Here is a 72089-nt window from a genome sequence, read left to right as displayed (position 1 = left end):
AGTCTTGTCAGCCAATTAGAGGGTTACATATGTGGGTTTTAACTCATTGATTTGTAGCTTCCTCATGAGGGACAGAGGCATTAGGTTTATACTTGCTCCCAGATCATAAAATCCTCTGTCAATTATTGTATCCCTTATAGCACAAGGGATGTGAAAACTCCCTAGATCTTTCTTCTTTGTAAGCAAGTCCTTCTGGATGAGAGCACTGCTCTCTTTAGTCATCACTACTGTTTGCCCACCCTTCAAGGTACTCTTCTTGGTTAGCAACTCCTTCTTGCATTTAATGTATGAGGGCATCTGTTGGAGGGCTTCAATGAAGGGAATGTTGATATGAAGAGACTTAAATATATCAAGGAACCTAGAATACATGTTCTCTTTCTCACTACTCCTGAGTCTCTGAGGGAATGATGCTTTTGGCACATAAGGTTTCAGGATTTCCTTCTCCTTTGGCTCCTTCCTTTGTGCAGGGTCAGTTCCTTGTACTATCCCTTCCAAATTCTCCTTTGGAACTCCTTGGTTGTGCTCTGTTGGCTTGCTGATTTCTTCCTCCAAGGTCTCCTCACTTCTTAGAGTGATTGCCTTGTATTCTTCCCATCTCACATTCTTTGTTTCTCCTCTTGGATTCTTTTCAGTGTCACTTGAAAAACTGTCAGTGGATTTAAGGATTTGTTGAGAAAGATATCCTACTTGAGATTCAAGCTTCTTCATGGCATCTCCCTGGTTCTACATATTAGACCTTACCTCCTCTTTAAATGCTATGTTGTCTTAAAACTCCTTGCAAAGATTTTCAAGCAAGGCTTCAATCCGGGAGATTCTATCCTCAGTTGTTGATGGTACGTTGGAATTTAGAGGTTGGGAATAGCTATTTTATGATTGATATGGAGGATGAAAGGAGTTGTTGTGTGGGGGTTGGTATAGTCTTTGGTTGGGGTGTTGGTAGGTGGAATTGTTGGAATGGTTGGAATTGTGAGGCCTATGATCTTGGTTCTAGGTTTGCTAGTTTCCCCACCTAAAATTTAGGTGGTTCTTCCAACCAGGATTATAGGTTTTGGAGTGTGGATCATAAGGTTGTCTTGATGAGTTTCCAACATAATTGGCTTGCTCTCAATCATCTCCTTCCTCTGCGTTCAACTCTTCTTGAGCTAGTGGTTGAGTATTGACTGCTGCAACTTGATTCCTCTCCATCTGCTTGGTGAGATCGGCCAATTGTTTGGTAATCAGCTTGTTTTGAGCTAGCAATGCATCCATGTGATTCAACTCCATCACTCCTCTATTTGGGTTTCTATCAGAGGCATAAAAGTATTCATTGTTGGCCACGGTTTCTATGATGTCTATGGCCTCTTCAATTGTCTTCTTCTTATTGAGAGAGCCTCCTGAAGAGTGATCTAAGGCCTTCTTTGATTCTTGTGACAATCCATCATAGAAAATGTGCAGCTGTACCCATTCATTGAACATGTCCAGAGGGCACCTTCTTGTTAATTCCTTGTATCTCTTCCATGCTTCATAGAGAGTTTTACCATTTTGTTGTCTAAATGATTGTACCTCAGCCCTCAACCTGTTAACTCTTTCGGGAGGGTAATATCTTGCCAAGAACTTATTCACCACATCTTCCCAAGTTGTCAAACTCTCCTTTCCGGATTCTAGCCACTTTAATGATTTGTCCCTGAGAGAAAAGGGAAACAAAAGCAGTTTATAGGTGTCAGGGTGAACACCATTGGCCTTCACTGTGTCACAAATTCTCAAGAATGTGGTTAGATTTTGGTTTGGATCTTCTTGAGCATTTCTTCCAAATGAACAGTTGTTTTGAACAACAGTGATTAGTTGTGACTTGAGCTCAAAATTGTTGGCATGTATGGTAGGTTTCAAGATGTTGCTTCCATAATTTCTAGGATTGGAATTGATATAAGAGCCTAGCACTCTTCTCTCCTGCCCAACATGATTGGCTACACCCTCTCTAACATGATTATGTGCCTCTTTCTCATGATGGTTCTCCATATCATCCCCCATATTTATATCCAGGTCCTCCTCTTCTTCTTCTGCACCAATGACCCTCTTTCCTCTTGCTTTCCTCCTTAATCTAAGGAAGGTCCTTTCAGGTTCAGATTCAAAAGAGGTTGAAGCTCCTCTTCTTCTACCTGTCATACAATCAGCAAAACATGCTAGAAAGATAAAAGTGAAGAATTCACTCTTGTTAAGATTGTGGTTAGGGTGAGTGGTGTAATTTATCAAACAGTTAGTAGATTAGTTATGAAGAAATGTAAATAAGCAATAAAAACAAGTAAAAGTACTGAGACTGAAAGTAAAATGACTGAAACAAAACAAATTAACAAGGTAAAGAAATTTGCTCAATCTAGTTATCCTCTAATTTAGTCATTGTCAATGCAAAATCAATCCCTGGCAACGACGCCATAAACTTGATGCATAGAAATCTGTATCGCTACAAATTTCCCTCGGCAGGTATACCAAATTTTCGTCAAGTAAAAACTCATAATAGAGTGAGGTCGAATCCCACAAGGATTGATTGGTTGAGCAACTTTAATTAGAGGAGTGTTCTAGTTGAACTAGGCAAAATTGGATTAAGAATTGCAGAAAATTAAATGGCGGAAAAAGTAAATAACAAAAAATGTAAATAACTAAAAGTAAATGGCGGAATGTAAAGTGCAGAAGGTAAATTACAGAAACTTAAATGGGAATGGGGTGATGAACATCAAAGTAAACAACAGAATATAGAGAATGGGAAAGATCAGAAGTAGGGAAGCTCATTGGACTTAGGAGATGTTGCATTCTCTGGATCAAGTTCATTCTCATCTCTTCCTCAATCCATGTATTCATTGATCTCTTGGCAATCTTAGGTGATTGAATCACAATTCCTTGGTAATTTAATCTCTCTAAGCTTGAACAATTGCCCAATTCCTTGATCTAATTGCTCATGGGAAGACATGAAGGACGATCACTAATTATACCACATATTTTTCTAGATCAAAGTATTGGTACGATTATATGTCACTATATCCATCCAACCCCCAACCCAGTCCAACATGAAAAAGTATTTCTAGCATGATTTCCTCATTCGTCTTCCAAGGTTCAGAGGAAATCCAAGTATGAGTAATTTCTCTTCCGAGACAATTACCTAATTGGATAAAGATCGAAAGCTTTCAAGCAAATCAAGAGAATGGAAAGAAAAAGAAGAATAAAAACTATAATTGATCCATTAAATTACAACAGAGCTCCCTAACTCAATGAAGAGGGGTTTAGTTGTTCATAGCTCTGGGAATGGAAATTGAAAATGAAAAGTGCATTTCAAAAGTAAACTGAATTATAGAGAAAGTAAAATACAAAGTGTTTTCAATTCTGGATCCCCAGGTCACCATCCCTTTTTCTAGTTCAAAACTATCCCTATATATACTACTTCTCTGATCTTCAGTTCAGTCTGCAAGTCTCTGGATGTGGGCTTTTGAGCTTAGTTGAAGCAGTTACAATCTCAGTGGGCTTTTGCTCAACTTGCTGGAGGAGTTTGAGTCAGGTATCATTCGCGTTAGTCAGGCCGTTAGTGTGGTTAACGTCAAGTGTAAAATTCTTGTTCGAAGACGTTAGTGATATTAACTTTGTTACTAACGTTCCAACCCCTTTGAATTACGTTAACCCCACCGTTAGTGGCACTAACGCGGCCACTAACGTAGCCTTTCCTAGCCTTTGATGACGTTAATGGTGTTAACTTTACCATTAACGTCAAAACCATCCTTTCCTCCATGTTAATGACCCACGTTAGTGGCGTTAACGTAGCCATTAACGTGGGTATACCTTGGCTCTAAGACATTAATGGTGTTAACTTTATCACTAACGTTGCAAACTTCCTCCTCTTCTACGTTAATGCCTATGTTAGTAGCACTAACGTGGGCTTCTTGGCTATTTCTAATGTTAGTGGTGAAGTTAACACCACTAACGTTGCATCTCTTCCTTTTTTCCACGTTAATGCCCACATTAGTGGCTACGTAACGTGGGCTTAAATGGCCTTCGAATATGTTAGTGGTGCTAACTTCACCACTAATGTTGCAAGCTTTCCTTTTCTCCACATTAATGGCCACGTTAGTGGCATTAACGTGACTCTTCTCTACTTTTTCTTACTTGAAATCAAACAAACAAAGTGCATCAAAGTCTTGCCCTTGATTATGAGATGATGCATCATTCATTTTATCATTCAACCCTTGCATTATTCTCATGAAATTGTTCAAAATTCACAATATTTGTTTGAATCAAGGTATGAATGCATATTCAACCAATTACTTGCTTATTGTCTAAGAAAATGCATGAAACTTGTAACACCCTAATATGCAAATCCTTATGCTCGAGTCATAAGTCAATGATATTACGGTGATACGACTCTCAGGTGGATTTTTAATATATAAGTATAGGTAATTTTCGAAAGGAGTATTAATCGAGAAGCCTGAAAAGAGTAGAAATAAAATCGCGAAGACGTATCACTCACGTTTCGACAACGAAAAGTTAAACTGTGAAGCCGAAAGCGATAAACGGACAAGGCATAAAGGAGATTAAGAGATAGATAACAGATAGATATATATAACATAAGTAATAGCCACTAGTCGCGACCCGCGAAGTTTAGGCCGGCTAGGGTACAGTATGAAAGTAGTTGACAACAGTGCATACTAATCTCTCCCAAAGGAAACATAAGAGCCTCTATAGGCAAGTTCCAAAAGAGTTCAACACATAATATAATCCTTTCAAAACAAAGGTGGAGAGATTCTAAGCAAAACACAAAATAGAGAAAATAAATATCTTCGCCGTCTCTCAGACGAACCGCAGCTCACTTCTGAGCACCTGAACCTGTATCTGAAAAACAAGAGATATATACGGAATGAGAACCCCGGGCCCATGGATTCCCAGTACGGTAAAAGTGCCAAATAAATACAATGCACTGCAATAAAAACTCACTAAGCATCCTAAACTCCTTTTCACCAAGTATCCAGCCTAGATTCTCACTAATCCATAAATAGGCATCTGACGTAAGGGGATACTAAATCTAGTTCATATTACACATGTTTCCCAATTCGCTGATTCTTTCACGAATCAGACTCAGAATCATAAGCAAAACCATCATCAGTTGTTCTGCCTCAGCAACTCTATATCAATACATCATACCCTCGCCTGGAGCTAGTGAAATCACATCACTGCGTCTACCCAGGGAGCTCAAATGATCTCATTCGAAAATCATCATCATTATGCAATCGCATTATCAATTCATCTCATCAAGAACAGCCCCCATCATCCACCAACACCATCATGAGGGATCTCTCGGTTGTACAAACACAAGCAATACAGACAAGTAATACACAAATAAGGTACAAGTAGAACAAGTAGCATGTAATCAGGTAACATAGCATATATGATATAGAAATCCAAAACAAATAGGCAAACCCAAACAATTCAAACATATGCAAATGATGAATGCCTGCCCTATGGCTGATGATATCATCTGTCGGTTATCAAGCCAACCCGACGTGTCCGGTAGCTAACCCGGGCACAATCTCTCTGTTGCGTATTAATATCATTAGAGGGAATATGTGCCCTGTCACCATTAGAGGGTATCTGCGCCCTGTCGCCATTAGAGGGTATCTGCGCCCTGTCGCCATTAGAGGGTATCGGTGCCATGTCACCCTTACAACCAGAGAGAAAACACAAGCATGCTTACATTCAACATTTTTTACCATTACCCGGAGCAAGTGGGACGAGCCACAACCCTTGCTACTGCCCAGGTATCTTAAACATATATTCATTCAATCTCAATTCATATTATCAATCCTCATTGTTATCAAATCTCAAACATTAACCTGGAGCAAGTGGGACGAACCACCACCCTTACTACTACCCAGGTATCACAAATATATTCATTCATTAATCATATATGCAATTATTCTCAGCCATAATCAATAATGGCTTTGCCGTGACCCGGCAATAACTCAGCCATCCGGCTCATGGTCCAATCAAGAACCAGCCATTTATCAATAAATATAGCCCTTCGGCTCATGGCATACACGGTACTCCCACCGTCATCCTCCATATCTCATATACTCATCGTTGATCATCATTGATCATAACTTTTCCCCTTGCTTCACTCGCAAGTTACCACATCCCCTAACTCTTTTCTCATTGATAGGCATATCATAATGATTTAATACATAAGGGGTGAGATCGGAGGCTTAAAAGTATGAGATTTGGCTCTTAGAACTCAAAAATCAACTTTGGCATGAAAGCAGGGCCACGCGTACGCGCACTCCACGCGCACGCGCGGATGGCCTTAAAAACTCATCGACGCGCAAGCGTCATGCACGCTAACGCGTGGATTACAAACTTGCCAATCGACGCGCACGCGTCAACCACGCGTACGCGCGGGTGTTCTCGTGCCCCAGGCACAACACTGGCACAGTCCTGGCATAACTCTCTGGAAAATGGCTGGGCATTGGGTGCAGCACAATCGGCGCGCCCGCGCACATCACGCGCACGCGTGGATGGCACTTTTCGGAAGAACGGCGCGTACGCGCCAAGTGTGCCCACGCGCAAGGGGTCATTCTGCTAAAAATTTTCTAAGTTAAAAACTGCAGAATTCACAGATTTAAACCCCAATCTTCCAACGGACATAACTTCCTCATTTTAAATCGTTTTTCACCCGTTCTTCGAACGGCATGGACATCCCGGATCCAATTTCATTTCTAAACAGATTTGGTACAAAACAGAGATCCGTAGTCCAAGTTATGTCCCATCAAAGTATGCCCAAACACCATATTTTCATACAAAACTACAATATGCCATTTTCAAAACAAGCCATTTTCAACTCTTTTCAAAATCAACAAAAACATGCCAATTTCAACCCTTTTTGAAACCAATCAAAATATACCCAAAATCAACATCAAGCCTCCTCAACTCATACATTAACACTTTACCACGAATCGCAAAACCATCATATAACCATCTTTACCCATTTCAAGCAAATGGCTAAATTACAAACATAATAACATGTCATACATCCTTCCCCATCTCAATTTCCAACAATACTATTTCCAATCAACCATCATTATACATAATCAATATCATAATCACTATCACGTGGTTTCACCCACAAATCAACCTTAATCATCCCTCAAGCATATATCACAACATATATACCTCTCATGCATCACCATACCATCAAGACATCAATAATCATAATCACATATATGACCACATAATATTTCTCAACCCAAAACCAAACATACTTCATCTACATAATTTCACCCTTCAACTCCTCAAACCTCATTATTCAACAATCAACCCAATCATTCGCATATTCATTATATGAAATTCATCCAATCACTTGTGTCATCATGCAATGCACACATCAACTTACCTCCCTTACCTCTTTCCGGCCTCCGGCCCAAAATTTACGGCCTCCGGCCCAATTTCACAATTTAAATGCATAAACCACAAATTAATACTCATTATCCAATACTTCAAATTTTCAATACACCAAGCATACAAGGCCACACAATTCTCAACCCAATCATCAATTCACATTACATACCAACTATGCATATTAGCATCAACCATTTACACAATCCAAACTTAATCCTAGGGGCATCTAGCCTAGGAATTCTCATCACACGACACGGTACTTAAATGAAACTTAAACCGTACCTCTTGTAGCCAAATCAATTGAGTCTCTTCTTTGGAAGTCTCCACCAACCTTAGCCCCAAGCCTCACCAAAGCTCCTCAAGCAACACCAATCTCCCAATTGTGCACCAAGATTATCAAATACACTAACATAACCAATATCACATACATACATCAACCTAGGGCTCATAAAAATCACAAATCACAAGGGTTTGAGCACTTCTTACCTCAACCCATATAAAGTAGGGATAGAACCCACTTGGAATCCATGTTGGAGTATCCCTAAACACCCAAAATCATAAGATTTCAACACTAACTATCCAAAAACGTGTAACAGAGGGGAATTTCGAAAACTGGGCAGAGATGAATGGAATACTCACCACAAAACTTAGATAGAAATGTAGAGGATGAGAAGAGCGACGCATGGCCGCAAACGGCTCGTCAATCGGAGCTCCGTAGCTCAAGTTATGGTGATATGAAGATCAAAGAGAGTTAGGTTTTCTCTCTTCTCTTCTCTCTTCTTAATTCAGCGCCCCAACCCTTCTCTTTAGGGTAAAATGAGCTGAAATGCTCATAACTAATGTTTATATATGTTGGGTCTTGGGCCCACTTAGGCCCAGTTCACTTATTTTTGTCCGTTGGTCCAATTTTGGGCTAAAACCTTTAAGATTAGCGCTCCAAATCGCACTTTAAATATTTCTACCTCCCCTAATCATAATTCCTCATTTCTTAATCTTATTTACTTATAATCAATTTTCTCAGCTGCAGTACCAGACAGGTCTCAGCCGGTACTGCCGATCAAAATTCCACTGCGCGCTTTTACGCAGAAAACTATGTCTTCCGACTCGGAAAAATTCACTGAATCCAAATATCATATTGAAATCATCAAATTCCAATTGCCAAATCTTCCAACCATATTCGCTCCTACTTAACTCATTATTTAATTAATTTCGGTTAGACCGGGTATTACATTCTACCCCCCTAACAGAAATTTTCGCCCTCGAAAATTCCATCCATCCCTACGAGTACGCGAGCATAGTATGCCTTTATATCAAACACATAACAGTTCCAAGGTCCCTTTACTCTACGCGCTTCCGTTGCCGCGCTCTGATTTCTCTATCTCCAAGGGTCTCGGTCATTTGTTCAACGCCGACCAACAGCCTCGTTCCTTACTTTTACCGTCTTATCAACTCACACCTTATTAAATCTCGAATCATGTCATCAATAATATTGCCATATTCGTTAATCATAGCCATCATCCCACGTCACTATAATCAATCAAAGCTTTCTTCGTTTTTAGAATTCAACGAGTTTGTGCTAACAAGCTGACAAACTCTTAAGAATCCGCTTTCCTTTACTAATCTATAAAAGCTTTCGAGACACATCTCTTTTGTTGAAGTTACTCAGATCAAAAATCATTTTCAAAAACATAACCAAATACTCCTTCAAATTCTTGGGAAAATTTTCAACAGCACCTCTCCAAAAATTGGAGTTTACCACCCGTCACGGGTTCCCTCAAACCAATCCCAATACCGCATCGGCATTTCGATTTAATGGTTTTCACATTCGTCTTTCAAAATCAATCTTTATAAATCTCAAACTAAAACCAAGGTCACTATGACCAAACATCACAGTACTCATCTCTCAACACCACAACTTGCACTCTCTCATCATCTAAATCCAATTGTGCATTAATGATAATTTCCTCATCCGCTTTAGAACCATCAAAGCTCGCAGCCGCAATCATTTCAAACTACTTGGGGATCATTACTTGCAGTAACCCGCTTAACCCTTCTAGTATTCAAACATAAGATACTATAGTAAACTTTTACAGCTCTCATTCGTAGCTATCCTGTGTTACTGCTTCCACAAGTTTCCGTTGCTTTATTCTGATCTCTCGTCTAGTACGAGCTCTATCACTTACTTCCTCAAGTGCTCAACCACAACTTAGCTTGACTTGCATTCACTAAATTTCTATCTATGATAGCCAAAACCACATACCAACTTAATCGTACTTTTAGCACGTTGTTACCAATCTTTCGCTTACCAATTCCCAAACTGTCGGATCTAACGGTATCCCCCGTTGTTGTAGTGAACACACGACCTTGTTGTTGGCTCTTGGTAGTATTCCGGTTGACCTTCTTAGGATGTTTCTAGGACACATGTCCAACTCCTCTACAACCATGGCAAAGTCCCAATCTACCTCGACACGGAGTTCTCGAATGATGGCTTTAACATCGCCCACCAGTCATTCCATTCTGAGGTTGCTTTCCGTTAAAGGCCTACCTAATCATTTATGCTCACCAAACCTTCTATTAAGATAACTTAGGGTTATCTAGAACAGATCATAATTTTTCATTCGACCATGTATTATGAGTGAATACCAGCCTTCAGTATTATCTAAAATGGTAAAGAATTAAGTTATCAGTTTTCTTATTACCTCAGGTATGAAAATTGGACCTGGCAGTCTCCCGATCCTTCCGGTGTGGGCAATCTCTGACCAAATGTCCTAGCTTTTCGCAATTGTAACATAAACCCGAACCATAACGACACGGTCTATTTGGGTGATGACCTCCACATCTCTGACAGCTCAAAACATCTGAAGCAGCCACTATTTGTTTTTCTCTACCTTTTCCTTGGGAGTTTTTATTCGTCGCAAGGTCATTTCGCCTTTGGGGAAAACGTTGTGGGTATCCTCTTCTCTTAAACTCTTGACCCCTTGTTGGGCACTCTTGATTGTGCTCTCTGCGGTGGGACTCCCGATGGTCATTCTTTGCCTCAACAGCCTTCCTCACACATTCTTCAGCAATACGGCTCTTGTTTACAAGTTCGGAGAAGACCCTAATCTCCATCGGTCCAACGGAGCTCAGGATTTCACTTCGAAGTCCTCCCTCATACTTAATACACTTCCATTCCTCGAAGTCTCCCGGGGTTCCTTGACACATACGAGAAAACCTGAATAACTCCTCAAATTTATCCGTATACTCAGATATGGACATTGTACCCTGCTTCAGTTGCAGTAATTCAAGTTCCTTGGCCGTTCTAGCAGAATTCGGGAAGTACTTCTTATAAAATTTCACTTGAAAGGCACCCCAGGTGATAGGATCATTCCCCTGCTGCAGGAGACGTCGAGCCCCTTGCCACCAATGCGATGCTTCCCCCGTGAGCAGATAGGTAGCAAATTCAACACACTGTTCTTCAGGCACCAACTGCGCTTGCAGTGCTCGCTCCATGGCCTGAAACCAGGTGTCAGCTTCAGTCGAATTAGTGGTTCCCTTGAACTTAGGTGGATTAACCTTTAAGAAAGTTGCCAGTGTCATGGGCCCTGAGCTCCACTTCCACCTTTGCCATTATTGTTTATCTGTTGCCCAAGAGCCTCCGCAGTGGCTTGCATAGCAGCAGTCATATTCTCCAACGCCGCCATAAGGTTTACCGGGTTATTCGGGTTGAATCCCGGTTCCTGAGTACTAGTACGATCTCTCTCACGTCCCCGACCGGGTCCACGAGGTGCCATCTGGTTCCTATACACACCAAACAATCGATATCAAGTTGATCAGTCTCAATATCGGAAGTATAGTGCTTCAAAGTACCAAAGGTACACTCATGAACCTCATGCTAGATGTATCGGTTAGATACCCTAACTAGCACAGGCACAGACTCAGAGTATGCATTGAAGCATAAGCAGTTCCATCCCTCAGGCTCACGAGGACGAACTGCTCTGATACCATAATGTAACACCCTAATATGCAAATCCTTATGCTCGAGTCATAAGTCAATGATATTACGGTGATACGACTCTCAGGTGGATTTTTAATATATAAGTATAGGTAATTTTCGAAAGGAGTATTAATCGAGAAGCCTGAAAAGAGTAGAAATAAAATCGCGAAGACGTATCACTCACGTTTCGACAACGAAAAGTTAAACTATGAAGCCGAAAGCGATAAACGGACAAGGCATAAAGGAGATTAAGAGATAGATAACAGATAGATATATATAACATAAGTAATAGCCACTAGTCGCGACCCGCGAAGTTTAGGCCGGCTAGGGTACAGTATGAAAGTAGTTGACAACAGTGCATACTAATCTCTCCCAAAGGAAACATAAGAGCCTCTATAGGCAAGTTCCAAAAGAGTTCAACACATAATATAATCCTTTCAAAACAAAGGTGGAGAGATTCTAAGCAAAACACAAAATAGAGAAAATAAATATCTTCGCCGTTTCTCAGACGAACCGCAGCTCACTTTTGAGCACCTGAACCTGTATCTGAAAAACAAGAGATATATACGGAATGAGAACCCCGGGCCCATGGGTTCCCAGTACGGTAAAAGTGCCAAATAAATACAATGCACTGCAATAAAAACTCACTAAGCATCCTAAACTCCTTTTCACCAAGTATCCAGCCTAGATTCTCACTAATCCATAAATAGGCATCTGACGTAAGGGGATACTAAATCTAGTTCATATTACACATGTTTCCCAATTCGCTGATTCTTTCACGAATCAGACTCAGAATCATAAGCAAAACCATCATCAGTTGTTCTGCCTCAGCAACTCTATATCAATACATCATACCCTCGCCTGGAGCTAGTGAAATCACATCACTGCGTCTACCCAGGGAGCTCAAATGATCTCATTCGAAAATCATCATCATTATGCAATCGCATTATCAATTCATCTCATCAAGAACAGCCCCCATCATCCACCAACACCATCATGAGGGATCTCTCGGTTGTACAAACACAAGCAATACAGACAAGTAATACACAAATAAGGTACAAGTAGAACAAGTAGCATGTAATCAGGTAACATAGCATATATGATATAGAAATCCAAAACAAATAGGCAAACCCAAACAATTCAAACATATGCAAATGATGAATGCCTGCCCTATGGCTGATGATATCATCTGTCGGTTATCAAGCCAACCCGACGTGTCCGGTAGCTAACCCGGGCACAGTCTCTCTGTTGCGTATTAATATCATTAGAGGGAATATGTGCCCTGTCACCATTAGAGGGTATCTGCGCCCTGTCGCCATTAGAGGGTATCTGCGCCCTGTCGCCATTAGAGGGTATCGGTGCCCTGTCACCCTTACAACCAGAGAGAAAACACAAGCATGCTTACATTCAACATTTTTCACCATTACCCGGAGCAAGTGGGACGAGCCACAACCATTGCTACTGCCCAGGTATCTTAAACATATATTCATTCAATCTCAATTCATATTATCAATCCTCATTGTTATCAAATCTCAAACATTAACCTGGAGCAAGTGGGACGAACCACCACCCTTACTACTACCCAGGTATCACAAATACATTCATTCATTAATCATATATGCAATTATTCTCAGCCATAATCAATAATGGCTTTGCCGTGACCCGGCAATAACTCAGCCATCCGGCTCATGGTCCAATCAAGAACCAGCCATTTATCAATAAATATAGCCCTTCGGCTCATGGCATACACGGTACTCCCACCGTCATCCTCCATATCTCATATACTCATCGTTGATCATCATTGATCATAACTTTTCTCCTTGCTTCACTCGCAAGTTACCACATCCCCTAACTCTTTTCTCATTGATAGGCATATCATAATGATTTAATACATAAGGGGTGAGATCGGAGGCTTAAAAGTATGAGATTTGGCTCTTAGAACTCAAAAATCAACTTTGGCATGAAAGCAGGGCCACGCGTACGCACACTCCACGCGCACGCGCGGATGGCCTTAAAAACTCATCGACGCGCAAGCGTCATGCACGCTAACGCGTGGATTACAAACTTGCCAATCGACGCGCACGCGTCAACCACGCGTACGCGCGGGTGTTCTCGTGCCCCAGGCACAACACTGGCACAGTCCTGGCATAACTCTCTGGAAAATGGCTGGGCATTGGGTGCAGCACAATCGGCGCGCCCGCGCACATCACGCGCACGCGTGGATGGCACTTTTCGGAAGAACGGCGCGTACGCGCCAAGTGCGCCCACGCGCAAGGGGTCATTCTGCTAAAAATTTTCTAAGTTAAAAACTACAGAATTCACAGATTTAAACCCCAATCTTCCAACGGACATAACTTCCTCATTTTAAATCGTTTTTCACCCGTTCTTCGAACGGCATGGACATCCCGGATCCAATTTCATTTCTAAACAGATTTGGTACAAAACAGAGATCCGTAGTCCAAGTTATGTCCCATCAAAGTATGCCCAAACACCATATTTTCATACAAAACTACAATATGCCATTTTCAAAACAAGCCATTTTCAACTCTTTTCAAAATCAACCAAAACATGCTAATTTCAACCCTTTTTGAAACCAATCAAAATATACCCAAAATCAACATCAAGCCTCCTCAACTCATACATTAACACTTTACCATGAATCGCAAAACCATCATATAACCATCTTTACCCATTTCAAGCAAATGGCTAAATTACAAACATAATAACATGTCATACATCCTTCCCCATCTCAATTTCCAACAATACTATTTCTAATCAACCATCATTATACATAATCAATATCATAATCACTATCACGTGGTTTCACCCACAAATCAACCTTAATCATCCCTCAAGCATATATCACAACATATATACCTCTCATGCATCACCATACCATCAAGACATCAATAATCATAATCACATATATGACCACATAATATTTCTCAACCCAAAACCAAACATACTTCATCTACATAATTTCACCCTTCAACTCCTCAAACCTCATTATTCAACAATCAACCCAATCATTCGCATATTCATTATATGAAATTCATCCAATCACTTGTGTCATCATGCAATGCACACATCAACTTACCTCCCTTACCTCTTTCCGGCCTCCGGCCCAAAATTTACGGCCTCCGGCCCAATTTCACAATTTAAATGCATAAACCACAAATTAATACTCATTATCCAATACTTCAAATTTTCAATACACCAAGCATACAAGGCCACACAATTCTCAACCCAATCATCAATTCACATTACATACCAACTATGCATATTAGCATCAACCATTTACACAATCCAAACTTAATCCTAGGGGCATCTAGCCTAGGAATTCTCATCACACGACACGGTACTTAAATGAAACTTAAACCGTACCTCTTGTAGCCAAATCAATTGAGTCTCTTCTTTGGAAGTCTCCACCAACCTTAGCCCCAAGCCTCACCAAAGCTCCTCAAGCAACACCAATCCCCTAATTCTGCACCAAGATCATCAAATACACTAACATAACCAATATCACATACATACATCAACCTAGGGCTCATAAAAATCACAAATCACAAGGGTTTGAGCACTTCTTACCTCAACCCATATAAAGTAGGGATAGAACCCACTTGGAATCCATGTTGGAGTATCCCTAAACACCCAAAATCATAAGATTTCAACACTAACTATCCAAAAACGTGTAACAGAGGGGAATTTCGAAAACTGGGCAGAGATGAATGGAATACTCACCACAAAACTTAGATAGAAATGTAGAGGATGAGAAGAGCGACGCATGGCCGCAAACGGCTCGTCAATCGGAGCTCCGTAGCTCAAGTTATGGTGATATGAAGATCAAAGAGAGTTAGGTTTTCTCTCTTCTCTTCTCTCTTCTTAATTCAGCGCCCCAACCCTTCTCTTTAGGGTAAAATGAGCTGAAATGCTCATAACTAATGTTTATATATGTTGGGTCTTGGGCCCACTTAGGCCCAGTTCACTTATTTTTGTCCGTTGGTCCAATTTTGGGCTAAAACCTTTAAGATTAGCGCTCCAAATCGCACTTTAAATATTTCTACCTCCCCTAATCATAATTCCTCATTTCTTAATCTTATTTACTCATAATCAATTTTCTCAGCTGCAGTACCAGACAGGTCTCAGCCGGTACTGCCGATCAAAATTCCACTGCGCGCTTTTACGCAGAAAACTATGTCTTCCGACTCGGAAAAATTCACTGAATCCAAATATCATATTGAAATCATCAAATTCCAATTGCCAAATCTTCCAACCATATTCGCTCCTACTTAAATCATTATTTAATTAATTTCGGTTAGACCAGGTATTACAAAACTAACCTAAAACATACTAAAAATGGCTAGTAAAACTAGTCAAGATGCCCTGGCATCAACTGCATAATAAGGTTTAACATATATCTTTTTCCACTAAGGATAACGACATAGAAGATGGAATTAATCACTAAAAGCAGGCTCTAAAAATATGATACAAAACATGCACCATACTTAACCCTAAAACTAAGTTGATTACAAATAGCAGAGGTAATTTAGACTTACCATACCATGTAGCTCCTTATAACCTTCCTCAAACTGAATGCACTCTCAAATCTCGACTTCAAATAAGGTATAACGTCTCATGATACACATGCAGTGACCTAATCCTTACTTTATCTTCATATTCTACCCAATGAAAAGTTCTCCTAGTGTTGTCCTTGGGAGTGTATCGGCAGATGTGAAAAGTGTGAATCATCTATGCCATGTCGCCATCTTCTTCAAAATGCCTCTCCTTTATTTGTATTATATCTTCATCAACAAAGATGGTTGGAGTAAAGAGAGGGGCAACACCATTATACATGAACAACCTTGTCCATGCTGGCTCCTCCTCAGTAATAGTATGCCAAATAGAAGTGTTGAATACTTTCTTGTCATGGGTAGATGAGGCAAGACAAACCTTTTGGTTCAAGAGCATGAGCATATAGCAATAAGCCAAAGCCTGTTGAGGAATGAATATTTGCTAAGAAGTGTTAGATAATAAGGAGAAGCATATGATATATGGGGATCTTCTTTCAATATCCTCAACTGAGCATGTTAACCAATAAAGTGATCCATCAAGTGTAACATACGCAGCATCTAAACTTACAACATATGATGGACATGTTGTGATCACATTCCAGTTTCTTCTGAAGCTTGTATATATCAAAAGTGTGCATGAATGACTTTCTGAACTCTGTTTGAAAATATAAAGGATGGCATAATCCATAGTGTATGGAAAGTACACAAAAGCATATAAATACACCAAGTCAGACTGGAAAATATAAACAGGATCCTGGAGAATTTTGGATTTTCGACTAACAGGGTTTCAAGATAGCAAGTAAGACTTCTTGCCCATGGAACTGTATCTTATGTCGAGGATCCCATTTTCAATGCTAATAATGTGGAACTAACCTTCATATGTCAGCAAAAAAAGAAAGTGAAATAGAATAGTGTAACCACTTGAAGCATCCATCTTTGTAACCCAATCTATTGAGTTCATCAGAGAATATGGATAGAAAAAATGCATCATCAGTGAGCAGCCATGATGTTTCCACCTTTGAGAAACTCTTGACATAAAGCCATAGCTGCTTAGTTTGGCTCTCCAGTAGCTACAAGTGCTGCGAGCCTTTAAAATGGTTGAGGCATCAATAGGGTGGAAAATGTCAAGCAAAATGTCGTTCGGGAGCTCGAGCAGAGGAATAGAGGCAGGAGAAATATCACTCATTGTGTCTGAGATGTGAGGATTGCAGAAGTTAGATATATTGGAGGGTAAAGATATGGGGGGTTAGTGATAGGTGTTTTTTTAGTGTATGACTTATGTTCATATGCTCTGAGAACTCCTCTTCGTTTATAAAGATGTAGAGAGGAGTATATCATTAATGAGACAATAACTATTTTTTATTTGTATTTATGCCTCCATACTAAATAGAAATTGAAGGAGAAGTATATTGCTTAGTCTTTTATAAGTAATATTCGAGGTTCACAAATTCAGAAGATCTTATAGTTGAAAGGGGAATAGCTTCAACGGACACTTTTGGCAGGGAAATCAGAGTTTCTCAAGCCAAAGATGGTGGGCCAACAACTCCCTTAGTCACCTTCTAATGATCAATAAGTAAATAGTATTTTGGCATCTCCAAAATGAAGTGATCAATTGACTTTGCATATATAGGTGACAAATGTTTTTTCTGCTGAAGCTCACCTCGAGGCTCGCAATGGCGAAATCCCTGGAGAGTAAGTTAAGGTCAATTAGATATAATAACAAGAAGCTCATATATCAGCATATGGAAGGCATCTTTCGGTGCAATAAAAGCAAGTATTAAATCAAGCTACAAAGTAGGGGAAACATAATCCTGATGAGGATTTACTATTAATGCTGACATGACTAATAAATCACGTTTATCCCAATGTGTGTATTCTCCATTCTAGCCCCCTCCTTGATTTGTTTAACTCACGAAAACTCCTAGTTTGCAATGAGTTAAGTCTAACTTTTAAAATAATTTGCCTTTGTCATTTGGTTCCTTTAATATAACGAAGCAAGCTCGCCATTAGTAATGCAATGGCAGACTTCCAAATTAAATTGCTAAAGAGACTTGCTAAAAATGATAACAGATAATGATATTGAATTTTCCAAATCTGATTGCAGGATATTCACATCATGATCTCTATAATTACACTGCTACAAAGGAAGCTAACAAAATGGGATCCAATCTGCCTCGATTGAGTTGCCTCAGTGATTGATTGAGCCAGCATGCTGTAAAATGCAAGTAGGCTAGCTTTGCAACGTGTTAATAGAATTAAAATTTAAAACACAGTGATTAAATGTATTGTAAAATCTCGAGATTATGGGTTACACTGTGCCGATGGACTTAGTTAAGGATCTCTAACCATATGCAAACTTGGTAGCTTTTCACCACAATAGATGTCACTCCATAATTCTAAAGATGCTCCATGAGGTACCACACAACAACATAAACTATCCAAAGAAAGGAAGATATTATTTTATGTTAGCTCCTAAATAGATTTTTATTTGACAGCTTGTGTAGAAAATTTTGCATCTGTTCATATATGCTTGTATGCATATCATTAAATTACAATGGTTCCTAACATAGAAATATATGTCAAACAGTCCACCATATCTTTACTAATATGATTAATGTGGTTTAAATTATGATACATACCACTCGTTATTATAATGACGATGCTGCGTTGTGTAACTTGTTATTCCTAGAAGGAAAATGGAGTTTTATACTTGTATAATTCAAGAATCATAGTGGAATTTCTACAAATTTGATTTAAATTTATGCACTTGAAATTGAGATAATTGTATTATTCTATTGCAAGTAATTTATGCATTTATTTATACCAAACTTAATTTTGCCTGTGAACCAGCTTAGTCTTAATTTCAAGTTAGAGTTCTACATATGCAAGCCATTGCTTAGTCGTCATGATGATATTCCAAATATTTTATTTGTTGACAATAAAAATGCCTTCAACATGCTAGACTATTACTGGGCAACCAAGAAATAATTTTAGCTCCATTCAATTTTTTGCTTTTCCTGATACCCATTTTCACTAAATTGTTAAGATATCTTAAAGTTATTTAACTTGGCAAACACTCTTCAGTGTAAAACCTGATATTAACTTACTTCTTATGGAAACCTAACTTGAGATGGCACTTGTGATCCATAATGGAAGGGGTTCCCTCATCTATTTTTAGTAACTGAAACAACTTGGGAAAAACCATGTGGAGCAATTCCTAGCTTAATCTAAATGTTGCACGTTCTGTGGGGTTATCATTTGAAACTCTACTCATCTAGAACAACGACTTTTTTCCCTTAATTACCACAACACTTGGTGAAAATATAAGCTATGTTCCCACTAAAGAATTTACTGAGTATAAATGATATTATTGGAATACTCAAACAATGCATAAAGACGGAACAATTTGGCTTTCTTTTTTAAATAATATCTCTTTCCTTTTATGTAAGCAAATACAATCTGAGTAAGAAGTGAAATAAGTGATTAAGAATATTTCTAGTTATCCTTATAATAGAGTTTTAATATCTAAATTGAGTTTCCATATATACCATCAATTGGAAAATATTTGTTGCACGACCTGCCAGGTTTATAATGGTTTAATAAGTATACTTTTCAATGGAGGATTGGGGAATGGTGTGAATGTATGATAAGGGGAAAGAGTTTTATGGCGAATGACTTAATAAATAAGATAACTTGTAAGGCTTAAAAGTTCGGACAACATTACCAGATGCAGTAAGGTGCAGATAATGCACTACATCAGGAGAGGTTCTCTTGGCTGGAGTTTGATAGGAGCTATCATCATTGCTCTCAACAACGGAATTCTAAGTTTCACACAAACTCCATAATTAGAAACTATCTACTCAGCAACCTCTTCATTATATATAGTTATCTCTGTTTTTCGTAACTAACAATATTATGTAACACGCATAAACTCTTTATGCTGGACAGAGAAACTACAGCATGTCTGTTGCTATCTTCTTCTGTTTTTGCTATAGGGATATTAGCTAGCATCTACGAACACTGCAGGAATCAAGATGAATTTAAGAAATAATGTTAGGTTCAACAATACATTCAACAGCAGAGCAGAGTTTTAGCTCTTCGTATAACATCTTGCACTTACAGAAGCATCACAAGAAGAGTTGGCCACGCCATAACTGGACATGAGGGACTCATCGTCTGAAAGTTTTGTGATGTTGTACACTCCCTCCACGGTATTGATATTCTTGTATGTGATGTTAAGCTTGAATAAGAACATTTTGTTAATCATATTCTCTAGATATTTAGGGTATGACTCTCCTTTCTCCCATTTCTTTACATGGAGATTAGATTTTTTTACTCAGCCGCGTAAACATATTTGACATGACAAAATTTTTTTTAGCTCAAATCAATTTGACTTACAGATAATTCCTAACTTTTTCAGCAGCCTTTCCTACCAGTTGCTCTGCTTCTTTGTTCCACAGAAGGAGGTTGAGACAACCACTTCCAATAGTCACAATTGCTTGGAGCCTATACTTGCATCAATATCTTAGCAACATATTACCCCTAAGATAACTACATGCAATTATACTATATTTTCACAATTAATATGTAAAGCACGCATTAAGAAAAGATGGAAAGTTTGTTGATCTAATAACTAACCTTAGCATAACCTTGAATCCTACACACCTACAATTATCACACTAATACCTATATTTGCTCTGCATAACCTTTTTGGGACATATCTTACACGACGTATAGGGATAATTATCTTTACCAACATCTAGAGAAACAATGGTCCCAACAATCCAGCACGAGGTTTCCTAACAAAAATGGTCTAAGTCAGTAACGAAATACTTACGGCCTAAGTTATCAGGTTGCAATCTCACCTCAGTCATATTAAGAACCTCTTCTATAGTGTGCGCAGGTACAATGCCGGTGTTGATCTCATTTGGGACTAAGTATTGATGAGGTTGAGTTTTCAGCTGACTTATTCGTTGTGAACACGGAACAAAATCCATTGACAATCTGTGCATATGGCAAAAAAGTTAACATACATTAATATCGAATTCAAAATCTATTATCTAAATGCAGAATTGACCAAGTATTGGTGCACTAAGGACACACCTTTTCTTGAAGTCAATAACCTCAGGAAGGTTTGGATTGAAGTAACGTCTGGATATATAGTAGGTGCTTTGAATATTGACAAAACTCAAGTATATGTTGGACTTAAAGAGCTGAACCACCATTATGAAAGGCTCCCATCATCTCGTTGGAGGTGTGGAAGAACTTCATCAACCAATTTCCCAAACAATGTATTTTGCGCTTTCTAGAATGAAAAACATAACACCATACCTTAACTAATTTGTCCACTATTAATTACTAATTATATAAAGTAGTGCATCACACTTAAAGCAATAAATATTACTCTAGATCTTTCAATTGAAGTGTAATACACTTGCTTTCATCACCAATGCGTGTAATCAGCCCATTGATCTTGTCCTTTCCAACAACCTCTCCTATGTAATTTTCATTGCACAATACATGGATTTAAATCTAAAGGTATAAAAACCTTCATGATCATAGGAGCACACAAAAAACTGTTTTAATTAAACTTACCAAATAATAGATTTCCATCGGTTGAACCATTTTCCTCAAGTTCATGAAATGGATGAAAATCAAATGGGTTAAAAGTAAAAGTCTAAATGGGTAGGACTGCCACTGCAGTCTTTGTATAAAAGTTAAGCTTGTACTTGTGAGGAGTTGTCTTAACCTTCCCATTGTTAAGCTTGACAACAAAATTTTGCATACTATAAACAACATGGTCTTTTATCCTGTTCCCGAACAATTTTAGCCTAGGCTTGCAAACGGTTGCATGAATTCTATCATCTTGTAAGTTGGATAAAAACAACACGAACATAACTTATTAGTACCCACTTAAGAAGAAGCTAAAAGGTATAAGTATCAACCATGCAAATACCTTCTCATCCTGTAAAATCAACTCCAAGCTAAGCACCTCATTATTGTTCCACTTACTGGGAAACTCATACAATCGAGCAACCCCCACAATCAAGGACCAAGCAAGCTTGGTTGGATTGATATCCCTGACGAAATGCTTCATTGTAAATCCCGTAAAATTAGTAAATAATTAATTAATAAATTAATTTTTAATAAAAGAAACTAAAAATGTGAATTTTATAGTTTAATAAGATAGAGCTAATTAAAATAAAAATTTTGACAATAGTTTTAAAAAATTTGGCCCAAGTTTGGGCTAAATGGACCGAACTGGTCAAATCGGACCCAAAATGGGCCCAAGCCCCAACCCATCAGCCCAATACACTTAAGAAGAGTCCATCCTCTTCCTCTATTCAGCAAAGGAATGCTTAAGCAAGGGGAGAAAAAGATAGATTTCCAAACCTTTGGCCTTGATTCAATCCTCTGTAACTTTTCACTCTGAGCTCCGATCGCCACACCATTTGTGGCCACGCGTCCACCGTGTCGCGCTCTACAAAGCCTACTAACTATTTGATAAGGAATCTCGGATCTCACTCTCAGCCTCTCTTTTCCCCCCAATTTCGAAAATTCAATGAGTTGAGTATTGAGATTTTGGTTCTTTGATGTTATAGAATCCGATTAACTTGAAGAATTAGCGGGTTTTTGTTAGCTTGAGACACGATTAAGGTAAGGATCCTCAAACCTTAGTGAATTCCTTAATTGACTGTGATTGAGAATTGAGTTTATGTGTATGGATGTGATAATATGTGTTAGGTAGTTTATAAGTGGATTTGGAACATAATTGAAAAGATTGGAAGCTTGAGTGGGAGCTTTGGGTGCTAAATTTTGGTGGTGGAGACTTGGACCTTGCCTAATTGAGTTGCCTTTGGGTTATACGAGGAAATCGGCCAAGGTATGATTTTGATTTCTCGTATTTAATATATAATGTCTTGTGAAAACTTAGGCTAGACGACTTAGGATAAGTTGAATTATAAGTGTTGGAATTTGATTGGTAGTTTAGTTGACAATGTATGTTTGATTTGATGAGGATTGATAAATTTGTTGGTAAATTGATGAATCCACATTTCATGGTATTTATTTACTCTAATTGGGTGGATTTCATCAACTTTCCTTACATTTATTTAATGAAATAGCATGGTTTTATAAATTCTCCCTAATTTGTATTTAAAATTAAAAATATGCTTTTTAGGCCCTTAATTGCTAAATTTTATTTACTTTAATTCCATTTGATGTCTTGATGTGCTTGTTGAGTGATTTCAGGCTTGTAAGGCAAAGATTGGATTGAAGAAATGAAGAAAAATCATATAGAAGTGGAGAATTCATGAAGAAATGGAGTTTGGAGCTTTTCAGCAAGTGTGCGTATGCACAGATCCCAGCACGTGTCCTCAACTAATACAAAATGTTGGTAGTGATTTTTGGGCCTCCAGAATCCAAACCAACTCGTTTTCTGAGCTATTTCAACCCTAATTTAAGAGGAAACAATGGGGGAGAAATTATGTTTTAGGTTTTCCACGTTGTAGGTCATTTTCTAGAGAGAGAAGCTCCCATTCTCTCTAAAAATTAGGATTATTAGTTTAATTTCTCTTTAATTCTCTTTTTAATTCTTGTTTTCGTCTAGTTTCTTTTACCTTTCTTTGTTCTATTGCCTTAATTTTCTTAGTCTATCTTGTTAATTTCTCATTTTGGTTACTTTTCATGTTGATGAATCCTTGTTAATTTCTATTTTATTTAATACAATTTATGTTTTCATGTTATTATTGCTCTCTTTAATTGTTGGTTATTAATTTCTTGCATTTGGTAAGAGTTTGATAAAATGCTTGGGTTAGTTTTAGTGTAGTTTTTTACACACCTAGCTTGGAATTGAGGACTTTGGTGATCTTGAGTTATTGATGTCCATTCTTGATTGATATATTAGGGTAGTTAGTTAATTTGGTTTCCATTGATGCTAGTCTTTCACTAAGTTAATTAGTGAGTTGACTAGGACTTATGGATTGAAATTAATTATGCCTATTTGAGTTATTCTCGATGTTAGGGTTGACTAAGTAGGATTAACTCTTCATAATCATCATATGTTTGTGGTCAATGGCTAGGATAGGTAATATTGACTCTCAATCCTTGCCAAGAGGTTCCTTAGCATTTGAATTTCCATTCCTTTTGATTAATTGCTTGAGTTTAGTTGCTTTTGATATTTAGTTATTGTTTGCTTATTTAATTTCTTTTCATTTACATTTCTTGCCTCTTGTCATCAACCTCTATTCCCTCATAACCAATAATTGAGCACTTGATTTGAAACTCCTAGGGAAGACGACCCAGGAATTAAAACTTCCGGTTATTTTGTGTTGATTGTGATAATTATTTGTTTAAACTTTGATTGAGAAGATCGATTGTCGATTCGGACTATGCTATCAACGGAATTATTTTGTCTAAATTCCAAATTGGCATAATCTTCTCTATCAAGTTTTTGGTGCTGTTGCCGAAGAGTTGCAATGGTATTATGTTATTGCCTATTGTGCATATGTGAATATTGTGAATAGCTTGTTTTTGGTTGATTAGTTGCTTGCTTTTGTTAGTTAGGAGTTTATTTTAGTTTCTCTTATTAGCTACTTGCTATCTGTAGTAACTGCATTATACTTGTGCTTATCTTTGTTTGCTTGTTTGTCTGTGTGGTTTCACCAGTGTTGGAGGATTGGAGGAAAGGAGGAGTATTTGAGGGTTTTAGTATGGTTTTGGTTAGGTTTAGAACCTTAGAAGACCACCTGGTTCATGGTTTCTGTTTTAACTTTTTAAGTTTTATAATCTAAGTGTCGGAGTTTTAGGATTGCCTCTGCCTTTTTCAGAACCTTATATCTTATGTATGCAGCACCATTACCACGCTGAGAACCTCTGGTTCTCATTTCATATGGATATTTGTGTTTTTCAGATGCAGGTCGAGAGGCACCTCGCTAGGCATCTGGAATTCTACAGCGAAGTGGATCTTTGGAACTTTATTTTGTGTACTATTTATATATGATCATATGTATAGAACTCTCCTAATGACTTGTTCTACTTTTGTATCTCTTAGAAATGTATGGAGAGCAAGGGTTTCATGTATGTATTTTGGGTTGTGGGATTATATATATATATATATTTTTCGGTCAGCCTTAGCTTTGCAGGCTAAGTTAGGAGCTTGTTATTTTGTACTCTTGACCCTCTATTCTTATTTTCTGTATATATATATATATATATATATATATATATATATATATATATATATATATATATATATATATATGTTTATGAACCTTAAGCTTTCTTCATAAGCAAGTTTACTTTATTTCTGAGCGTTGCGCTTTTAATTTTGCGATTTTGTTTTACCTATTTTTCAAGACTTCTCGTATACTACGTTCTTTCAATATATATATATATATATATATATATATATATATATATATATATATATATATATATAGAGGTCGTAATACCACACCACCTCTGTTTTAGACTTAAGCGTAAAACTTTGTGTGATAGGGTGTTACATTCATCGCTGCCATTTTTTGCAACAGAAAAGAATATCAAGCTCAAGCTATAGTAGATCCAAATAACAATACATATATCTTCTGTATAAGCTATAGGGACCTCATATTTATACATAACTATCCCTCTCATGATGATTGTGGTGAGCGGCAAAATCTGTGATTTTTGAACACCCGAAAGAGTGCGCCTAAGTGGGAGGTACCAAGTCGAGTGTTTTATTAACTGCAAGTCACTCATCATGCGTTGCAAAAGATTTTACTCCTATATTATCACCAATGCTTCATCGCTATCACTACCATTACCATTGCTTTTTTTTATATATTTTACACTATATACAATACATGTTTTTTAATTTTTATTTTTCTTTCGAATGCTATCTAAAAATAATAAAATAATAAAATTTCTAATTATATTTTTATAATTTTTCATGTTTGTTTATTATATACATGTGATGATATAATAGAAGTAAATTGCAATTTATCCCAGTAGAAAAGGATAGAAATGATATACTGGATTTATTCTCAAGAAACAATGAAATATTGAAATTTGACCAAGTAGATTCTAAATTTAACCTAGATGAATTCTTATTGTCAAATAATAATCCGCATGCTAAAAGCCAATTAAAAAAAACATAAACAAACATATCTTCTTCTTATTGTTATTGTTAGGGTATTGAAATCTAAACTGATTTAAATTAAATTGTTCATTCGATTTAATACAAATTAAAAATTGATTAAAATTACACTAATTTATCTATCTATTTAATATACTAAAATTGAGTTTTTCCCAAATTAATGAAGGTGAGGTGTCGATCTCTCGTGACTCTGTTTTTTCTCCAAAATGAACTTTTTTATTCTCTATTCTAAATTATTTTATAAAAAATATCTTTATTATAATTATACTAATTTAGAAACATATCTTTTTTATAATTATATCAAATCAATATTTAATGCATTATTAAACCACTTATCAATTATCAATTGAAAATACTTTTAATAATAATAATAATAATAATAATAATAATAATAATAATAATAATAATGATATGATAATTGCACCGGTCGTGGTAATCATGATAAGAATATTTGAATCTAATCATAAAATGATCAAATTTTATGATATTAATAACACACATTGATTTTAAATATTTTTAGTCATTTTAATTATATTAATTTTAAAAATATTGATATAATTCTAATTCTTATTCATTATCCAATAATAATAATAATAATAATAATAATAATAATAATAACTTGAAAAACTCATATATAAATTATTTCAATTATCCGTGTATTATTATTAAAATTATATCTACTTAATATACTAAAACTGAGTTTTTCCCAACAAATGGAAGTGAGGTGTCGATTTCTCATGAATCTATTTTCCCGCCAAAATGAATGCACTATTTTCGCTTCTAAGTTTATTTTATAAAAAATCTTTATTATAATTATACTATAATTAGCATTTAAGTAATAATACATAATTATACTAATTTAGAAAAATATCTTTATTATAGTTACATAAAATTAATATTTTTATTATTAAACTACTTATCAATTATCAATTGAAAATATTTTTAATCATTTTAATTATAATAATAATAATAATAATAATAATAATAATAATAATAATAATATGATAATTATATGATAATGACACCGGTTATTAATAACCAATTTATATTTCTCTAATAAAATTTATTTTAGAAAAATATCTTTATTATAATTATATTATAATATTATAATTAATATTTAATTAATAATGTACAATTATACTAATTTAAGAAAATATCTTTATTATCTATCTATTCTATTATATAAAAATCATATTTTTGCACTTAATAACAGAACTAATGCGGCATGCTTTTAAGGTGTTTTCTGATTTATTTCATTTAATTCGTTAAAGCGAATCAATTATAATTAATTAATTATATCAATTAATTAATTTGATTAGAGATTCAAATTTCACCATGTTTTATAATTTATATGAATTTATTAATTATAATTAATTATATCAATTAATTAATTTAATTAACTATTAATTATTTGATTTGATTGTAGTAAATATCGAATTATTTAATAAATATGATAACAAAATATATGAATTAATTTAATTAGTTTATTTTTTTCAATACCATCTATTTATATCAGATCAAATATTTTTTACTCATTCGCTTTCTTTTCTCTCCTTCTCCCTCTCCTTCTCCCTCTCCCTTGTTCTCTCCGTCTCGTGTTTAGGTACAATTTTTGTAATTTATTAAATTTTTGTTTCTTTTATTTTTATTTATATATTTTATTTTTTTATATTTTTTAAAATTTTTGTTTATTTTAATTGCTTATTATTAGGCGCACACTTTTTTTTTCTTTTAACTTTTGATTAACAAAAAAATGTGTTATTTTTATGTTGTTTTTAAATAATCTTACTATAATTTTGTTTTGTAATGGACTATTTTGTCATGTGTACTTCAATTCATATATATATATATATATATATATATATATGTATATTGTCTTTTTTTGTGATTCACAATTAATATATACATTGTTCGTGTATGTGGTTTATATGTTAATGTTTTTATTGATTCTCTTTATTTATTTATTTATTTATTTGTGTCTCTTTGTTGCTTTTTATTTTAGTTATATATATTTATTGATTTTTTTGTATTGATGCTCTTTTTATTTGAAATATTGTGACAATTTAGAGTGTATGTTGTGACCTATGTGATATTCGTTAATTTGGTGTATCTTTTTAGATGATTTATGTTATAATGTGTTTAAGGAGTTGACTTAAAATTATAATATGATATATAAATTTATAATATGATTTAAAGTATGCTAAAATATTAGGACATTATCATATAGAAATTTTTTTATTTGTCCGTTAGATTCAACTATATAGGATTTTGAAAATTATGCAATTATGTAATTAATTATTTTTTTTATATAATTATTGTATTGATCATTTATATGAGTGAGACTATTTTTAATATTAATATTTATAAATATATTATTATTTATATAATTGATTGAATCATCTTATTTGTTTAAATTTAATTCTATTGAATTAATTATTAGAGGTGCCATCGATATTTTTATTTTTAAAATTTTTTTAATATTATTTAACAATTCTAATAATATGATAACAATTAAAAAAAGTAAGACGGTACAAAATTGCAATGACGATAAAATTGAAATATCCGTAATAAAATTATGTTGATAATATACACTTAGGTATTACTAACAACTATGTTAGTAATTCTTTAAAATAAATAATAAAATAAGTTATAGGATATTATTTTATTTAAATTATTAATAATTAAAAGAATAAAAGTTCAGTAATTATTTTTAAAACAGATATTAAATTTAATTTTATGGTACTAATTTATTTGAATTGTTAATAAAATTTATAATTTTTAGATTTATATCTACTTAATTTATATATTTTTTTATTTTACTTTAACAAAAAATTGAGGCGTACATTTTTTATTATTTATTTAGAAAGTATAGCGAAATGAATTATATTAATTATTGATAATTGATATCAATAAATTGATTGTATTAATTTATAAGATGAATAATGTATAATGAATGTTATGAAATTAATTATAATAAATTAATAATTAATAAATAAAAAACTAAAAAGGAAACTTTTTTATTACTTTTTAATGGATATACATTTTTATAATTTTACTTTTTTTTATCTCTTCCTTTCACATTTATTTTTTTTAATTTATTAAGCTAAATCAATTATATTAATTATTTATATTAACTAATTAAGTACTTTTTAATAGATTATTATAACTATGCCTTTAGACCATAGGTTAAAAATATTATAAAAAATCTTTTATAAAAGTTGTTAAAAAATAAATATTTTTAAAATGTGTCCTTAAGACACAAATTAACTAAATTATTTTTTAATTTAATGTGTTTGATTCATTCAATTGTATTAATTATAACTAATCAATTATGTAATTTTATTTGATTAGGATAAATATTTCATCATTTAATATTTTCTTTGATTCATTAAATTACATTAATCATAACTTCAAATATTTAATTTAATTACAGTAAATATCAAATGATTTTAAATTTTGTTTGATTCATTAAACCAAATTAATTATAACTAATTTATTATTTAATATGATCGAGAAAAATATTAAATTATTAAATAAATAATATATGAAGCAATGAAATAAATGAACTCAATTCATTCAAATTATTATTTTATTCTTTTATATATCCTTTTTTCTTTCTTTATTTTGTACTTCAGGTAAAATATTTCTAATTTTTATTTTTTTATCTTAATTTTGCTAATATTTTTCTATGATTTTGTTTTATATTAATTCTTTTTTATTTATTTTGATTAATAATTCTTAAGGGTATTATTATTTTATTTAAAGATAATTTAAAATTTTTTATAATATTTTTATAAAAGTTGATGATTAATGGGTTCTTTTTTAAAATATTTTTTTGAAATTTTTTTAATAAGATCATATTTTGATTTTTCTCTTTCATCCTTTGTATTAATTAATTATATTAATCTTCTATTGCAATACATTTTTTATCTACTTCACACATTATCTTTTCTATCTTCTTTTATTATTTTAATTGCTCTTTTTACTTTATTTTTAATTGTTTATTTTACTTTTACTTCTCATATATAGATTTATTTTAATTCATCACAGGTTCTTTTTTAATTTAAGTGATTTTTTAGGTTATATTTTACCATTGATACTTTTATTTTGTTTAGTGTGTTTTTTTAGTTTGTGTTTAATATAATAATCTATAAATATCTATTTTATTATGTAAAAATTAAATTTCTGCACTTAATGATAAAACTGTCGTAACATGTTTCTGATGGTATTTTTCGATTTATTTCTTTTAACTCATTATATTCATTTTATTATAATAAATTAATTATATCAACTAATTAATTTGGTTAATTATTTAAATATCATACAATTTATTATATTTTCTAACAATCAATTAATTGTAATTCAAATTGAATGATTATTTTGTTACGAAATTATTATTTTCTAATCTATTTATAGGCAATACATATATTAATTATAATCGTAAATTAAGATATTTTACATTAAATGACTTATATAATGGTTATCTCATTTATTATCATAAATACTGAATTAATAAGTTATTATTATTTTTTATTTAGAATTAAATGAGAATAAAATCAGAGATACCATTTTATTTGGTTTTTCGGGTTTAACAGGTGTCATACTCAAATATAAATAGTGATTTTCAGATTTTAGTCTTCAACACATCAAAGTCATCTAACTCTTTTTCCATAAAAGGAATTTCGATTTAACTCTATCAGGGATACAGAAGGTTTTCAAAAAATAAAGGAATGGTCTGAATTTGTACGAATTCTAAATGTTCAAACTTACGACGTTGTTTCAGTTCGTTGTTGTTACGAGAATGACTCTAATCTATACGTGTCTAAGGACTAGAATAGATTAAATATTATTTAAGTAATTTATTTCTAATATTGGTATTTGATTAAATTAGTTTTAGAGAAATTTAAATTGTTGACTCAATTTACAAATTACGACTATTCTTTTTGAATGTATTATTTTTACATTTTTTAACATAAAATTTCTTTTTTTTTCTGATTTTTAAGTTTATTTTCTTTCTTGGATATATATATCACCTTTTTTATCATTTTATATTTCAGATTAGTAATGTAATTATTAAAAAAAATATATTTAAAAAAAAGGAACAAAATATTAAAACATCACTATTTTAAAAAAAAGAAAGATACGTGAAAAAAGGAAAATAAAAAATTATAACATCACTATTAGAAAAAAAAAACAGTTAATATGCGTATGAATGGAGCCGAAATTGAGGAATATATATATATATATATATATATATATATATATATATATATATATATATATATATATAAATTAAAAAATTATTGCACGATTGTAGAATAAAAAATAATCATATATATAAAACAAAATAATTATAACAAAAAATAATTAATATATGTGATTTAGATGTTTTTAATAACTGGTAACATAGAGTTTAACAAAATATAATTAACATATTTTTTTATTTATGTATATGTATATATTAAGAAAAACTATTGTAATATATATATATATATATATATATATATATATATATATTATATATATATATATATAGAATTATTTAAACAAAATTAATATATAAGGTTATCGAAAGTTCTATCCAAATTTAATAACAACATGATGACCTACATAGAAATGGTTCTCTGTATGAAGGTAAGTTGATTATTTTCCATCATTCTTTCAAGTGATATTGGGTCTATTTTATAAATATTTTTTGTTCATATTTTACTGTTTTTAATAACCGATAACATAGAATTTAATAAAATATAATTCATATATTTTTTATTTATGTATATGTATAGAATTATTTATGTGTATATATATATATATTTAACAAAATTAATATATAAGGTTATGGAAAGTCTCATCCAAATTTGACAAGAATAAGAAAACTTACATAGAAATGGTTCTCATGAATGATAAGGTAAGTTGATTATTTTTTATTATTCTTTCAAGTGATGCTAGGTCTAATTTATAAATATTTTTAGTTCATATTTTAAGTTTATTTGATAAGTAAATCCTTGCACGCGAATCAAAGACAATGCGATTTTATAGATTTATAAGTGCTAATAGCCTTTATATTTAATTTATTTTATAGTGTGATAATAATCAATATATTTATTAGTGGATTTAACTATTACTATATTATTTATGATCATATTCAGTATATATGTCTGATTTATTGAAAAAAAGTAGATTATTGAAACCAATTAATAACTATTTTAGAGTAAATCCAATTAATACTAAATTAAAAAAACAAAGAATACATAACATGTTATTTTTTAATTAATCAAATTATTATAATTTAAATTAATTTAAAAAATAATTTAAAATTATAATTTCAATTTTATCACGTGCATGGTACGGATAATTATACTTGTTTAAATTCTATTTTTGACAAATCACGTCAATTAAATTGAATTCCGAATCTATTTTTTAAAACCAACCCAATTTAATCCAAACAGCACAATAAATTGTAATACTATTATTTTATTATTGTATTTAAAATTTTACTTATAATATATTCAATTTGTTATATATTTTTATCTTATACGTGTGTTATTATTATTTAGTAAACATTTTATGAATTTAAAAAGAGATTTATTTATTAATTTTAACCAACATATAATTTTATTTCTACTGTTATGTTATTATCAATTTTTTAAGATATTATACTACTGAGACTTATTATGTCATCGTTAGTTATTTAAGATTTGATATTAAAATTTGTTATATATATTTATTTTTTATTTATAAAATTGTATCTCTAATTAAATCCAAACTGTTTGAAATTAAATTGGATTGGATCAAATTATCCAAAGAAAATAATCTAATTCAAATTGCACAGCAAACAAAAATAGTAATTAAATCGGATAGTTTTACTCAAAACCAATTCAAACCGCACTACAAACACTTCTATTTTCTATATATATTTTGTTTAAAATATTATTCGTGAGGAAGAATTGCAACCACATATTTTGTTATAATTTTTTATATATATGATAAATAGGAGAGATCTAGCATTATATAATTTTTCGTGAGTTATCAATATTCGTTTGTTGGTTGCCACCACCAAACTTACCTTTTCATCATTGATATATTTCCTTGTAACGTTTTGTATTTCGTGCATGGTCAATACGGGTTTTGTAATGAGTGCTTATGAAAGTCTTCATTCATCAACCCGCTACTCAAGTATGAACTAGCGATGGAGTCTGTGAGCCCGTCAATCTCTAGGCATTCCTCGTTGAACTGATCTAAGTATTTTCTCATAGACTCATCCAATCGTTGTGTTATGCCCAACAAGTTTATAGGGTGTTTGGCCTTGGATATTCGAGTAGTGAATTGAGTGAGGAACTTTTGGGAGATATTCACAAAGGTTGTGATAGACCCCCGAGGTAAAGAATTGAATCACTTAATAGCTAGTCCTACTAGAGTTGCAAGAAACGCGCGACACCGAATTGCATCCGCCACTCCTTCCAGGTTCATCCTGGCTTCAGAAGCTGACAAATGTTTCTGGGGATCCTTGGTTCGGTCATATTTCATTTCCGTTGGTTTGTTAAAGTTTTTTCGGGAGTCAGACTTTAAGCATTCTTTGTCCAAGGGGGTAGCCCCTATGACTATAGGTCTGTCTCAACGTCTTCTTTTTCCTTCTGGCAACTTGCCACCTCTTCTTTAGTTGCGCCCTTATAATTCATGACTTAAGAACCTTCCATCGCCACTGTTATGGTGGTTTTAGTGGCCGTGGTCATCAGTTTGCTCACGGCGATGGCCTGTTGGCCATGTGTTTGACCGACTACGGTCGCTGCTGCAGGGCTAGACTCTAGAGTTGCCTTCATAACTTGGGGACAGATGGTAACGATCTCTTACTGCTATCTTCTTTTCCAAGTTTTGGAGTCAGTGTCTTAGTTCTAGAATTATAAGTATGCTGTTGGATCCAATTCCTCCAAAAGGTATGGATTCCAAGTTGGGATGTGAATTTTTGCCGTGCCTTGGTTAGTGACTGGGTGTCACCTCTGCAAGCACTATACTTTGCATCCTTCCAACATTCACCTGCAAATTCCCATGGGGAGCATACTCTCCTTTAGCTTCTGGCAAGTTATGTAATTAAGATTGATTAGAGGCCATCGGCTTTTGTCGACCTTCCCCACAGACGGTAACAATATTCGCGAGTTACCAATGTCAACAATTGTAAGGAGGGGAAAAGTGTTTTGATGGAATCCTTGAGTCTCCGATCCAACTATTGTATGAAAGTGAGGAGTGACTGGTAGCACAATTTCCCACACCTTCGTACTGTTGTACCAGCAAGTGCACTAGGTCGTCCAAGTAATACCTGAGCGAGTCAGCGTCGATCCCATGAGGATTGTCGTTTGAAGCACACTATGGTTCTCTTACAGGTCTTCGTTTTCATTCATCAAGAGAAACTATTTAATGCAGAAAAAAGAAAATGAGGTAGAAAATAATGATAGGAATATAGTTAAGGATTGGAGTTGCTTTGTCTTTCTGAATTAGCTCTGCTACTATTGTCTTCTTTGCTTGTGAATGAACTTCTTCTATGGCAGGCTGTATGTGATCAAAGCCATTGCCCGTAGTCATTGATCTCCTCTGCTACAGATCAGACGCCATTACCCGTGGTCATTCAATCTGACGAAGGGTGAAGCTCTAGCAGTCCATTCTCTTGGCGATCCTACTCAAAACGCCACAGATGAGGTCGAATTTTCCGGATCTGAGAACGCTGATTCTATGGATTCTAGAATATACCATGGAGACCCTAATCTTCCCGAAAATCGGCTGAACTGATATCTTGAGAAGTCCCCAACGAAATCATGGATTAACCGTATGAGAGATGTATAAACATAGTTGTTGGCTCATACTTTCCTTCCAAGTATTCACATGAACCCAAGTAGACGCGGGTGTTTGTCAGGCACGTTCGTTTTAATGTGATGATCAGAGCTAATTTGTTAGATCATCCAATTCACCATGATGAAGATTGGATATACATCTTAGAGATAGATCAAACACAGATCGAAGAAGAAACAGTAATACTTTTATTAATTCATAGGACTCGGCAGGGCTCTTCCCCTTAACCTAGGAGGTTTAGAAACTCATACTGAAAGTAAAATACAGGGTAAAACAAAAAAATGTTGAATAGTGTGCATTTCTCCCTAAGAGGTCTGTAAAATACACTTTAAATACTAAACAGATGACTAGTAAGGGTAAAATAGTCTATTTAGTACTAAAATCCACTTCTGGAGCCCACTTGGTGAGTGTTTGGGCTGAGCGTTGATGATATCCACGTGCTATGAGACTCCTTGGGCATGAAACGCCATCTAGGGGGTCCTCTCTGGGCATTTGTACATTTGTCTCTGCTCTTTGGGTGCTGGACGCCTGCAAGGGGGTAGGAAGCTGACGTTCGACGCCAGTTTTGGGCCTTCTAATCCAAAGCAAAGTATAGACTATTATATATTGCTGGAAAGCTCTAGAAGCCAGCTTTCCATAGCCATTGAGAGCACTCCATTTTGACTTGTGTAGCTCTAGAAAAGCTCTTCCAAATGCAGGTAGGTCAGATCCGGACAGCATCTATAATGCTTTTTCTGTCTCTGAATCAGACTTCTACTCCAGCTCCCCAATTTCAGTCAGAAAATACCTGAAATTGTCCAAAAACACAAAAACTCATAGTAGATCCAAAACTATGATTTTAACACTAAAACCTATAAAAACTTAATAAAAACTAAATAAAACACACTAAAAATTATATGAAAATGATGTCAAAAAGCGTATAAAATATCCGCTCATCACAACACCAAACTTAAACCGTTGCTTGTCCCCAAGCAACTAAAAACACAGTAGGATAAAAAGAAAATTAATATACAATAAATTTAAGTTTCAAATGAAGCTTAGTTAAAATCAGATGAGCGGGACTTAGCAGCTTTTTGCTTCTGAATAGTTTTGGCATCTCACTATCATTGAAACTCAGAGATGTTGGCATTTTTAGGACTTAGAATTCAGATGATATATTGACTTTCCTATTTAAGCTTATTTTGATTCTTGAACATAGCTTTCTGAGTCTTGGCCGTGACCCTAAGCACTCTGTTTTCCAGAATTACCACCAGATACATTCATGTCACAGACACTTTAACTGGGTGAACCTTTTTAGATTGTGACTCAGCTTTGCTAGAGTCCCCAGATAGAGGTGTCCAGAGTTCTTAAGCACACTCTTTTTGCTTTGGACCACGACTTTAACCGCTCAGTCTCAAGCTTTTCACTTGACACCTTCACGCCACAAGCACATGGTTAGGGATAGCTTGGTTTAGCCGCTTAGGTCAGGATTTTATTCCTTTGGGCCCTCCTAAGCACTGATGCTCAAAGCCTTAGGTCCTTTTACCCTTGTCTTTTGGTTTAAAGAGTTAATGGCTTTTTCAATCTGCCCTCCTTTTCCTGCATTTTTGGGCAGTAATAGATTTTTCTGCTTTTCATTTTTTTCTTTTTCACCATTTTTTCTTTCTTGTATGCAAATATATTTTTTTCTTTTGCAATATGCTTTTTCTTTTTTTTTTGCTACTTTTTCTTGCTTCAAGAATCAATTTTTGGATTTTTCAGATTATTAATAATATTTTTCCTTTTTAATTATTCTTTCAAGAGCCAACATTCTAAAATTACAACTTCAAATATGCACTGTTTATTTCATACATTCAGAAAACAAAAGCAAATGACACCACATCAAACTAATTAAACTAATCTTATTGTAAACTTGAATTCATGCATCTCTCAGTTCTTTTAAAAAAAATTCATTTAAGCAAGGTGAGAGATATATGGAACATTTTACAACTTAAAGACATCAATCCAAATAATCACACAACTAGAACAAGAGAACATATAATAAAACAAATAGAAAACAGATAAGGAGATAAATAGAATGAATCCACCTTGATGATGATGGTTACTATTCCTCCTTGAGGATCCAATGTGATGCTTGATCTCTTCAATGTCACTCCTTTGTCTTTGTTGAGGTGGCTGCACAGGCACATGTGCATACTCTCTAGTTTGCTCCATCATCTTCTTCTATACTTAAGAGTGGTAGAAGTCATAAAGCGAAGATTTTGTAACACCAAACTTAAGAGCTTTGCTCGTCCTCAAGCAAATAATATTAATGAGGAAGAAGAAGGTGGGGTAGGTAGAGCTTCTGTGGGACCTACTGGTCCTGAGAGGCTAGAAAATTCAGACTTCCTGCTTCTCTGTATTGGCATTTGAATGCCCAGGGGCTGCTCCCTGGCTGGCGTTCAACGCCAGCAATGCTCCCCTCTTGGGGCATTGAACGCCCAGTGAGGGCTTCCTCACTGGCGTTCAACTTTGACACTCTTTCCAGAGTGTGCTATTTTCACTGCTTCTGAAAGAAAATGAAAGAAAATAACTATGGTTGAGTAAGGTTGGGTTACTTCCCAACAAGTGCTCTTTTATCATCACTAACTTGACGTTTATCTCCTTACGGAGGTGAGTATGGGCTCAAATTTTTGCCCCTTACAGTGAATTTTCTTTCTGTCCTCTCATGAATGAGCTCTACATGCTCTAGAGATAGGACACAGCTCACTGTATGTGGTAAGGCTGGCTTCGTAGTGAAGACAACTCTCATGCCAGGTGAGAGGCTTTCAGTAGGAACTTTCTTGTTCCTCCAGCCTTTAGGTACTTTCTTTTTAGTACCTTTATACTTAGAGCTTGTTGATGGCTGCCCAACACTAAACTTAGAATTGATGTCTAGGGGCTCTGCAGTACTCTATATAGAAAGAGAGGGTTGGCACACTCAGTGTTGCACAGTTATCTCTCTTTTAGAGGGAGAATTGGGATGAGGCATATTGAATAAGATGTGATCCTCCCCTAACTTTAAGGTCAGTTCTCCCTTAGCCACATCAATGATAGCATTAGCTGTGGCTAGGAAAGGTCCTCCAAGGATGACACAGTCATCTTCATCCTCTCCTATGTCCAAGACAATGAAGTTTGCAGGGATGTAGTGGTTTTCAACTTTAACCAAGACATCCTCTACTAAGCCATATGGCTTCTTCATGGTCTTATCTGCCATCTCTAATGAGATGTGTGCAATTTGTACCTGAAAGATTCCCAACTTCTCTATTACAGAGAATGGCACGAGGTTTATGCTTGACCTTAGGTCACACAGAGCCTTTTCAAAGGTCATAGTGCCTATGGTGCAAGAAATCAGAAAGTGTCTAGGGTCTGGAAGCATCTGAGGTAGCTCTTGTTGAACCAAAGCATGGAGTTCTTTGGTGAGCAGTGGAGGTTCTTCCTCCAGAGGCTTTGTACCAAATAACTTGGTATTCAGCTTCATTAGAGCTCCTAGGTTCTGAGCAACTTGCTCTTCCATAGTCTCTTCATCCTCATCTGAGGATGAGTAGTCATCAAAACTCATGCACTGCAGAAGTGCACTCAAAGGAACCTCAATTGTCTTTATGGTTTCCTTTAGTTCTGGGCTAGAGGGTTCTTGAGTGGGCTTTAGGCACTCGAAGGTGTGCTAGGGCTGGCGTTCAATGCTAGCTCTGTCAGTTTATTGGGCGTTGAACGCCCTTACTGTCCACCCGGACTGGCCTTAACCTCTAGTATTCTGGGCGTTGAACGCCCAGCAGGGATGTCCTTGCTGGCGTTCAACGCCAGCTTCCCTGGGGGAGTGGGCGTTGAACGCCCAGTGAGGGGTTCCTCACCGGCGTTCAGCACCAGAATGGCTGCATGGTTGGGTGTTGAATGCCCAGTGAGGGTTTTCTCACTGGCGTTCAACACCAGAAAGCCTTCCTGTTTGGACGTTGAATGCCCAACCAGTGCTCTCTGGCTGGCGTTCAACGCCAGCTTTTCTGCCAGGATGGGCGTTAAATGCCCAGTGAGGGCTTTCTCACTTGCGTTTAACACTAGGCTTGCTGCCATTATGGGCATTGAACGCCTAATGAAGGTTTCTTCACTGGCGTTCAACGGCTTCCCATTCTCCTCTAATTCGGTCTCTACCTCCATGGTTATGGCCTTGCACTCTTCTCTGGGGTTCACCTCAGTGTTACTGGGAAGGGTGTCTGGAGGAGTCTCAAGGATCCTCTTACTCAGTTTACCACCCTGTACCTCCAAGTTTCTAATGGAGGACCCTGTTTCATTAATGAAACTATGGGTGGTCTTAGTGAGGCTGGAAAGCATAATGGCTAAGTCAAAAAGGCTCTGATTAGAGGTTTCCATGTTCACTTGAGAAGATGGAATGGTGGTCTGTTGTTGAACCTATTCTGGTTCCTACCACCTTAGTTGTTATTGAAACCTTACTGAGGTTTCTGTTGATCCTTCCATGAGAGGATAGGATGATTCCTCCATGAAGGGTTGTAAGTGTTTTCATAGGGCTCTCCCATGTAATTTACCTCCTCTATGGTAGGTTGTTCAGGATCATAAGCTTCTTCTTCAAAAGAAGCTTCCTGATTACTACCAGCTGCAGTTTGTATCCCAGTAAGATGTTGAGAGATCATGTTGACCTGTTGGGTCAAGATCTTATTCTGAGCCAGGATGGCTTTCAAAGTCTCAACTTCATGAACTCTTTTCTTCTGAGAGATTTCATGGTTTACAGGGTTTCTTTCAGAAGTTACATGAACTGGTTGTTAGCAACTATTTCAATGAGTTCTCTTGCTTCTGCATGTGTTTTTTTCAAGTGGAGGGATCCACCTGCAGAGTTATCCAATGAAATCTTGGATATTTTAGACAAGTCATCATAGAACACACCTATGATGGACCATTCTGAGAGCATATCAGGAGGACATCTCTTGATCAGTTGCTTGTATCTTTCCCAAGCTTCATAGAGGGATTCACCTTCTCTTCGTCTGAAGGTTTGAACTTCCACTCTAATCTTGCTCATCCTTTGAGGGAGAAAGAACTTAGCCAAAAAAGTATTAACCAGCTTTTTCCAAGTGTCAAGACTCTCTCTAGGTTGGGCTTCCAACCATAGCTTAGCTCTGTCTCTTACTGCAAAGGGAAAGAGCATTAGGTTGTAGACTTCAGGATTAATTTCATTAGTCTTTACAGTATCACAAATCTGTAAGAATTCTGCCAAAAACTAATGTGGGTCTTCCATTGAAAGTCTATGAAATTTACAATTCTATTACAGAAGAGAGACTAATTGAGGCTTAAACTCAAAATTGTTAGCTCCAATGGCAGGTACAACAATGCTTCTACTATAAAAGTCAGAGATAGGCATGGTGAAGTCACCAAAGACCTTTCTGGCTTCCTCTTGAGGTTTGGCCATGTCCTTTGTTTCTTGTTCAAAACTTTCTGAAAGGTCTCTTCCGGAGAGTTTTGCTTTAACTTGTTATAAACGCCCCCTCAGAGTCTTCTTAGGTTCAGGATCAGGAGTCAAGAGGGATTCTTTATCCCTATTCCTGGCCATAAACAAGAAGAAAAAAAAAGAAAAGAAAAGAAGACTTTCTATGCCAATAAACAATAACTCCTCCTTAAAGTCAAATGGAAGAGAGAAGAAGAAAGAACAGAAGTAAAAGAAGAATATTTTGAAAGTAGTGGATAAGAGCAAATAAAAGAAGATAGAATATTTGAGAAAAGTGAAGATAGAAGGAGGGAGAGAAGAAGTCAAATGAATAGATGTGAAAAGAGAAGTATAAATAGAAAAAAGTAAATAAGAATTAAAATATTTTTGTTTTTATTTATTTATTTAATTAATTTTCAAAAATTAGTTAATTAATTTAAAAAGAATTTAAAATGTAAATGTTAAATAATTGAAAATAGAAGAGAGTGAAGAGAAAGTAATTTTTGAAAATTAAGAGAGAAGGGAGTTAGGTAGGTAGTTTTGAAAAAGAAGAGAGAGAGAAGAAGATATTATTTTCGAAAATTAAGGAATAGAAGAGTTTGTAGGAAGTTTTGAAAATTAAGAGAGAGAAGATAAGATATTAATTAAGAAAAGATTTGAATTTTAAAAATAAGATAAGAAAAGCAAAGATAAGAAATTAAAAAGTTTTGAAAAAGATATGATTTGAATTTTGAAAAAGATAAGATAAGATTTTTAAAAAGATAAGATTTTTTTTAAAAAGATATGATTTTTATTTTTTTTCTTTTTGAAAAGATTTGATTTTTGAAAACTTGACAACTAAGATATGATAAGATAAAATTTTGAAACTGAAATCTGAATTTTTATTCAAAAATTTCGAAAATTATGTTAGATAAAAAAAGATCTTTTTTATTTTTAAATTTATTGATGAAAGAGAAAAATACAAAAAAGACACAAGACTTAAAATTTTTAGATCTAATGCACCTTATTTTCGAAAATTTTTTAGGGAAACACAAGGGGACACCAACTTAAAAATATTAAGATCAAACACAAGGGGACACCAACTTAAAAATATTTAGATCTAATGCACCTTATTTTCGAAAATTTTGGAGGGAAACACAAGGGGACACCAACTTAAAAATATTAAGATCAAACATAAAGAAGACTCAAGAACACTTTCAATACTAACAAGAACACAAAGAACAAAAATTCAAAGACTCAAAGAACACAAGAACATAAAAAGAACACCAAACCTAAAATTTTTAGAAAATCAAAACAAAATTTTCAAAAAACAAAAGAAAATTAACAAGAAGACACCAAACTTAAAGACTTGACACAAGATTAAACCAAAGAAAAATTATTTTTGAAAATTTTTAGAAAGGAAGATACCAAAAAATTAAAAATTGCTGTAATTAATAAATACTGAAACTCAAAGAAGCAAAATGTTACCAAGAACAAAATCAAAAGACTCAAACTAAGAATAAAGATTAAACAAAAAAAATAAAAATTATTTTTGAAAAGCTTTTAAATTTTTCGAAAATTTAAAGAAGAAGAAAATTAAAATAAAAGACTCAAATCAAAGTCATACTCTTGCAAAAATCAAAGACTCAACAAGAATATAAATTGAACAAAGAAAAGAAAAATATTTTTGAAAATGTTTTTAAATTTTTTTTCGAAAATTTTGAAGAAGAAAACAAAAATTAAAAGACTCAAACAAAAATAACAAAAAATATAAATTACCTGATCTAGGGAGTAAGACAATCCTTCAGTTTGTCCAAACTCAACAATCTCCGGCAACGGCACCAAAAACTTGGTAGCACGATTCCCCACACCTTCGTACTGTTCTACCAGCAAGTGCACTGGGTCGTCTAAGTAATACCTGAGCGAGTCAGGGTCGATCCCACGAGGATTGTGGTTTGAAGCAAGCTATAGTTATCTTGTAGGTCTTAGTCAGGCGAATTCAGAAGGTAGTTGGTTTTCATTCATCAAGACAAACTATTTAATACAGAATAAAGAAAAAGAGGTAGAAAATACTGATAGGAATAGGATTAAGGATTGGAGTTGCTTTGTCTTTCTGAATTAGCTCTGGTACTATTGTCTTCTTTGCTTGTGAATGATCTTCTTCTATGGCAGGCTGTATATGATCAAAGCCATTGCCCGTGGTCATTGATCTCCTCTACTACAAATCAAACGCCATTGCTCGTGGTCATGCAATCTGAAGGAGGGTGAAGTTCTAGCAGTCCATTCTCTTGGCGATCCTACTCAAAACGCCACAGATAAGGTCGAATCTTCCGGATCAGAGAATGCTGCTTCTATGGATTTTAGCCTATACCACGGAGACCCTAATCTCCCCAAAAATTGACTAAACTAGTATCTCGAGAAGTACCTAATAAAGTCGTGGAATAACCGTCTGAAAGATGTATAAACATAGCTGTTGGCTCGTGCTTTCCTTCCAAATATTCACACGAACACAAGTAGACGCAGGTGTTTGTCAGGCACGTTTGTCTTAATATGATGAACAGAGCTAATCTGTTGGATCATCCTATTCATGACGATGAAGATCGGATATACATCTTAGAGATAGATCAAACACGGATCGAAGAAGAAACAGTAATATTTTTATTAATTCATAGGACTCAGCAGGGCTCCTCCCCTCAACCTAGGAGGTTTAGAAACTCATACTGAAAGTAAAATACAGGGTAAAACAAAAGAATGTTGAATAGTGTGCGTTCCTCCCTAAGAGGTCTGTAAAATACACTTTAAATACTAAACAGATGACTAGTAAGGGTAAAATAGTCTATTTAGTGCTAAAATTCACTTCTGGGGCCCACATGGTGAGTGTTTGGGCTGAACTTTGATGAGATCCACATGCTATGAGGCTCCTTGGGCGTGGAATGCCAGCTAGGGGGTCCTCTATGGGCGTTTGTACATTGGTCTCTGCTCTTTGGGCGCTGGACGCCTGGAAGGGGGCAGGAAGCTGGTGTTGGACGCCAGTTTTGGGTCTTCTAATCCAAAGCAAAGTATAAACTATTATATATTTCTGGAAAACTTTGGAAGTCAGCTTTCCATAGCCGTTGAGAGAATTCCATTTGGACTTTTGTAGCTCCAGAAAAATTCTTCCGAATGCAGGTAGATCATATCCGGACGGCATCTGTAGTGCTTTTTCTGTCTCTGAATCAGACTTCTGCTCCAGCTCTCCAATTTCAGCCAGAAAATACCTAAAATTGTCTAAAAATACAAAAACTCATAGTAGAATCCAAAAATGTGATTTCAACACTAAAACCTATAAAAACTTAATAAAAACTAAATAAAACACAATAAAAATTATATAAAAATGATGTCAAAAAGCGTATAAAATATCCGCTCATCAATGACCTATAAAAATACTCTAACGCTCAAGTTAGATAGTATCTTTTAAGTAGGGTTCAGGCTTTAATGTTTTTCGTACTTGACGGGATCCGTTGGGTTCCCTATTTATTAGGGGTGCTCAAAACCTATTCGGACCGAACTAAACTGACCAACCGAACTAAGAAAACCGAAAATCGAAAAACCAAAAAAAAATATATTTTGCTTTTTATTGCGGTTCGGTTCGATTTTTAGTTCTGACAATAAAAACTCTAACCAAACCAAACTGAACCGGTATTATACAAAACCCTTAAAACCAACCCCCCCCCCCCCCCCCCCACCCCCAATTAACGTGACCTAAGCTAACCCCCCACCGCCAAACGTAAACCTAGCCGCTCTCTACTCTCACTCTCTCAGTTTCGCTCTCTGCACTCACTCTCAGTCTCACTCAAAGAAACCCAGGGCCGGCGGCGAACTCCTTCCTCCCACCACCTCGTAGCGCCGTCGAAGCCTTCCTCCCAGCGCCACCGGACCTTTCTTCCCAGCCCCTCCTTACGGACAGCACCACCCAGCCCCAGCCAGCACCTCCCTTGCGGTCATAGACACTACACCACCCAGCAGGCCAGCACCATCCAACGGCATCTCAGCTCCACCAACAGGACCGATCTGGCCACCTGCAGCACCGTTTGTGGCCACCCATAACAGTATTGCTACGTTTCTGGCCTGGCCACCCACAACACAGCAGCCACCGGTTGGCCTTCTTCCAATGGTCTTCCTCCTTCCCATCCACTTGACTTCAGGTTTGATTTTCTCTCCTTCTATGTATCTGAAGCAATTAGACATATTGGGTTTATAATTATGAAATAGTTAGGGTTTGATTTTGTTAATTATAATTTCTGTGATTCTGAGTTGCTGGATTTGTTTAGAGTTTTGTTAATTTGCTTGTTAATAACTCTTATTCTGTGCTTCTGAGTTGCTAGGTTCAAATTTGTTAATTTCTTGTTTAGGATTTTGTTAATTTCTTGTTAATTAGACATATTTGTTCATTGTTGCTGATTGTTGTTCATTATTTGTTCATTGTTGCTGATTGTTATTCATTGTTCATTGTTACTGAATGCTAGTAATTTTATTTTGTTGTGTTTTTGCTTCTATTTTTTTAATTATTTGTTCATTGTTGTTCATTGTTCATTGTTGTTGATTCCTAGTATTTGTTGTTCATTTTTTGGTATTGGTCTTTGGCAAGATATAAGAAGAGAACTTGGAATCAATATAATTGATGAACAGAAGGTGCAATTATCTAAGGTAATTGGTCTTTCTACACGTGTCTCGGTTGCGGCTTTTAGTATTTGTTATTGATTTTTGGAAGTCTGTTTCATTGATGCAGGGATTGTGGCAAGGGATAGATTTATTGGCTTGGATCGAGAATTTGGGTCCAATACTGTGAAAAACTTACCAAGCAGCAGATTCTGTGATCTTTTATTTCATTATAGTTTCAATCTTTATCATGTTGTTAATCTTTTTTTTCCCTTGATTTTTTATGTTCAACCTATTGATATTTTTGCTTCTGCTTCTGCTGGTTATTGGTTAAACAAGTACCAGTACCAATATACTTGGTTCTCACCTTTTAGTTGTTTGTTAGTTATTATTTTTATGCTGTCATTAATGGATTAACATCTTTTCTTTTCGTATTTTTAAGATGTTATATATATTGATTCTGTATTATTATACTACTCTTTTTATAAACTGTTTAGAGGAATGGTTCTGGCTCTTATCTTTCCCTTTCTAAAATGTATTTTGCTCCACCCTCAGCCCTCAGCTCTTATTCATTTTCATGATTAATTGAACTTGATTTTTACTGAAGAAGTTCCATTGATTTGTCATGAATGTCATAACCTTCATAACATTTTGTTGTTAATGGTGAAAGTGAAAAGTTGTACAATTTACAGTAAAAATTTCTGCATTTTGTCCAATTCCAGTCAGTACATGAAATTAGGAATGTTTGAATGGAAATGTACATACTAATGTTTGTTAGTTGCTTACACTTCACTATTTTTTTTTATATTTTAGTCTTGGCTCTAGTAGTTCCTGCAATTTTTAGACTTTTTTTCTGTAATTAATTGGAAAAATCGGTTTAGTTTGGTTTGGATGACTTTAATAAAAAAACTAAACCAAACCGGACCGTAGTTTAATTAGACGATCGGATCGGATGACTTTTTTCTAAAAAATCAAGCCAAATTGCACTACGAACACCCCTACTATTTATAATGAAGCTTGAATAACTTAGCTGATTTCAGATTGTTAGAGTTAGTTAAAGATGGAAACAACATTTCAAATCTTAAATTTTTTTTTTGGTCAAGAAATCTTAAATTTTGAAATGTCATTAAGTTGAACCGGGCTTATGATATGTATTAAGGAGGGCAGTTTCATCATTTTGAGACAAGGTGCAGACTCCTGAACACGTATCCGCTTATCTCAATCCATTTTGGAATTTGGTGAGTGAAGATAGCCTAAGACTTCCTCGTTAGTCATTGGGCCTTGACCTGCATGTTTGGTCCAATGGTGTTTTGATTCCCATGATGGTTTGCCGAGTCTAGAATAATAATTAAAATGAAGAGTGAAATCTCACTCTGACCCTAACAATTTTATGAAATCCTTTTTCGTTAGGATGTACATAGATCGGGTTTGTTTTGACCTAGATTCAATCCTAAATAATGATTGGATCTATTTTTTAGATTCTTACTCGATCCTAAATCTGATGAAATCATATTATTTTTGGGTCACACTAAAATTGGGTCTAAATCAGTAAAGTTTAGACATTAATAAATTTTATGTCAAAAAATTATGATGTATTTATTTATAAAAAAAAACATACTTGTTATCAAGAAGTTGATATTCATATTTGAACTTGAATTTGTCTATAAATTCAAATTTCGTACTTCTTTGATCTATTTTTTAATTCAACTAAGTGTGATTAAAAATAAAACAATAAGCTTTTAATTAATATAACATAATATTGAAATTAATCTAAATCATATATACCTTTTTTAGTCCCTTAGGGTGCATATGGGACCGAGTGAAGTCGGGTTTGTCTTGACCCGAATCCGTCCCTAAATAATGATTGGATCTATTTTTGAGACATTTACTTGGTCTTAGACCCAATGAAATCACACTAAATAGCTCCTAAAGTATTTGGGTCTGAGCCGAGTTGAGCCATGTACACCCTTACTTTTCGCCTCTTAACGAAAATATAATCCCATCACGACCTTTGACGATTAACTCCGTAAGACTTTCTGTCCCCCTCCATTAATGTCTCCGTCTAGAGTTTACAGATCTTGTCTATGTGGACTGTTAAGTCAAGAATTTAATGGACAAATTGCCCTCTCTTCTTTTTTTTTCTCCTCTCTTCCTCTATGCGAACAAGAATACCACCAGGCTAGCTCTCCTCTCTCCTTCTCTTCAACATCATTTTTGGCCACCAACATCTACTATCATTCTTTGTTCTCGTTGCACCAATCCACTGTCATATTCTTCTTCTTTTTCGCTATACTAACTCACTGCCATCTCTTTTTAATTGAATAATTTTATCGGTTTAAATACTTAAATTTGATTTGGGATATGGTCTTATGAGTTTTTCTTTTCTAGATTTTGATGGATGAGTATAGATATTTATTTAAAAGTATCGATTTTCATATAAAAGAGTGATTTGGTAATTATGGGGTACGTCGGTGTAAAATCAAATAGAGACAAAGTTTTTTGCTTGGAATGCAGACTTGAAATTTAGTATGAAACTAAATAAAGACAGGGACAATTTAATCAAAGAGGGATTGTGAGGATAAGGAGAAGAAAAAGGGAGAGGGGGTAATCGTGGCGGTGCAGGATTGCCAATAGTGAATAGAGAAGTAGGGGGGAGAGATATGGGTTCGTGATTTTGGTTCGAAGAAGAATAATAGCAGTGGAGTGGTGTAGTGAAAATAGAGAATAGTGGTGGATGTTGGTGATGATGGTGACTAAAAATGGTGGAGAAAAAAAAAGAGAATGTAGAGCATGGTGGTAGATGTTGGTGAATGGTGGTAGATGTTGCTGATGATTAGGGATCAGGTTAGAGTTATACTCTTGTTGACAGAGACTTTGATAAAAAGGCCAAAATGTCTGACAGAAGTAATGAATAGGAGTCGCGATAGAATTATACTTTCGTTAAGGGGCGAAAAAGAATTTTATAAAATTGTTAGAGATTGAGATAAAATTTCACTCTAAAATTAATTTTAATATATTAACAATATAAATAAATTTTACATATACATATAATTATATATTATTATATTAATAAAAATAACAATTTTTAAAAATTAACGCATGAATAATTATCTTAATCAACATATATAATTGAATGACAGTCACTATATCAAAATTAAAGTATATAATTAAATTAAAGGGTTAATGTTCAAATTCGTCCCTAAAAGATCACGTGATCTTCATTTACGTTCTCGAATGATTTTTTTAATCAAATTAGTCCCTGAAAGATAAACTGTTAGTCAAATTAATCCTTCCGTCAATTGGATGATGACGTGTCACGTTAAGTGTCACGTGGCATGATGATGTGACACGTCACGTGGCAGGTCAGTAACACGTGGCACGCCACGTGACAGGTCAGTGACACGTGGCATGCCACGTGTCACTTGACATATAAAAAAATTTTCTATTAGTCAAAATAGTCATTGAAAGTCCAGACATAAGTCATTTTCATCGCTCAAATTTTAAAAATTAGTCAAACTAGTCCTTATATAATTTTTTTTATTTTTTCTTCTTAAAATTATCTCTCTCCTTTAATTCTTCTCAAAATCTCTCTTATTCTTTTCTATTCTAAAACCTTTTTTGTTACATTACTACATTTTGCTGGAATATATATATACTCAAAATTGAAATGGATGTATTTATTAACCTAAACAAAGTTATATGCTCAAAATCAAAATTTATACATGTTAACCTAAACAAAGTTATACCATTATTTTTTTTCTATTACATCTTTTTTTTCCCATTACGGTGTTACTTATATATAAGAGGTAATAGTAGTGATACTTAGAGTCAAAATTCAAGAAGATCCACAAATTTTGTTTCAATTCCAAACTTTAAAAATATTGAAAATTTGTTGGTTAATTATTATTATTATTATTATTATTATTATTATTATTATAAATGAATTGCTTCTTAAGCGTAATACGTGCAAACATCATAATAAATTTTTGTGTGTTTCATATGTTTGAAATAGATTATATAATTTTTCTTTTAATTTCACAAATCAATGAGATAAAATGAAATAGGAAACATTATACCTATGCATAACATAAGCTACTCTGCACTAGTACATTATATAAATAGATATGCTTCGTATTAAAATAATTTTTTTTTGTTTTAAATGAAATATTTAAAAAATTATATTAGAATATTAAGATTTAAAAAGTGACTCCATAAACCAATTTTTCAATTATTGAGTTTTACTATATAAATTAAATAATAATAAAAATTATAATTTTAAAAAATTTAAAAGATTTAAAATTTTAAATAATTACTATATTATTTAGTAAAATTTAAAATATTAAATTTTTAAATATATAATCAACAATAATTTGATAAACTCATTTAAATAAAAAAAATTCACATAAAAAATTACAATTTGAAAATGTAAAATTTTAAAATACAAATGACAAAATAACTTTATAAAAATTTAATTGTTTTTATTATTTTATGTAAAGAAAATTTTGTTTATTAAGATTTAAAAAATAATATTAAAATTAGTAATATAAAAAATATTATAAATTTAATATTATAAAAAAATTATATAAGGATTAATTTGACTAATTTTTAAAATTTGAAGGATGAAAATGACTTTCGTCTGGATTTTCAAGGACTATTTTGATTAATAAAAAACTTTTTTATATGTCAAGTGACATTAACCTGTCACGTGACATTAACCTGTCACGTGTTACTAATCTACCACGTGACATGTCATATCATCATCCAATTGACGGAAAAACTAATTTGACTAATAATTTATCTTTAAGAGACTAATTTAATTAAAAAAATTATTCAAAAATGAAAATAAAGATCATATCACCTTTCAAGAACGAATTTAAACATTAACCTTTAAATTAAATGTTGTGCGTACCTAATTAAAGTATCCTCATAACCTAATTAGTAATGATTCAGTAGAGTCATTAGCGAAGAAACGTGGAGACATCTCTGTTTTGCCACGTCAGCAAACCTTTTGGCAACCACACATTTTGTGAAAGAAAAGAAAAAGGGAGAAAAAGGAGAAAGGGGAGAAGAAGAAATTGGTGGTTGTTGTGGATAGGTAGGGGGCCCAGTTTAGTTTAGTGAAGTGCAGTGCGTATGTTTTTGTGTGAAAGCGCACACATACTCTCTGCTGCTGCCGCAACACCAACACCATAAACTACATTCCTGCCTCCTTTCTCTCTCTTTCTCAATCAACTTCAATTATTCACTCTCCTTCACTCCAGGTTTTGTTCCTCCTCATTTCTCTTATTGTCTTCTTATTATTATGTTTTTAATTTTGGTTATTTCCTTTACCTGTTCGTTCTTTTTTGTACTTTCTTGTGCATGCTAATCGGACGGGTAGACTAGAGGGAAATTCATGCACTAATTGGATTATTATTGGTTGGTTGGTTGGTTGGTTATGTTATCCTTTCTTGCTTGCTTGCTATCGTTGAATGAATGATCTTCTGGATATGGAGTAAGACACCAGCTGTGATTTTTGTTACCGGTCTTACACTCTTACTTGCAAATTTAAAATTTCTGTTTGACCTGACCTCTTCATGTTTCAACTTGTGTACAGAACCTTAGGGTATCCAGTTGTCCTGTTCTCTCTGTTTCTTGTTTTGAATTGGGGTTTTAGAATTGTGCCCTGATTCATCATTATTAGGGTCAAACTTATCATTAGCAATAATTAATGTCCACTTGATGTTAATATGTAGCTGAATCTGCCACTAAAATACTCTGGAATTGAAGCATTTTCCTCTTCTTTAATGTGTTTACGAAATGTGGATGGATTTGTATTAAACATGTTGGAATCAGCTTTCTCGACTCTCTTTGATTTTGAAATTGATCAAGAGATTGATTGATCCATGACAATAAATTGGATGTTTTACTATCTTTGACCCCCTTTCGAAAATTTCTCAAGATGCTTATATATGGTAACTTGTAATGTCTAATTTTGATTTTATTTAATTTTTATGTTTAGGGTTTAGGATTTTATTTCAAGCACCTGTGGTTTTTGTTTGTATGGGATGTAGCTGCAATAAGCCTGAATTTGGTTAACAATGACTGTTCTTTTTTCCAGATTTGGGCAAGTTTGAGGGTGATTAGGAAATCATGACCTCTGCTAATGACATCACTGGTATTACATATGTATATTCTTTGTTATTTTATTGTTCCTTTTTCATTCATAATAATAAGTAGATTGCATTCTTATCCCAAGTTTTAGTTAACAACAAATGAAAAAAGAAAAAAAAAATTCTTGCTATTTCTCGAGTCTTGCTCTAATGGAATTGATGGAGGAAAATTTTCCTATTCGACAGAAATGGGTAAACTTGGTGGTCGGAAAGATGCGTAACTGCTGTTGTGAATGCAATAAAGACTGCTTTAGTGTTGTTTTTTTGTATAATCGAAGTATTATATTTCTTAATACCAAGAAATGGTCGAAGGTACAGGATGCGGTTTGGTAATAACATATTTCAGATGGTATGGGATGAAAATATCAGTATGCACTTGGGGTTGTCTCTTTGTGGACATCCAATAGAATTGTTTGTGTTAATAAAACGTAACTGGTAAAAGAATAGGAACCAACTTTCTTTTCAGCCAACAATTAGCCAACATTCCTCTTTTCTTTTAAATTTCCCTTTTCCTCCTTTTGATCTTTTCTTATTCATTATTTTGTTGGTTCATTGTTGGCTGAAAAAATTTGGTTTTCTAGCAAAAATGAAATTATTTCTTTTTGTCTATTGCTTGAGGACATATAATGAATTAATGACACATATTCCACTTCCCTATAATTTAATTGGTACTATGCTTCACAGAAAAGCTTGTCTGTTTCTCAGCTTCTTCTACTTTTTCTAGGTTGATTGTTAAGTTATTCTGTTAATTTTAAATTGAGTCTCCTTTTCTATACTATCTGAGATTTTGCGTTATTTGTTACTTGTTCTTACTGGTATCCTGAGGACAAAAGTAGTATCTTATCATCATATCGAAATGTTTATCCAGATAATGAAGCTGATGGGAAGCAACAGTCTGAATCAGAGATGCAGTCTTCCTCTGCAAATGGAACTTCTGATCCAGACACGGGTTCCCAGAATGTTCAGTTTGAAAAACCTGCACAGCTTGGAGATGTTCTGGCTATGGTATGAGCTTTAAGTTTCTTTCTGGTCTGCAATGTGCTTTCTTATTATATCTTAAAAGACAAAATATGTTTCTTCAGTGATTTGACAATCTCGGTCCTTATTGATTTGGCATCGTATTACTTAATTAATTTGAGAAATCCTAAAGAATATTTTGTTTTCCATAGGCCATAGCCATTGGACACCATCCAATGAGTCTTGCTTCTCTTGTAGGTATAACAAATAGACATACATGGCAATTTTTTTTTTTGTCATTGAAGCAAATTGATTCTGAATGTTATCAAGTCATGATGACATTTTCTCCAAGGTTTATTCTTCCTCTAAACCACAAATAAATTGGCTCTTTTCACTCTCATTTTTTCTTCTGAAGGTGGGAAATTCTGCATGTCTTGTAACAAGCTAACTTTAAAGGATTGTAATATGAAAGTATTTCTAGGTGCCAGAAAATTGCAACCTTATAATAATTTGCAGCTGTTTTTATTGTCAGTACTTAATATCTTTTTAAGCCTTTTCATTGTGATCTGAAGCTTATCTATGTAGATAAGTAATTAAGAAGTTGTGTTTGGTTAGTTGAGTTGATTTATGAAACCAGGATGTTTTCGTTTTTGGTGTGTGGTTCTGGGAGTTGATGATCCTAAACAGGAAATTGTATCAGTTATTTAGGTGTGAAATGAAAGAAGTAAGAAGCTCGTTCAGAATCACGTAATTTGCACTTTTGAAGTAGCAAATATGCCTTGGTTATTCAGGCAATTGAATTATCATCTCCCCTACCCGATCCCACCCCACCCCACCCAAAAAAACCTTCCACCTAAAAAATGTGTGTGGGGACATTTTTTCCCATTTAAAACTTTTCACGCATTTTACTGATTTTTTTTTCTCTTTCTGGTTTAACTGAAGGCACCACCTGGTTACCCATATCCAGATCCTTACTATAGAAGCATCTTTACTCCCTATGATACACAAGCTTATGCCCCACTGCCTTATGGTGGACAACCGATGGTTTTCTCTCTCTCTTAGACTCTTATATTTATTGTTGATTCTTGCAGTCATGTGGTGCTTGATGTGAGAGTCTTTTCCTGATAATCCACTTACCAAAATTTGTGTCAGGTCCATTTTCAGTTAATGGGAATTCAGCAAGCTGGTGTTCCTCTGCCAAGTGATGCTTTTGAGGAGCCTGTGTTTGTAAATGCGAAACAATATCATGGTATATTAAGACGAAGGCAATCCCGTGCCAAAGCTGAATCAGAGCGTAAAGCTATTAGGAATAGGAAGGTATTTCATTCTCTGAATCTGTTGATTAGAGGAAAAAGCAAAGACAAATTTTGGAGATTGCATTGTCTTCTAGCTTATTGATGCTAATGTTGATTTTGTACCTTCATGAAAAAAAATTACTCTGATATTTCCATGTATGCTGGAATTCCTACCTCCATGGAGGTACTCACTCATTCTTCAAACAAATCTTGCAGCCATACTTGCATGAATCTCGGCATTTGCATGCGCTGAAAAGAGCAAGAGGATGTGGAGGCCGATTTCTAAATGCAAAGGAAAATGAGAACGGACATAATGATGCGGCATCAACTGACAAATCACAGTGCAATATCAACCCCAATTCTGATAAAAGTGATATCACTTCATCAGATAGGACAGTCTAAAACCGTGAAACTGACGTTACCTTAAGACAGTTGGGGACCTGTTGTATATCGCAATATCAAAATAACACCAGCGCGGATATCTCTGTGTTGCTTCATTCTGGCTCTATAGGTACGTTACCTTAGACAGTTGGGGACCTGTTGTATATCGCAATATCAAAATAACACCAGCGCGGATATCTCTGTGTTGCTTCATTCTGGCTCTATAGGTATATCTTTTGTGTAGTAGTACCTTAGGATTTCACATTCATCCTGGTAAAATGTAAATTTAAGTGATTTTATCAGATATTATTGGCCTTTTAAGCCGTTGGTAGGGGATATTTTTATGGTGATGAGTATTTCTTTGTATCTGGTATTTTGGAGAGGTTAGAGATTATCCTAAGCCATGATGAAAGTTTGGTTGAATCATGTTTATTTAGCCAGACTATTGTTGTACTTGTATGTCCTTTGATCCATTCTTGTCAGAGCGGAGGACAAGTTAAAAGGAATTTTAAGGTGGAACCTAAACTGATTTGCTAAAATGTTGTCGACAACTGCAGAATGGTACTTCAATCTTGCAATTATTGTAAATGACTTTCTTCTCTCCTTTTGGTTTATGTTTTCTTTTCAAGCATATAGAGTTTAATGATTATGCATGACAAAGTACAAGGATATCTAACTAATCATCATCATCTTTTTTCTCCCTGGAAGATGATGTTTGTAAAACCTTTTAAATAATAGATAGTTGATGTAATGAAACAGATTGAATGTTTGGTTGATGGTGCATATAAATTAAATTAGCAAAAAGATAATGCTAAAATTTTCATCAAGTACAATACAAATAATAATTATTTTGGGTGCACTTTTAAAAACCAGAAGGGCCATTTTATGAACTATGTTATGGTCTATGGTCTTTGGTAAACAGATTACTTATCAGTGACAAAATTCGAGAGCTACATCGGCTAAAATATGAGTATTATTTACTTAATTTATTGCCAAACATTCTGATATTCTGATAAAAGCTTAGGATAATTTAGAGGATGAGGAAAGTAGGAGCTACTATTGACCTTTCAATTCAGATGAGGAATGAGAGGGAGAAATCGGGAACACGTAGTGCTGGGGAAAAAAAAGAAAAAACAAGAGCATGATATGATGACAAAACTACCATAAGAAATCCCATCCACCACGTTATCCTTTCTCTAACACTAGCAAACATACATGCAGCAGGTTCTACACTTTCCGGTGACAATTCCAATGAAAACACTAGCCGCTAAAAACTGAATATTTTTGGTCTATTAGTTACGTTTTAGTATTGTCAACTACTAAAGCTAAAGTTTGATTAAAATAAAGTAGTTCCTCAAGCCAAATATAAAGAATTGACTTTTGAAGGACTTTTTCATCTGTAAATCACTTTTATTCTCGTAAAATATATACTTAGTAGAAACTAGAAAAAGAGATATTTATCTCAGTCAAAATCAAACTAAATTTTTTTAAGCAAAGTACTCATGTTTCTTATAATCTAGTAATATAAAGTTAAACCATGTTGGCTTTATTTCTAGCAGACATGTACGGTTACTGAATTAGAGATTTAGAGCTCGGAGCAGTTTGGACACACATGGAAAGAAAGAAAGAAAGAACCGTTGATTATTGAGAGGATTAAGACTCTCCAACTTATCTTGTTTCCTTTCAAGGTAAAAAAAAAAGTGACTCATTTACTCCGTAACTGTTATACTACTGTACCATTATTTGGATATACAATTTTCATATATTACTGAGATATAATTCAATCTAATACATTTTGCACTAAACACATTACAAAAATTTCTCAATCTTAATCTCTCTTGCATGCACAGTTTAAAAATTGTAAATCCAAATACATTATAAATACAAATACATGATCCTTTTAATTTACTAAACATAAAATAAAATATTTATATTTTTAAAAAGCATAAACATCACTTCAAAAAATCTTATTAAACTAAGCCTTACTATAATATCCAAAATGAAACAAATTCTGTCCGAATAATGGTTTATTAGAAGGAATTTTCAATAGGATAAAATCGGGACATTTGAATTTTGAAGGCAGTATGCTTGCGTGAAATGAAGGAAGTGTGTTTGGTCCCGTTTGCATCAAATTTATTTTTTTTAAAATTTGATTTTAATAAAAAATAAATTTATATAATATAATTTATGTTTGACAATTTTTATATCAATATAAATTATATTAAATAAATATAGTTTGAATTGTACTATTTAAAATTATTTTTAAATGAAAAATTGTTAAAATAGACATAAATTTAGATAATATTTTTATATTATTCTATCATTTTATTTTAAATATTTGAACATATCTTATTAACCAATTTTATAGTAAACATTAATATTTACTTATTAAATAAAAAATAACATATAAGGTAAGTAAAAATACAATAAAAGGCAAGTAAAAATCATATGAATAAAGCTAAATAAAAAAAGATTTATACAAAACACAAATATAGTGTAATAAAAAAATAGAAACATAGGATAAAAAATCAATAACATTCTTAATAGATCAGAATACTAAAAAATAATATAAAAAAGAGTTAACAATATTTATTATATAAATAAAAAATATAAAAAATAAATAAAAAATCATACTAACAAATTCAAAGAAAAATAAAAAAATAATATAGTAAATGATAAAAAAAATTCATATGAACTAAGGAATAATAAGAACTCTAAACAATAATAACATGTATGAGAAATTAAAATACTAAAGAAAAATAATATGAAAAAGCTAATATTTATCATATAAATAAAAAATATAATAAAAATGAAGTAAAAAACTCAAAATATAAAAGAGAGTATTAAATATGATAAAAAAAAATTAAAATATTTGTTTTGGTAGTGACTAAAATAATTTTAAAAATTCTTGATGAAAAAACTATTGGAACCAAAGATCATAGCAAACTAGATATACAGATAGATTGTTTTTTGTGCTATTTTTAAAAAAAGAAAATAAGAAACCGAGTTGGTAAGATGAAAATAAAATTTTTCAATTAATTACCCAATAATAACAAGTGAATGCATAAATTACAACTTTAACTTAGGCGAAAGTATAAATTTATTCAATTAATTGTTCAAGATCACTTCCATGTTCAGAACAAAAAAAAATATTTAAACATAAAAAAAAGTTATTTAATACACTTAAAGGTTTTTTTTTTTTTTTTGGCAAGGCGCTAAATATACATAAAATCTCACCATATAATTTGTGTGTCTAAACAACTTCATATTTTTAAATGAAAAAATCCCTTACATTAAGCATGAAAATATAAAACCAAACTCATCAAATTTATTGTTTTTAATTACTGAATAACAATACAACTTATAAATTATAAAAAGAGAAATATTAGGACTATCAAAATTTATTATTTTTAATTATTATTTAATTATCAATTCAACTATTTTAGTTTAATAATTTAATAATATATTTTATTATATACTTTTAAATATTAATAACTAAATAATAATAAATTTTTGTGATTTTTTAGCATTCTTCCAATAAATATCACTTGAAAAGAAAAATAAAAAATCTGAAGGGGTTGCTGGTTTTAGTACGAAAGAGGGAAACGGAATGTATCTGGGTCTAATCTTCATTCACTACACTGTGATTGGGCAATTGATTCCTAAAAGATATGATATAATTAGTAGCAACAGCAGCAACATCAAAAGCCTATTTCCATTTTCTAATTTCTAAAACCCCTTCCTCCTCTTCTTCGCCCACTTCCCAAACCCAAAAAACCTTATCCCTTTCTTTCCACAAAACCTATCTCTTCTTTCTCTTCTTCCATGGACTCCACTGACCCTTCTCTTCCCCAAGCTTCTCCCTCTCTCCCTGTCTCTGACTCTCTTTCTCTTTCTCTTTCTCCGCCTCCACCCTCTTCTTCTTCTTCCCTCGAAAGATCCGCTATCGACCGCAAGCTCCAAAACGGCGTTAATGGGCCTGCTATGGGCTCAGATGACGACGAAGGCTTTCTCAGCGGCGAAGATGCCGAGGACTTCGACGCGGAGCCCACCAGGCCCATTCTGGTCTATCCCGATGGCAGAACCCCGAAATTGGAAGATGAACTCGCTGATGCCGATGAACCTTCTTCGCAATTTTCAACCCCCGACGGCGAGAGACCTATTGCCAAGGTAACGCTCGACGATGACGAGCATGCTCATGCTCATGATGATGATGATGATGATGATGATGATAAAGATAACGATAACGGGGTTGTTTCTGATGAGGGTTCAGGCGGCGGTGAGAAATTGGGCGAGGTGAAGGAGGGCGGTTCCGGTGATGTGGTTATGGAGTCTCCTGGTGGTGATGTCGGTGTTGAAGAGGTGCAAGAATTGAAGGAGAAGGAGAAACAAGGAGAGAGGGTTGTTCTTGCTACTGAAGAGGAAGAAAAGAATGATGAGTCGTTGATTGATGCACAGAAAGGCGATGATTCTTTGGTTGTGGAATCTGAACATGATGGTAAGTCTAAGTCTTTTGCTGGTGAAAATGGCGGCGATGGTAATGTTGAGATTGCTAGTGGTGGAGACGCCCTTGTTGACTCTGTGCAGGTTAACCTTTTGAGGTCTAATGTGGCTGTTGTTGGAGATAATGTGGAACAAGTTGAGGAGTCTGAGATTAAGGGCCTAGAGCCTCCAGCTCCTGTGAGCCTCGATAATGGCTTTGATCCGATTCAGCAGGGTGGCGAGAATGTTGTTGATAAGGTTGCAGGTGGAGATGATGCTGAGTCTGCCCAGAATGTTGACAGTGTTATTCTGAATGGGGAACACTCGGAAGTTGCAACTCGCAATCTTGAGGCTGTGCAAGATGGCATTGATGCAGAGGCTTGTGCCATTGAGGGGAACATTGGGGATAGAGAGATAGATGTTTCGGTGTCTGATGAGAAGGGTGAAGAAGGAATATTTTTTGGCGGCTCTGATGATGCCTCCAAGAAGGAGCTGGAGGATTTGGAGCAACAAGCAGGTGCTGGAGAGATTTCACATGATGAAAGAATTGATGGCCAGATTGTCACTGACTCGGACGAAGAAGAGGCGGAAACTGATGATGAAGGAGATGGGAAGGAGCTGTTTGATACTGCTACCTTGGCAGCTCTTCTGAAAGCAGCATCCGGTGGGGGACAAGATGGTGGTAGCATCACAATAACCTCTCAGGACGGGTCGAGGCTTTTCTCTGTCGATCGCCCGGCTGGCCTGGGTTCGTCACTTCAGTCTGGTAAGCCTGCTATGCGACCAAATCGTCCTAATATATTTACTCCTTCCATGAATAGAGCCAGTACGGAATCTGATGATAATTTGAGTAAAGAAGAGAAAAAGAAACTGGAGAAATTACAACAAATCAGGATTAAGTACCTTAGACTGGTTCAGAGAATGGGGTTCACCACAGAGGAATCAATAGTGGCACAGGTGCTATACCGGTTGACACTTGTTGCAGGGAGGCATACTGGCCAAATATTTAGCCTAGATGCTGCAAAGGAGACTGCTTCCAAGCTTGAAGCTGAGGGAAGAGATGATTTGAATTATTCTATAAATATACTGGTTCTTGGGAAAGCAGGTGTTGGCAAGAGTGCTACAATCAATTCTATTTTTGGTGAAACGAAGACCAGCTTCAGTGCTTATGGTCCTGCTACAACTGCTGTGACGGAAATCGTTGGGATGGTTGATGGAGTGAAGATAAGGGTATTTGACACACCAGGTCTGAGGTCATCGGCTTTGGAACAAGGATTCAATAGAAAAGTCTTAGCTACTGTGAAGAAGGTGACTAAAAAATCTCCCCCTGATATTGTCCTCTATGTGGATCGACTGGACCTACAAACTAGGGATCTGAATGATTTGCCATTGTTAAGATCAATTACCGCTGCCCTTGGTCCATCCATCTGGCGAAATGTTATAGTCACTCTGACCCATGCTGCCTCTGCTCCCCCAGATGGGCCCTCTGGTGCCCCATTGAGTTATGAAGTATTTGTTGCTCAAAGATCTCACATTGTTCAACAGACTATTGGACAAGCTGTTGGTGACCTGCGACTTATGAATCCTAGTTTGATGAATCCAGTCTCTCTTGTTGAAAACCATCCTTCTTGTCGGAAAAATAGAGATGGCCAGAAAGTGCTTCCTAATGGTCAAACTTGGAGACCAATGTTGTTGCTTCTATGCTATTCAATGAAGACTCTCTCTGAAGCTGGTAACCTTTCAAAAACTCAAGAATCATTTGACCACCGCAGACTGTTTGGTTTCCGCACTCGTGCCCCGCCACTTCCGTACCTGTTATCTTGGTTGTTGCAATCACGTTCCCACCCAAAGCTCCCTGCTGATCAAGGTGGAGCTGACAATGCTGATTCTGATATTGAAATGGCTGACTTATCTGATTCAGATCTAGATGAAGATGAAGATGAATATGACCAACTCCCACCATTTAAACCCCTGAGGAAATCTCAGATTGCTAAGCTTAACAGAGAGCAGAAAAAAGCATATTTTGATGAGTATGATTATCGAGTGAAGATTTTACAGAGGAAGCAATGGAGAGACGAGTTGAGGAGGATGAGAGAGATAAAGAAAAAAGGCAAATCTCCCCCTGTAAATGATTATGGTTACGGGGACGAAGATGATCAGGAGAATGGAGCTCCAGCTGCTGTGCCAGTTCCATTGCCTGATATGGTCCTTCCACCGTCCTTTGACAGTGATAACCCAGCCTATAGATATCGATTCCTAGAGCCAACTTCTCAGCTCCTGACAAGGCCAGTGTTAGATACTCACAGTTGGGACCATGATTGTGGTTATGATGGTGTAAACCTTGAGCAGAGTCTAGCCATCATCAATAAATTCCCTACTGCTGTCACTGTTCAGATAACAAAGGACAAGAAAGACTTCAGCATACACTTGGATTCATCAGTTGCTGCGAAACATGGAGAAAATGGATCAACCATGGCAGGGTTTGACATTCAAAACATTGGAAAGCAGCTGGCTTACATTGTTAGAGGAGAGACAAAATTCAAAAATTTCAAAAGAAATAAAACTGCTGCTGGGTTTTCTATGACATTTTTGGGTGAGAACGTTTCCACTGGGGTGAAAGTTGAGGATCAAATAGCTCTCGGAAAACGCTTAGTATTGGTGGGAAGCACAGGGACCGTGCGTTGTCAAGGTGATGCTGCTTATGGTGCTAATGTCGAAGTGCGGCTTAGAGAGGCAGATTTTCCAGTTGGCCAGGATCAGTCATCACTGAGCCTTTCTTTGGTGAAGTGGAGAGGAGACTTGGCTTTGGGAGCCAATTTTCAGTCCCAATTTTCACTTGGACGAAGTTATAAGATGGCCGTTCGTGCTGGATTGAACAACAAGCTCAGTGGACAGATCACTGTGAGAACAAGTAGCTCAGACCAGCTCCAGATTGCACTTGTCGCCATTCTTCCCATTGCGAAGGCTGTCTATAAGAACTTCTGGCCCGGGGCAAGTGAGAATTACTCCATCTATTGAATCTTTCTTTTGGTTATGTTACTGGTTAAGCAATTAGATTATCAGTTAATCGTCTTATGTTGCTTCTTTTCACGCTTTTCTTAAATAATGAGTTTCTTAGTTTTGTCTAGACTATTAGATCTGCTGCTATATTGAAGTGCATTTTATGTGGCTGAAAATTGTACTGAAATTGAGATGAAACCTACAGGGAATTTATTCGTAGTTGTTTTTCGTTACCTCCTATTTATTTGAATAATGTTAATGCCAGATTATGCTGTTATTGCTGATATTCTACTTCTTTGCTACTGGATTTCTTGTTTATTGATCATCCAATATTAATACCTGTTTGAGGTTTTATCTTGGACTACTTAGCTGAGAAATAACACAAATAGGGTTGATAACGATACAAGTGTGATTAGATTAAGAATTGGGGAAACAATCCTTGATCTTGTCTTAGTACTTTGTTCTAGCTTGTTGCTACAATGCCATCGCACTCTTTATTCTTTAGGGGGTCATGTGTTGATGACCTCACATCAGTGCTAGTAGTGCTTATATTTTAGATGAGCAAATAGGTTAACTATCAATTCTGTACTCGAAAGATTTGACCGTCCTCGAAAGATTTGACCGTCGATAAAAATATTCTTAAAATATGTTATCAACAAATTAGTCCTTGAATAATTTAAAAATATCACAAAAAAACTAATAAATATCATTTTTTATAAGTAACAGTTTTTTATATTTAGTAAATTCATTAGATCTAAATTTAATGGCAATATTTGAATGAAATAAAAAAAATTTAAAAAATTTTACTTAGACAAAAAAATTACCAAATTTTAAGAATAAAAAAATTTTATTTTTCTAGTTATGGTTGTAAAAGTTTGTATTAAAACTTGATATCTAAAATTATTTTTTAGAATGTATATTTAATATCTAATTTTTTATGTCGTGCTTTTAAATGTTTTGGGCTTATTTGTTCTTAACATCTTTTGGGTTCATTTTGTTAGCCATGCAAACTTTTAAATACTATTTTAGTAGTTTACTTCAAACAAAATATTGGCATATTGATTAAAAATAGTAGTCCAAACATTTCTCAAAAGATAAGCTAACTCCCCTAGAACAATAAAAGCTCATTTAACCAAAAACGATGAAATAGATAATCACTAAAGTAGTGTTTAATAGTGGAGACTAGGATTGAGAGTCTGAAATCCAGTATTGGTAATGTTTGGTAGTGGAGACTAGAAATGAGGCTGAAACTAAAATTTCACTCTATCCCCAAAATTTTAATATTTTAAAAAATTAGGGACACAGAAAATTAAAATTTTAGAGATAAAAATTGAAACTTTAATAACTTTTTTCTCCCTCAAAAGGCCTCATTCAAAATTTTATATTCCAAATCTATTTTTCACCCCCACCTCTCACTTCACCACCCAACCCCATCCCACCTCTCATTCCACCACTGCATCTTCACCACCAACAACAACAATACTGACAAACAACAATAACAATCTCATCAATCAGATTTAACAATAACAATAATACCAATAACAAAAACAATCTCATCAAAAAAATAATCTTGGCAGGCAACGCGGTGAGCATAGAGAACAGAGACGGCACGGAAGACCATTGGCGAGCACAGGGAACAGAGGCGTAATGTATTCGACTCCAAGTGCAAGAATGGCGACAGTGGGTTTAGCTCTGTTTAATTAATAAGGACATTTTTGTAATTTCAAACATATTAGTCTCTACTCAATTTTCAATTTTTTTTCATATAACGTGGATCGCTGGCTAAATTGCATTTCCACAAATATGTGACATTTCCTGTCATTTTTGTTCGGAAGAAACTCTACCAATAGGGAGAGTAGGCGGTCCAGCCCATCCCACCACGCGTAGTGCGACAATCCTGAACCTCAAGCCTGTTCTGCCTAATGATTAAGTCCACTAGTGTTAATTTTTTTCTTTAAACATCGAAAAAAAATATAATTTCACAAACGTTTTAATAAATTCAAAGTAAAACTCCACTACAACCTCTAACCATTGCAAAAAATAACAATCTGTCTCTGATCGATTGAAAAATGATAATACAGCCCTTAACCACTAATTCCGTTAGACTTTTTGACTCTTTTGTTAAACTTTTTGTTCAGAGTTAACAAATCTTATTTACATGTAATGTTAACTGTTTATGTGTTAGGAACCATTCCAAAAGACAAAACGCCTCCTATCGTGTTAGCAATACGATGCAATAAAGTAGGACAAGTAAACTCCCGAAATTTTTTTTTTAATAAGATACTTAAATCCCTAACTAAATATAAATACAAACACATAAATTCACAATAATTATAAAGAAGGACATGTTATCATAATTTTCAACAATAACATATTGTATCTGCTTCATTGGTTGCTAGCCTTGATTGTTGGCAACCTTAGTTCCATGCTCTTTCTTCTCTTTCTTTTTTTTTTCTCTACAAATTTCTTATATGAGCGCAGTAAAAGCTACTTCATCAAATTCAATCCCCTTCAATCTATCATTCTCTTCTTGATCTCCAATATAGATTTCATGTCTCCATCCTTGCAACATTCATCTATTAGTATTGTGAACAAAATCTTATCAGGCTTTAAACCTGTCTCACTCATCTCATTCACAAGCTTCCTTCAAATTACAGATCTTATAAAGGCCATTGATCAGCGCATTGTACGTGATCAATTCTGACTTAACGTGCTGATTAATTATTACCTGAAAATTATTCAAGGTCAAATCAATTTTCCATATTTACATTGCCCCATCAATCAAAATAGTAGAAATAACACCATTGGAGACCAACTATTTTTTGCACATCTCATCAAACAAACATCTCTACAACCTAAGAAGAAGAAGCAACAAGGAAAGCTACTATCAATCAAGGCCAACAACTAGTGTAATAGCAGGTACAATAACTTGTTGAAATTTAGGGATAAGTCCTACTTTATGGTTCATTATGAATTTATGTATTTATATTTATAATTAGTTAAGAGTTTAAGTGTCTCATAAAATTTTTTACAGAAATTTACTTGTCCTACTTTATTGCAGTTTATTGCTGACACGATAAGAGAAATTTTGTCCTTTGAAATGGTTTCTTGACACGTAATCAGTTAATGTTATACACGTAGACAAAATTCGTTAACTCTAAATGAAAAATTTAATAGAAGGACCAGAAAGTCTCATAGAATTAATGATTAAGATTCGTATTGTCATTTTCAATCGATGAGGGACGAATTGTTATTTTAAACAATGATAAAGAATTAGGAAGAGATATTACTCATAAATTTATAATTTTTTAATTCACAAATAATAAAATCTTTATAATTTTAAATTTTTTAAATCATCAATCAAGTTTTTTAAAATAAAATTATCAAACAAATATTGTCTAAATGTGGTCAAATTGGTAATGCAAGAGTGGTTGTTTATTAAAAAATAATTAGCAATACAGTGTGTGCACCGGGGTGACATACACTTTGCTACTTGGCCCAGTACTTTTCAAGCTTTCTTTCTTCCTAGTACCTAGTAACTACCGGCAATCAGAAAAATGGTCTCACCTCATTAATTCTTCATAATTTCACTGATTCGTTAAGTTCCAACCCTCATCTGCAGTTAAACACTCGACTCTCCTTTTTCAATCATGTGCATAATCTCTGCTATATCCACTCATACGTTTTGGCGAGTCAACTTGCGATATGGTCTACCTTAGTTATAGTTAGATTCATTAATTTGCAAATCAAATAGCTTCACAGATTATTATTCAATTTCCCTTCGTCTTTCCTTAATTTAATTTCTTGAAGATTAATATTTACAGCTGCTTGAAATACAATCCATTTAGATTTAAGAGATTTATGATAAAATAACCATTTACATATAATAGCAACTCTTCGAAGAACTTCCTTTATCGGTATTCCTTTAACAACAATAAAAGACTAGAAAGCATGCATCGTAATTACTGCAGCAATAAGAAAGATTCAAAACTAAAAGAAACTTTTCAAGTATTTATTTGATAGATGATTAAGGACTACTTTTAAGTACCATGATTATTAAAATAATAATAAAATAAACCGCTAAAAAAAGATTAATAGTAACTTAAACGTTTACCGTTACTAAAGTATCAATCGTACTCATGATAGCAATCATGAACGCAATCATATAGCTTTCTTCGATTTTGTCGAAACCGTTTCCTGCAGTCATCCAAACATGCTTTCAGGTTAGATGCACCATCAAAATGTTGTTTAGGAATAATGCCATCGAATTCAGTAACGATAAAACAAATAACCACTCCAATTATTATCAACACTGCAGTTGCATATATCACGCAGTTTTTAGATACAAAATCCTTTTTTTGTCTCGTCATCATCGTCAATTTACAATAGCCCTATATAGAATGAGGATATTTCTAGCTTTGATGCTATTCCTTCTTATAGTTACTTATAAATTATCAATATAAACAAAACAAAACAAAAAAATTAATTTTTTTGTTTTAGAATAATTTATTGTTTTGGTGAAATTTGTTGCTTGGCTCTTGAAATTAAAGATCTGTAAATACCAAGATAAAGAATATAAAAAAGAGCAATGCTAGGGGCCAGCAATTTTTGTGATTATTAGCCATCAATTAGCCATCAATAATGATTTGATGGTGTGAAATTGGTGTGAGATTTCATCTAATAGCTCACCTTCATCTGGTTACATGCTGACCAAAATTCAATAAAACTACTGGTCCTAGACTTTTCATATAAAAAAAATATCATAATAGCAAAGTGTTGTCTTCGAATAGTTTGTTTATTCGATTAAGTATGATTGCCTTTTGGATGGGATTAATTCTGAAAATAAATAATAATAAACTATTCATTAAAGTATTGTGAAATGATCTTTCTGATCATTGAGTAGAGAAATTAGAATATTTCAAATAATATGACAACTTTATTTTCATTTTCAAGGTTGTTATCTAATTTTCATTTTCTATCTCTTCAAAAAAATTGTTTTTAATTATAATGAAAATAACTCTAATTTTTATTATCTGTGAAAATAACTTATATATATTAAAGTTCTCTATTAACAATATTTATTAAATAAATTAATTTTTTGAATTTATGAATTTATTTAAAATAACATGGATCAAATGTGATTAAATAAAGATATAAAATGTAACTAAATAAAGGTAAATTACCTTATCTTAATTGATGAGCTAGACTAAGTCAAAGCTAACTATCATTATACATTAACAACAGAAAGCCCTGATTTGCAATTCTAAAAAGTTTGCTCCCAATCATAAACCTGGTGTAAGTTTCTAAGGGGAAAAGTGTGTGCAAGTTTTGGAGCTTTTCTGAATGCTCTGTTGCTGAGTCTCAAAGTAAGGAAATTTGCAAGCCATAAGGTGCGTTCCTTCTGTTTTAATTGCAAATTTGAATTTTATATATGTTCATGATAATAAGTGTGGAATAATGGGTGTGGGTCTTATTAGTTTATTTGAGCAATATTTTGTTTATATATAAATTTTTATTTTCTTTTTAAAAAAGAATTTAACACTCAAGTGGAGTAAAAAAAGTCAAAGACAAGAATAAAAAAAAAAACAAAAAAAACAAAACAACTCATATGTCATCTCTGATATAGCCATCAATAACATGAGTTATTTACCATACCACTCCGTAGCACATGAAAACGATTGAGCCACACAATCTACGACCCCTGTTGTCTTACTCTAAAATATGACATCATTCCGTCGTAACCAAATATTTCATATAACTGAGAAGAACCCAACTAGCCAATACTTACGCATCTCTTTTCTCATCGACATAGATCTCCAACTCTCAAGGTGTTCTTTCAAAGTACTGGGACTAATCCACGCCTGTCCAAATTCCGAGATCCATGCACACCACACTTGCTAAGAGTACTCACAAGTAACTAAGTGTCGTATATTTTCAACATTTTTTTACATAACATGCACAAATTATCATTCTGTTGTAGGATTCCCAGCCTACTTAGTCAATCCTTTGTATTGACCCGACCTACCAATACAAACCAAGTGAACAACTTGACACGAGGCAAAACTAAACATTTCCAAATTTCCTTTGTGAACCTGTAGCTCAGAAACTCCTCATCCAAAGTCTCTTTCTGCAATACATTCACAAATGAGTTAGTAGAATAAATGCCTTTCTTGTCTAATTTTCATACCACTCTATCTTGCACTTCTACTATCAATCTAACAGATTGCAAGACATGAAGCAGCTGGTCCATGGTATCTGTCTCCCATTGACATAGTTTCCTCCTCCATTGAAAGTGCCAAACCCACTCTATCCCATCCCAGAATCTACAATCTCCAATTACTGATCCTTTTTTTGTTTGAAATAAATAAGAGTTTTGGAAAGGAGTCTTTCAGCTTTCCCGCTTGGAGCCATGTATCCTTCCAAAAATCTGGTGGATCTACTATCTCCTACTTCAATAGCAAGGCCATCAATCATCTTCTGTTTGACATGTTGCTCCTTTATTTGCACTTAACATATGTCTCTCCACAGGCCACCTCTCTTTGGTAATATCTGAGTTGACAACAAGTGATTTGGGTTCAAGCTATCACAAGAACACACAATCTTTTTTCGTAGAGGACAGTCCTCCTTTGAGAATCACAACCACCATTTAAATAGTAAAGCATTATTATGGATCACCGCATCACCCACCCCAATCCTCCTAACTTCTTTAGTGCCTAAATCATCTCCCACTTCACGAGAGCCATACTAGGTTGTCCATCATCCTTCCCCCAGAAGAACCTCCTCTGCAAATATATGATTCTTTGTGCAACCATATTTGGCATCTTATACAAACTCAGGAAATAAATAGGTAGGTTGTTGATTACCGACTTAATGAGTACCAGCTTTTCAGCCTTACTAAGGACCTTTGCTTTCCACAAGTTGAGTTTTTTCGCCACTTTATTTATAATTGGCTTCCAAGTTTTTACTAACTGTGAATTTGCTCCTAGGCTGATGCCCAGATACCTCACCGGTAGGGCTGTCTCCAGGTGTGAAAACAGGCCAGGCCAGGCCAGGCTTTGCTCTTAACAGGTCTGGCCTATCATGTAGCTAATTGGCCTGAGCCTGTCCTACAGCCTGCTATAGGCTATTTATAAAGTACTAGGTTTGGCCTGTTATTCAGTCTGGTCTGGCCTGAAGCCTGTTAAAAGGCCTGATATTATTTTTTTTTACAAAAATATTTATATGTAATATGTCATATTTAATATTTATAAAAAATTTTAATATTTTAAAGTATTTAAAATATACATAAATATTTATAATAAAATAAAATAAATTTAAAATATTTCATAATTTTGTTAATAATAAAAAATATTTATATATTTAATTTTGTTTTAACAGGCTCAGGCAGGCTTGACAGGCCAATAAGGCTAGTTAGTGAGCTTGGGCCTGGTCTATTAACGTATTAAGGCTTTTAAAAGAGTCCGAGCCTATGCCTCTTTTATAAAAGACCAGGCTATAGGCCCCTGGCAGGCCGCCTGCCCTTTTTCCACCCCTAGCTGCCTCCTAGCAACCCAATAGCTGACGCATCCGGCTAACCCACTCCTAGCTGTAGTTCACTGGTATCAAGTTGGACTTCTCAAAGTTAATGCTTAAACCAGACATCATTTCAAAGCACCTCAGAAGTCTCTTATAATTTTTCACTGTCTCCTCCTCCGGCGGACAAAAGAATATAGTGTCATCAGCAAATTGTAAGTGTGATAACTCTATATTATCCCTACCGACTAATAGTGCAGATATCCAACCGTTCCTTACCGCTTCTCCGATCATCATGTTAAGAACATCCACCACCAGAACAAACAAAAACGGCGATAACGAGTCGCCTTGACAAAGCCCCCCATCCATTTTGAATGGTTTCGATGGTGATCTATTAAACAGAATAGAGATAGATGTTGATCTAACACACTCTCTAACCCACGCCCTCCATGTTCTACCGAAGCCCATCTTCCCTAACACAGTATCAACAAAGCACCATTTCACTCTATCATAGGCTTTTTAGAAATCTAGTTTGATAATTGCTAATGCCTTCTTTTTCAGTTTCAACCATTGCACAGTTTCGCATGCAATTAAAGCTCCATCATGTATCTTTCTTCCCTTCACAAAGGCACTTTGTGATTCCCCAACTAAACCTGGCATTACACTCCTCACTCTTCGTGTCAACAATTTAGAATATCTTTATAGGCACATCCAATCATGCTGATAGGTCTGAGATCTTTTATCTCCTTAGCCCCAACAAATTTTGGAACCAACGCTATCCATGTGACATTAGAGTCTGCTAGTAATCTTGCCGTCTCAAAAAATGTCATCACAGCTGTAGTGAATTCCATTCCAATCTCATTCCAACACTTTTTTTTAAATTCATGTTGTATCCATCACTCCCTGGAGCCTTAGCAGATTCACAATCCCACATTGTCTCTTTCACATCCTCTACTAAAGGTATCACCTCTAGGGCTTCCGCTTCCTCCATCTCTAATTGATTAACTAATCCATCCCTAAAGCTCACACTTGGAGAAGCTTCCTGGTAGTACAGACGTTTATAATAAAAGTCCCGGACCGCAACCTTGATTCTTGCTTGATTCCTCACTAACCTCCCATTAATCACCAAAGACTCAATCCGGTTATTCCTTCTTCTCGCCGAACCTTGTGTTCCTATCCATCTCATTAGCATGTTGAGATCTAGACATTTGCTTCCAGTGAACATCATGTCTCACATACCACTTTTTACAGCACCTCACTAATGCCCTTGTCCTTACCTCCATTGTACCATCATACCATCCATTACTAACTAGGTACCTCACTTTTCTTGTATCCTGGCGAACATCCAGGTACCTCACTGATTTCAACAGTCTTGGATAACAAGAACTATAGTTTTGGTCAAGATTGATACTACTAGCTTTAACAACGAAGAATAAGCTCGCTTTTATAGACGGATCCTTACCAAAATCACCCAATGATGATGCTACATTTGCTGCATGGCACCGCTGTAATACTCACGTACTTTTTTGGATAACACTCTCTTTAAGTCTAGATATTGCCAAAAGTATGATCTAGACTAATGCTGCCTCAGATCTTTGGGAGGAATTGAAAAAATGATTTTACCAGGGAGATGTATTTAGGGTAGCAGAATTGGATGAGGAACTCTTCTCAACAAGACAAGGTGACCTTACAGTCATTACTTACTTCACAAAGTTGAAAGCAATTTGGAAAGAATTGGAGACCTTTCGCCCAATTTTCTCCTGCACATGTTCACCTCCTGATAAACCCCATTTTTTGGGTTTATCTTGTATTGAATTTAGATTATTTTGATGACCTTTTCTCGCATTTAGCCTATGAATTGGCATGGTTTTGTAATCTCTCCCGTATTTGTGCTTAAGTGTAAAAACATGCTTTTTAAGCCTTATTTTGATAAATTATAATTCCTCTTTGATTCCATAAGATGCCTTGATGTGTTTGCTAGTAATCTCAGGTTAAAATAGGCTAGTCATGGATCAAGGGAGCAAGGAAGAAAGCATGCAAGTGGAGAGAAGCATAAAAGCCAAAGAAATTGATCTCGACCAAGCACGCGCACGCGCACAAGGCGCTCGCTCGCACATTGCAGAATCGGCCAGGGACGCGCACGCATACCGTGCGCGCACGCGTCGATGACCGCACATGACTTCATTAATGCAACACGTGCCTAGCGATTTGAGAGGGTTTCTGAACCCATTTTGGCGCCAATTGCTAAGAGAAAGGAATAAAAGGATCAAGGATTGAGGGGAAGGCATCTAACAAGTCTAGCATATAGGATACTTAGGATTAGTTTAGAATTAGTTTAGAGAGAGAAGCTCTCACTTCTCTCTAGAATTAGGATTAGGGTTAGATTAATCTCTCTTCTTAGATCTAGGTTTAATTCTTGCCTCAATCTACTTTTCCTTCATCAAGTCTTAATCTTCTCCTCTTCTCCTTTCTAGTTATGCACTTTAATAATTGTAATTCTTCATTTTGGTTTGGATAGATTGTTGTTCATTTGTTTTCTTTCAATAATGCAATTTGAGGTAATTCATAATAATTGTGATTTCCTAGATTTGTTGTTGTTAATTCTTTGCAATAATTGTTGCTAGATTTCATTCTTGTTGTTGATTTACTATGCTTTCTTTTTATGCCTTCCAAGTGTTTGATGAAATTCTTGGTTGGATTTTAGTGTAGGTTTTGTTCCTCTTGGCTTAGGTAGAGTAATTAGTGACACTTGAGTTATCTAATCCCTTTGTTGATTGATAATTAGAAGTTGCTGATTGATTTGAATGCTTCTAAAGCTAGTCATTCCTCTAGGAGTTAATTAGGACTTGAGGGATCAAATTGATTCATCTACTTGACTTCCCTCCATGGTTAGAGGTTAACTAAGTGGGAGCAATGAACAATTCTTATCACAATTGAGGAGGATAACTAGGATAGGACTTCTAGTTCTCATATCTTACCAAGAGCTTTATTAGTTGTTAGTTTATTTTCATTGCCATTTACTTTCATGCCTTTTATCAAAACCCCAAAATAACTCATAACCAATAACAAGACACTTTATTGTAATCCCTAGGGAGAACGACCCGAGGTTTGAATACTTCGGTTTATAAATTTAGGGGTTTGTTACTTGTGACAAACAATCTTTTGTATGAAAAGGTTATTGTTGGTTTAGAAACTATACTTTACAACGAGATTTCATTAGCGAAATTCTAAACCGTCAAGAAACCAATCATCACCTCCATGCACTTGTCCTATCACATTTCTTGCTTATAGGAGAGACACATTTGTAATTCATTTTCTTAGAGGGCTCAATGAATAATACT

At 34.5% G+C, this 72089-nt stretch overlaps 4 protein-coding genes and 1 long non-coding RNA gene across 7 annotated transcripts; 3 read left to right on the top strand and 2 right to left on the bottom strand.

Moving 5' to 3' along the window:
- Nucleotides 1-15: 15 nt before the first annotated feature.
- On the bottom strand, nucleotides 16-708 carry LOC130966910 (uncharacterized). Its single transcript, XM_057891729.1, has one exon. It carries the CDS (start codon nucleotides 706-708, stop codon nucleotides 16-18), a length of 693 nt encoding a protein of 230 aa, XP_057747712.1.
- Nucleotides 709-44072: 43364 nt separating this feature from the next.
- Nucleotides 44073-45475, top strand: LOC130970342 (uncharacterized). Its single transcript, XR_009082041.1, has 3 exons — nucleotides 44073-44515; nucleotides 44959-45017; nucleotides 45100-45475. It is a non-coding gene; the product is annotated as an uncharacterized LOC130970342 (long non-coding RNA).
- Nucleotides 45476-50053: 4578 nt separating this feature from the next.
- LOC130967499 (nuclear transcription factor Y subunit A-7-like) lies at nucleotides 50054-54340 on the top strand. 3 transcript variants are annotated; one of them, XM_057892385.1, is made up of 6 exons: nucleotides 50055-50230; nucleotides 51070-51126; nucleotides 51990-52126; nucleotides 53021-53122; nucleotides 53243-53395; nucleotides 53590-54339. In XM_057892385.1, the coding sequence occupies exons 2-6, from the start codon at nucleotides 51102-51104 to the stop codon at nucleotides 53773-53775; spliced, it is 603 nt and encodes a 200-aa protein (XP_057748368.1). In that variant the 5' UTR covers nucleotides 50055-50230; nucleotides 51070-51101; the 3' UTR covers nucleotides 53776-54339. The 3 variants fall into 3 exon arrangements, with proteins under 3 accessions (XP_057748369.1, XP_057748368.1, XP_057748367.1); XM_057892384.1 differs by having other exon boundaries at nucleotides 50058-50230; nucleotides 53231-53395; nucleotides 53590-54338; XM_057892386.1 differs by lacking the exon at nucleotides 53021-53122 and having other exon boundaries at nucleotides 50054-50230; nucleotides 53231-53395; nucleotides 53590-54340.
- Nucleotides 54341-57452: 3112 nt separating this feature from the next.
- Nucleotides 57453-61522, top strand: LOC130967595 (translocase of chloroplast 159, chloroplastic-like). The gene has a single exon (XM_057892526.1). It carries the CDS (start codon nucleotides 57580-57582, stop codon nucleotides 61252-61254), a length of 3675 nt encoding a protein of 1224 aa, XP_057748509.1. The 5' UTR covers nucleotides 57453-57579; the 3' UTR covers nucleotides 61255-61522.
- Nucleotides 61523-68817: 7295 nt separating this feature from the next.
- Nucleotides 68818-69578, bottom strand: LOC130966909 (uncharacterized). The gene is made up of 2 exons (XM_057891728.1): nucleotides 69458-69578; nucleotides 68818-69221 (listed from the first exon to the last, which is right to left on the bottom strand). The coding sequence occupies exons 1-2, from the start codon at nucleotides 69576-69578 to the stop codon at nucleotides 68818-68820; spliced, it is 525 nt and encodes a 174-aa protein (XP_057747711.1).
- Nucleotides 69579-72089: the final 2511 nt, after the last annotated feature.

Source organism: Arachis stenosperma, chromosome 3 (genome assembly GCF_014773155.1).
Source record: "Arachis stenosperma cultivar V10309 chromosome 3, arast.V10309.gnm1.PFL2, whole genome shotgun sequence".
In the NCBI taxonomy this organism is placed as follows: domain Eukaryota; kingdom Viridiplantae; phylum Streptophyta; class Magnoliopsida; order Fabales; family Fabaceae; genus Arachis; species Arachis stenosperma.
The sequence above is the reverse complement of the archived record's forward strand: the minus strand, read 5'-3'. Positions and strand labels throughout refer to the sequence as shown.

Coding starts and splice junctions, on each gene's coding strand:
- LOC130967595 (XM_057892526.1), top strand. CDS start 57,580: ATGGACTCCACTGACCCTTCTCTTCCCCAAGCTTCTCCCTCTCTCCCT.
- LOC130966909 (XM_057891728.1), bottom strand. CDS start 69,578: ATGACATTTTTTGAGACGGCAAGATTACTAGCAGACTCTAATGTCACA. Junction 69,222..69,457: donor ACCTATCAGCATGATTGGAT/GTGCCTATAAAG, acceptor ATACTGTGTTAG/GGAAGATGGGCTTCGGTAGA.
- LOC130967499 (XM_057892384.1), top strand. CDS start 51,102: ATGACCTCTGCTAATGACATCACTG. Junction 51,127..51,989: donor CTCTGCTAATGACATCACTG/GTATTACATATG, acceptor ATGTTTATCCAG/ATAATGAAGCTGATGGGAAG. Junction 53,396..53,589: donor AAGCTATTAGGAATAGGAAG/GTATTTCATTCT, acceptor CAAATCTTGCAG/CCATACTTGCATGAATCTCG.
- LOC130966910 (XM_057891729.1), bottom strand. CDS start 708: ATGAAGAAGCTTGAATCTCAAGTAGGATATCTTTCTCAACAAATCCTT.